The sequence below is a fragment of the Zea mays genome, chromosome 2 (genome assembly GCF_902167145.1).
Source record: "Zea mays cultivar B73 chromosome 2, Zm-B73-REFERENCE-NAM-5.0, whole genome shotgun sequence".
NCBI classification, from domain to species: domain Eukaryota; kingdom Viridiplantae; phylum Streptophyta; class Magnoliopsida; order Poales; family Poaceae; genus Zea; species Zea mays.
The window spans coordinates 175,448,545-175,520,633 of record NC_050097.1 but is presented as its reverse complement, the minus strand read 5'-3'; the positions used below and the strand labels follow the sequence as shown (position 1 = coordinate 175,520,633).

The following is a 72,089-nucleotide window of genomic DNA, read 5'->3' as shown; positions in this document are numbered from 1 at the left end:
GGGTTCAAAAGAAAGGAGCAAAAGAAAACCGAAGGCTGCCCTGGTCTGGCGCACCGGACTGTCCGGTGTGCCACCGGACAGTGTCCGGTGCACCAGGGTGGATCAACTCGAACTCGCCACCTTCGGGGTTCTAGAAATGCCACTCCGCTATAATTCACCGGACTGTCCGGTGTGGCACCGGACTGTCCGGTGTGCCAGCGGAGCAACGGCTACAGCGCAACGGTCGACTCCAACGGAAACCAGTAAAAGCGCTACAGTGCGCGAACAGTGCGTACAGAGTCAGAGCAGGCGCTAGAAAGTGCACCGGACAGTGAACAGTACATGTCCGGTGCACCACCGGACTGTCCGGTGGCCTCACCTGTCAGAGCTCCAACGGTCAAACCCTAACGGTTGGGTAATGTGGCTTGGGCACAGGACAGTGTCCGGTGGCGCACCGGACTGTCCGGTGCGCCCATCGACAGCAGCCCCTCCCAACGGCCATTTTGGTGGTTGGGGCTATAAATACCCCCCAACCACCACACTTCAAGGCATCCATGTTTTTCAGACTTCACATTCAATACAAGAGCTAGTACGATCAATACAAGACACAAATCAAATAGAATCAAAGCCTCTCCAAGTCCCATTTCCACTCCAAGCAAATAGTGACTAGAGAGAGAGTTTTTGCTCGTGTTCTTTGAGCTCTTGTTCTTGGATCGCTTTTCTTCTTCCCCATTCTTGTTCTCAACACCTTTGTAATCAAAGCAAGAGACACCAATTGTGTGGTGGTCCTTGTGGGGACTAAGTGTCCCAATTGATTGAGGAGAAAAGCTCACTCAGTCTAGGTGACCGTTTGAGAGAGGGAAAGGGTTGAAAGAGACCCGGTCTTTGTGACCACCTCAACGAGGAGTAGGTTTGCAAGAACCGAACCTCGGTAAAACAAATCACTGTGTCACACTCTTCATTTGCTTGTGATTTGTTTTCGCCCTCTCTTTCGGACTCGCTTTTATTTCTAACGCTAACCCGGCTTGTAGATTGTGCTTAAAGTTTATAAATTTCAGATTTGCCTATTCACCCCCCTCTAGGCGACTTTCATTAAGTCATTTTCTTCTATTTTTAGTCCATTTGTCTTGGCCTTTCTTGTGAGCTTCCCTACGACTTAGACAATCATAGTTAGAGTATAATCAATTGAACTAAGTCTAGAAAACTCACCTCTTTCTTAGTTTTCATTTGACTTCCTCTTTTGGCCCAAACCAAGTCCAAAACGTACTTTTCTCTACAAAAAGAGTTAGAGAGCAAAAACAAGTGCTAGAAACATTATAATAGGCATATGCAACTTATCTAAAGGTTCAAACCGCACAGTTTTACCATTTTACCAAAAGATGTACGTTTAAGCCTCCGTTCAACTCAAATGGACTTGAATTCTCCAATTTGCACTAGAGTGAACCTATACTCATACACTTAGCAAACAATTTAGTCCAAAGTGTTGTGTTGGAAATTCAATCACCAAAATAGGTACAAATGGCTAACATTGCACATTTCCCTTTCAATCTCCCCTTTTTGGTGATTTATGCCAACATAACTAAAGCAAGTGGAATGTGACTAACACAAATCAAGTTTGCTAACCAATATGAGATAAAAGTTGCATGACAAAGACTAGTTTTAGAATGGATTCGGTATATTTGGATCATTTAGCCACCATTTGTTTTGATTTTGCAATACAAATCATTTTTCTCACATCTAAGTCAAATAAACCTTTGAGTTTTGCAAATCAAAAGTTGTCTTGAGTTAAAGTAACCGTTTTTTGATAAAACAATAACTTTTAGCAATTTTCACAATAAAAGAGCTCCTCTTTGCTATCAAGAGGGTTTTAGATCAAAAGACAAGTTTAAAACTCAAGTGGTGGTTTGATCCATTTTCTTTGGCCTCTAATTTCTCCCCCTTTGGCATTAAGCACCAAAATGGAGAAACCAAGTGGTCTAACCCCACTGCCTCACTAAAAATGCGAATGAAAGCTAGAAGCAATGAAAAAACAAGGGAATTTAGACAAAGAACCTCGATACCGTTCTGCAGTGGAAGTGTTCTTCTTTGTCCAAAATTACAATTTCCCTTTCATCAACCACATGATGAACTTGAAAGCATTGTTAGTCTCAAAATGGTCAAGTTGTAGCCTATCCTCCCTCTAAATGTGTGCATCAGTAATTACACTTGGACTTGTGAGGTCCGGGGATGATATTCCACAACTTGAACCACAAAATAAGCAATAGTATGAAAGTAGGCACAAATGTACAACATGATCAAAGGCATATCAAAATAAACTTTGTGTGCAATAAATCAATCCGCATTCTGAGAATCTAAGATTTTAAGTTCACTCTGCAACTCACAAAATCTCTTCTCATCTAAAGGCTTGGTGAAGATATTGGCTAATTAGGAGTGGACGCTCACATGGTCTATAACGATTTTAGAGGTGATTCAAAATATAGCCACATCTACAAATCTATTTCTAGAGGTGGCTTACTCATTTGTAAAAAACATTTTTATAGATGTGGGTAGATACCTGTTTATAGATGTGGAAATCTTTGATTTCTATAGGCTGAAAAGCAGAGGCAGCTAGAGTATGACCGACTCTAGCAAGAACCTATAAATGGTTCCATATCCTAAATATAGGGCAGATTCTTTCCGCTATACCCTCTAGCAGTGTCTTCAAAAGCATCTCAAAGTATAGAGGGCGTCCTTCTATCCTCTCTATATAGAGACTTTCTAATCAACAGATTAATCAAAACTAAAATATGTATATAACATTCAAGGGTACGACATTTATATACATACAAAAATTTAGAGCAAAATATGTCTTTCATATAGGTGTTTATGCATAGAGAACAAGATATAAAGAACGTTACCAGATAGAAATGAGAAATATATGATTAATCTTTTAGAGAAGACTCTAAATAAGGGATATAGAGGATGTTGCTAGAGACAGTTTAACCGCCTCTATATAAGTTTTATGTAATAGTGTTTGTGTATTAGTTGTGGTATTGATCCAAAACAATATGTTTTTGAATTGTCCATGATTGATTTTTTTTATAATTTTCTATAAGAAACTTTTAGAAATTTATCAAGTATCTCATGAATTTTACAGTTTATTTTTTAAAAGGAACAACGTAGGACCGGGGGGAGGGGAGGGGGCCGTGCTTAGCAAAGTGGACCTTGTTACTGCCTGCACCCATGCGTTTGTATATACTAGTTGGTTGCCCGTGCGTTGCGACGGATTACAACAATACCCACGTAAACTATCTACCAAAAAAATCTCAAGATTCTTTATTGATTGTCTCCGCTCTCCGTATAATATTTTTTGATTTGGCTAACTGATGTTATTGTTTACTCCATCCAATATGTCTTGGTATAACACGACCAATGAAGTGAGCGATTAGAAGAGAGTTCACTACGACTGACTGAACAAACAGAGATTATAGAATGACATAATTCCACCATACAGAGACCAAATAAGAGAAAGTTTGTGAGCTCAAGTTTCTAAAATAAGTCACATGAACTCAAACTTATAAAAAGATAGATCAAAATATGGAGTGATTGCTAAAGTCAGGCATCAATAAAAACTGGATGCGCTCCATATAAATTATGCTACTTCGTAGCAGTTACTAACGCTTAAAACTAACAAATAACCTTTCATTTTACTGTTAGTGTGACAAATCATTGTTGCTCCATCCAATTAAGCAACCTCAAACACCATGGATTCCATTGCGCCAATGTGGTCTCAGAAATGACCTAATGCTTGCAAGAACCAAGAACGTCGTGTCGTGCTTGGGCTGAAGCCTCGGCCCGTAGTGCTAGCCCGACCTGACACGATTATATTTTTTTATTTTATAAAAACACGTATATACATATTGTGATATTCTGGCCCCTGGGATGGTGATTTCCTGGCCCAAGGCTTAATGGAATTAATAGAGTATCCATACCAACAAGGTGCATCTTCTTTTTCAGAAGCCTATCTCGAAAGAACCTCCAAGTTAAGCGTGCTGGGTTTGGAGCAATTTGGGATGGTTGACCGACCGGGAAGTTTTCTCGGGTGCGCATGAGTGAGGGCAAAGTGCGCACAAAAGACTCGTGTTGGTTTGTGGGGACGATATATGATCCTAAAGAGCTGCCAAGAGTAAGTATCGCCGGTCCAGGGATTGGACGGGGTGTTACAAGTGGAATCAGAGCCGACCCTCGAGGTTTCATGAGCGTGTGTGGGTTAGGGGGTTCGGGTATATGGCGCATGGCGCATGTGGGCCGAGAGTGGTCACATGGCATGGCAATGACGACACTAGACACATAGACGTGGCTAAGAGGGGAGGTTCCTGGATTGGGGTTGACCGACGAGGACGTCGGTCCTCTAAGGGTGGTGGATTGTGATATCCTAGCCCCTGGGATGGTTGAAAGGGAAATAGGCTTACACCTTTTCCTAAATTGATTTTGGTGGTTGAATTGCCCAACACAAATATTTGGACTAACTAGTTTGCTCTAGTCTATAAGTTTTACAGGTGCCAAAAGTTCACAACAAGCCAATAAAAAGACCAAAGATGGGTTCAAATTAAGAGAGCTAAAGACATCCCAAGGGCACCCTAGTTTGGCGCACCGGACTTTCCGGTGTGCCACCGGATAGTGTCCGGTGCACCAGGAAACTCGAAGCTGAACTTGCCACCTTCGGGAAAATGGGAGGCAGCTCCGCTATAATTCACCGGACTGTCCGGTGAAGCACCGGACAGTGTCCGGTGTCACACCGGACTGTCCGGTGTGCCAGCGAAGCAACGGCTACTTCGCGCCAACGGTCGACTGCAACCGCATTCAATGCGCTACAGTGCGCGCCAGAGTCAAAGCACGCACAGTTGGCGCACCGGACAGTCTACAGGATCTGTCTGGTGCACCACCGAACAGCCCAGAGGCCCCACCTATCAGAGCTCCAACAGTCGAACCCTAACGGCTGGGTGACGTGGCTGGCGCACCGGACAGTGTCCGGTGGCACACTGGACTGTCCGGTGCGCCATGCGACAGCAGCCTCGACCAAACGGCTAGTTTGGTGGTTGGGGCTATAAATAGCCCAACCACCCCACATTCAATGGCATCCAAGTTTTCCAACTTCCTACACCATACAAGAGCTTTAGCATTCAATTCTAGACACAACTAAAGAGATCAAATCCTCTCCCAACTCCGGGATCACTCCAAATTAAATAGTGACTAGAGAGAGCAACATTTGTGTTCATTTGAGCTCTTGCACTTGGATTGCTTCTTTTCTTTCTCATTCTTTCTTGTGATCAAACTCAATTGTAACCAAGGCAAGAGACACCAATTGTGTGGTGGTCCTTGCAGGAACTTTGTGTTCCGTTTGATTGAGAAGAGAAGCTCACTCGGTCTAAGTGACCGTTTGAGAGAGGGAAAGGGTTGAAAGAGACCCGGTCTTTGTGACCACCTCAACAGGGAGTAGGTTTGCAAGAACCGAACCTCGATAAAACAAATCATCATGTCTCACTCTCTATTTGCCCGCGATTTGTTTTCACCCTTTCTCTCGGACTCGTTCATATTTCTAACGCTAACCCGGCTTGTAGTTGTGCTTAAGTTTATAAATTTCAGATTCGCCCTATTCACCCCCCTCTAGGCGACTTTCAATTGGTATCAAAGCTCGGTGCTTCATTAGAGCCTAACCGCTCGAAGTGATGTCGGGAGCATCCGCCAAGAGGGAGATCGGGACCGGCGAGAAGCCCGCCACAAGCCATGGGAAGGCTCCATCTGGGGCGTCCGCCAACAAGGTGAAGGGATCCCCTTCACACGACAAGTCGCGTCGGAGCGGTGACAAGAAGAAGATGAGGAAGGTGGTCTACTACGAGACCGACTCTTCGTCGCCATCCACCTCCGGCTCCGACACACCGTCCGTAACTTCTAAGCGCCATGAGCGCAAGAAGTTTAGTAAGATTCCCCTACGCTACCCTCGCATTTCCAAACGTACTCCATTACTTTCCGTCCCATTAGGCAAACCACCTATGTTTGATATTGAAGATTATAATATATGGAGTGATAAAATGAGACATCATCTAACCTCACTCCACACTAACATTTGGGATGTTGTTGAGATTGGAGTACAGGTACCATCACCGGGGGATGAAGACTATGATTTGGACAGGTCGCCCAAATTCGACACTTCAACTCTCAAGCCACCACTATACTCCTCGCCTCTCTAAGTCGAGAGGAGTATAACAAGGTGCAAGGATTAAAGAGTGCCAAGGAGATTTGGGACGTGCTTAAAACCGCGCACGAAGGAGATGAGGTGACTAAAATCACCAAGCGGGAGACGATCGAGGGAGAGCTCGGACGGTTCCGACTCAACCAAGGCGAGGACCCTCAAGCAATGTACAACCGACTCAAGACCTTGGTGAACCAAGTGCGCAACCTCGGGAGCATAAAATGGGATGACCATGAAATGGTCAAGGTTATTCTTAGATCACTTGTTTTTCTTAACCCTACGCAAGTTCAATTAATTTGTGGTAATCCTAGATACACACTAATGTCTCCCGAAGAAGTGATAGGAAATTTTGTGAGCTTTGAGTTGATGATCAAAGGCTCAAAGAAAATCATCGAGCTATATGGCCCCTCCACGCCCGAAGCACAACCGGTCCATTCAAGGCAACGGAGGAGAAAAAGGAGGAGTCTACATCAAGTAGACAACCCATCGACGCCTCTAAGCTCGACAATGAGGAGATGGCGCTCATCATCAAGAGCTTCCGCCAAATCCTCAAGCAAAGGAGAAGGAAGGATTACAAGCACCGCTCCAAGAAAGTTTGTTACAAGTGTGGTAAGCCCGGTCATTTTATTGCAAAATGTCCATTATCTAGTGACAGTGACAGGGGCGATGACAAGAAGGGCAAGAGGAGAGAAAAGAAGAGGTACCACAAGAAGAGGGGCGGCGATGCCCATGTGTGCCGCGAGTGGGACTCTGAGGAGAGCTCCACCGACTCCTCCTCCGACGAGGACACCGCCAACATCGCCGTCACCAAGAGCCTCCTCTTCCCCAACGTCGGTCACAAGTGCCTCATGGCAAAGGATGGCAAAAGGAAGAAGGTAAAATCAAAATCCTGCACTAAATATGAAACCTCTAGTGATGAGGATAACTCTTGTGATGAGGAGGATAATTTACGCACCCTCTTTGCCAACCTCAACATGCAACAAAAGGAAAAATTAAATGAATTAATTAGTGCTATTAATGAGAAGGATGACCTCTTGGACTCTCAAGAGGACTTCTTAATTAAAGAAAACAAGAAGCATGTTAAGGTTAAGAATGCTTATGCTCTAGAAGTAGAAAAATGTGAAAAATTATCTAGTGAGCTAAGCACTTGTAATGATATTATTGCCAACCTTAGAAATGAAAATGCTAAATTAATTGCTAAGGTTGATTCTAATATTTGTGATGTTTCAATTCCCAATCTTAGAGATGATAATGTTAACTTACTTGCTAAGATTGAAGAATTGAATGTCTCTCTTGCTAGCCTTAAGATTGAAAATGAAAAATTAATTGCTAAGGCTAAAGAATTAGAAGTTTGCAATGCTTTCATTTCCGATCTTAGAGATAACAATGATATTTTACGTGCTAAGATTGTTGAACTCAATTCTTGCAAACCCTCTACATCTACCATTGAGCATGTTTCCATTTGCACTAGATGTAGAGACATTAATATTGATGCTATTCATGATCACCTAGCTTTAATTAAGAAACAAAATGATCACATAGCTCAACTTAATGCTAAAATTAATGAGCATGACTTAGAAAATGAAAAATTTAAATTTGCTAGAAGCATGCTCTATAGTGGGAGACGCCCTGGCATCAAGGATGGCATTGGCTTCCAAAAGGGGGACAATGTCAAACTTAATGCCCCTCCTAAGAGATTGTCTAACTTTGTAAAGGGCAAGGCTCCCATGCCTCAGGATAATGAGGGTTACATTTTGTACCCTGCCGGTTATCCCGAGAGCAAGATTAGGAGAATTCACTCTAGGAAGTCTCACTCTGGCCGTAATCATGCTTTCATGTATAAGGGTGAGACATCTAGCTCTAGGCAATCAACCCGTGCCAAATTGCCTAGAAAGAAAACTCCTATTGCATCAAATGATTCTAACATTTCATTTAAAACTTTTGATGCATCTTATGTGCTAACCAACAAATCAGGCAAGGTAGTTGCCAAGTATGTTGGGAACAAACACAAGGGCGCCAAGACTTGTGTTTGGGTACCCAAAGTTCTTATATCTAATGCCAAAGGACCCAAAACCGTTTGGGTACCTAAAATCAAGAACTAAACTTATTTTGTAGGTTTATGCATCCGGGGCTTAAGTTGGATCATCGATAGCGGGTGCACAAACCATATGACAGGGGAGAAGAAGATGTTCTCCTCCTACGAGAAAAACCAAGATCCCCAACGAGCTATCACATTTGGGGATGGAAATCAAGATTTGGTCAAAGGATTGGGTAAAATAGCGATATCACCTGACCATTCCATTTCAAATGTTTTTCTTGTAGATTCTTTAGATTACAACTTGCTTTCAGTTTCACAATTATGTCAAATGGGTTACAACTGTCTTTTTACGGATGTAGGTGTCACTGTCTTTAGAAGGAGTGATGATTCAATAGCATTTAAGGGAGTGTTAGAGGGTCAGCAATACTTAGTAGATTTTGATAAAGCTGAACTCGACACTTGCTTAATTGCTAAGACTAACATGGGTTGGCTCTGGCATCACCGACTAGCACATGTAGGGGTGAAGAATCTTCACAAGCTTCTAAAGGGAGAACACATTTTGGGACTAACAAATGTTCATTTTGAGAAAGACAGGATTTGTAGCGCATGTCAGGCAGGGAAGCAAGTTGGTGTTCATCATCCACACAAGAACATCATGACGACTGACAGGCCACTCGAGCTCCTACACATGGACCTATTCAGCCCGATTGCTTACATAAGCATCGGCGGGAGTAAGTACTGTCTAGTTATTGTGGATGATTATTCTCGCTTCACTTGGGTGTTCTTTTTGCAGGAAAAATCTCATACCCAAGAGACCTTAAAGGGATTCTTGAGACGGGCTCAAAATGAGTTCGACTTAAGGATCAAAAAGATTAAAAGCGATAACGGGACGGAGTTCAAGAACTCACAAATTGAAGGCTTTCTTGAGGAGGAGGGCATCAAGCATGAGTTTTCTTCTCCCTACACGCCACAACAAAATGGTGTAGTGGAGAGGAAGAATTGAACTCTATTGGACATGGCAAGAACCATGCTTGATGAGTACAAGACTTCGGATCGGTTTTGGGCCGAGGCGGTCAACACCGCCTGCTACGCCATCAACCGGTTATATCTACACCGAATCCTCAAGAAGACATCTTACGAACTCCTCACCGGTAAAAAGCCCAATGTTTCATATTTTAGAGTCTTTGGTAGCAAATGCTTTATTCTTGTTAAAAGAGGTAGAAAATCCAAATTTGCTCCTAAGGCTGTAGAAGGCTTTTTACTTGGTTATGATTCAAACACAAGGGCATATAGAGTCTTTAACAAGTCCACTGGACTAGTTGAAGTTTCTTGTGACATTGTGTTTGATGCGACTAACGGCTTTCAAGTAGAGCAAGTTGATCTTGATGAGCTAGATGATGAAGAGGCTCCATGCGTCGCGCTAAGGAACATGTCCATTGGGGATGTGCGTCCTAAGGAATCCGAAGAGCCACCACATGCACAAGATCAACCATCTTCCTCCATGCAAGCATCTCCACCAACTCTAAATGAGGATGAGGCTCAAAATGATGAAGGAGAAGATCAAGAAGTTGGGCCACCTCAAGATGAGAGCAATGATCAAGGGGGAGATGCCCATGATCAAGATGAGGAAGATGAACAAGTTCCAAGACCGCCACACCCAAGAGTCCACCAAGCAATCCAACGAGATCACCCCATGAACACCATCCTCGGAGACATTCAAAAGGGGGTAACTACTCGATCTCGTGTTGCTCATTTTTGTGAACATTACTCTTTTGTTTCCTCTATTGAGCCACACAGGGTAGAGGAAGCACTACAAGATTCGGATTGGGTGGTGGCGATGCAAGAGGAGCTCAACAACTTCACTAGGAATGAGGTATGGCATTTAGTTCCATGTCCTAATCAAAATGTTGTAGGAACCAAGTGGGTCTTCCGCAACAAGCAAGACGAGCATGGTGTGGTGACAGGGAACAAAGCTCGACTAGTGGCCAAGGGGTATTCACAAGTCGAAGGTTTGGATTTCGGTGAAACCTATGCACCTGTAGCTAGGCTAGAATCAATTCGCATTTTACTTGCCTATGCTACTTACCATGGCTTCAAGCTTTATCAAATGGACGTGAAAAGTGCCTTCCTCAATGGACCAATCAAGGAAGAGGTCTATGTTGAGCAACCTCCCGGCTTTGAAGATAGTGAGTACCCTAACCATGTGTATAAACTCTCTAAGGCGCTTTATGAGCTCAAGCAAGCCCCAAGAGCATGGTATGAATGCCTAAGATATTTCCTTATCACTAATGGCTTCAAAGTCGGAAAGGCTGATCCTACTTTATTTACTAAAACTCTTGACAATGATTTGTTTGTATGCCAAATTTATGTTGATGATATTATATTTGGGCCTACTTTATGTTGATGCCAAATTTACATGTGAGGAATTTAGTAGGATCATGACACAAAAATTCGAGATGTCGATGATGGGGGAGTTGAAGTACTTCTTGGGATTTCAAGTGAAGCAACTCCAAGAGGGCACCTTCATTAGCCAAATGAAGTATACTCAAGACATTCTCAACAAGTTTGGGATGAAGGATGCCAAGCCTATCAAGACACCCATAGGAACCAATGGGCATCTCGACCTCGACACGGGAGGTAAATCCGTAGATCAAAAGGTATACCGGTCGATGATAGGCTCTTTACTCTATTTATGTGCTTCACGACCGGATATTATGCTTTCCGTGTGCATGTGTGCAAGATTCCAAGCCAACCCTAAGGAAGCTCACCTTACGGCCGTAAAACGAATCTTGAGATATTTAGTTCATACTCCTAAGTTTGGGCTTTAGTACCCTCGGGGATCCACATTTGATTTAATTGGTTATTTGGATGTCGATTGGGCGGGGTGTAAAATTAATAGAAAGAGCACATCGGGGACTTGCCAGTTCTTGGGAAGGTCTCTGGTGTCTTGGGCTTCAAAGAAACAAAATTTCATAGCTCTTTCTACCGCCGAAGCCGAGTATATTGCCGCAGGCCATTGTTGCGCGCAATTGCTTTGGATGAGGCAAACCCTTAGGGACTATGGTTACAAATTAACCAAAGTTCCTCTTCTATGTGATAATGAGAGTGCAATCCGCATGGCGGATAATCCCGTTGAGCATAGCCGCACTAAACACATAGCCATTCGGTATCATTTTCTAAGGGATCACCAACAAAAGGGAGATATCGAGATTGCATATATTAACACCAAGGAACAATTACCCGATATCTTTACCAAGCCACTAGATGAACAAACTTTTAACAAACTTAGGCATGAGCTAAATATTCTTGATTCTCGGAATTTCTTTTGATGTTTTGCACACATAGCTCATTAATATACCTTTGATTATATCTCTTTTATATGCTATGACTAATGTGTTTTCAAGTCTATTTCAAAACCAAGTCATAGATTGAAAGGGAAACGGAGTCTTCGGCGAAGACAAAAGCTTCCACTCCACTCCATCAAATTACTCATCCTTCGCCGTCGCTCCACGCCGCTCTCCGACTTTGGTATAATCTTCACTCATATTTTGTTTGCCAAAGGGGGGGAAAGTAGTTAACAAGGGCTTATATTTCACTCAAGTATCCGTTTTTGGCGATTCATGCCAAAGGGGGAGAAAGTATTAGCCCAAAGCAAAAGGACCGCACCACCACCTAATTTAAAATAAAGATTTTCAAATTGATATCTTATTGTGTTCAAAAGGGGGAGAAAGTACTAGTATCTTCAAAAATTTTAAAAGCCTCTTGAACACTAAGAGGAGGATTTCATTAAGGGGGAGTTTTGTTTTAGTTAAAGGAAAAGCATTTGAAACAGGGGGAGAAAATTTCAAATCTTGAAAATGCTTCTTAAAATCTTATTCATGTATTCTTTGACCATTTGCAAAAGGACTTTGAAAATAATTTACAAAAGAATTTGCAAAAACAAAACATGTGGTGCAAGCGTGGTCCAAAATGTTAAAAATGAAAAAGAAATAATCCATGCATATCTTATGATAATAGTTATTGGTTCAATTCTTAGTATCCTTTGCACTTACATTATGCAAACTAGTTCAATTATGCATTTCTATATTTGCTTTGGTTTGTGTTGGCATCAATCACCAAAAAGGGGGAGATTGAAAGGGAAATAGGCTTACACCTTTTCCTAAATTGATTTTAGTGGTTGAATTGCCCAACACAAATATTTGGACTAACTAGTTTGCTCTAGTCTATAAGTTTAACAGGTGCCAAAGGTTCACAACAAGCCAATAAAAAGACCAAAGATGGGTTCAAATTAAGAGAGCTAAAGACATCCCAAGGGCACCCTGGTCTGGCGCACCGGACTGTCTGGTGTGCCACCGGACAGTGTCCGGTGCACCAAAAAACTCGAAGCTGAACTTGCCACCTTCGAGAAAATGGGAGGCAGCTCCGCTATAATTCATCGGACTGTCCGGTGAAGCACCGGACAGTGTCCGGTGTCACACCGGACTGTCCCGTGTGCCAGCGGAGCAACAGCTACTTCGCGCCAACGATCGACTGCAACCGCATTCAATGCGCTACAGTGCGCACCAGAGTCAGAGCACGCGCAGTTGGCGCACCGGACAGTCTACAGGACTTGTCCGGTGCACCACCGGACAGCCCAGAGGCCCCACCTATCAGAGCTCCAATGGTCGAACCCTAACGGCCAGGTGACGTGGCTGGCGCACCGGACAGTGTCCAGTGCGCCATGCGACATCAGCCTCCACCAAACGGCTAGTTTGGTGGTTGGGGCTATAAATAGCCCAACCACCCCACATTCAATGGCATCCAAGTTTTCCAACTTCCTACACCATACAAGAGCTTTAGCATTCAATTCAGACACAACCAAAGAGATCAAATCCTCTCCTAAGTCCGGAATCACTCCAAATTAAATAGTTACTAGAGAGAGCGACATTTGTGTTCATTTGAGCTCTTGCATTTGGATTGCTTCTTTTCTTTCTCATTCTTTCTTGTGATCAAACTCAATTGTAACCAAGGCAAGAGACACCAATTGTGTGGTGGTCCTTGCGGGAACTTTGTGTTCCGTTTGATTGAGAAGAGAAGCTCACTCGGTCTAAGTGACCGTTTGAGAGAGGGAAAGGGTTGAAAGAGACCCGGTCTTTGTGACCACCTCAACGGGGAGTAGGTTTGCAAGAACCGAACCTCGGTAAAACAAATCATCGTGTCTCACTCTCTATTTGCCCGCGATTTGTTTTCACCCCCTCTCTCGGACTCGTTCATATTTCTAACGCTAACCCGGCTTGTAGTTGTGCTTAAGTTTATAAATTTCAGATTCGCCCTATTCACCCCCCTCTAGGCGACTTTCAATGGTGATTTACTGGCCCAAGGCTTAATAGAATTAATAGAGTATTCATACCAACAAGGTGCATCTTCTTTTTCGGAAGCCTATCTCGAAAGAACCTCCAAGTTAAGCGTGGTGGGCTTGGAGCAATTTGGGATGGGTGACCGACCGGGAAGTTTTCTCGGGTGCGCATGAGTGAGACAAAGTGCACACAAAAGACTCGTGTTGGTTTGTGGGGACGATATATGATCCTAGAGAGCTGCCAGGAATAAGTATCGCCGGTCCAAGGATTGGATGGGGTGTTACACATATATACAATTTATATTCAATATTAAAAATATCTGAGCATGATGTTCTACTGGTTAGATAGCTTCACCCTGTGTCTCCTGTCCTTCATCCATCAGGGCATGGGTTCAAATCCTGTCGGGCCGTCGTTTGGATATCTATAGACGTGCAACAGATTAATATGAAATAGATGTAAGAAGTTATTTGTAAAAAAAACGTAGGACGACCGTTAAAACTATTGTTTTAAGTATTAGTATAGACGATCGTTTGTGTTTGAGCACGGCAACTGTTTTGCAAGACACGCCGGCTTTAATTTGTTTGTACATAGATCCCTGATGCTTCATTCTAGAAAATAAAATCAAATTTGCTGCATTGCACAACCTACCAAAGCAGGCAATTATGACGTACGATTATATATGCAGAAAGTTTTAAATCAGTATGCATATATAATCAAGAAAGTTTTAAATCTTCATTGATACCTTTCCACAAAGCAAAAGAAAAATCTCAGCCAGGGTATATCCTCCGTTAATAACCAACCAATGAAATTCGCGGCTAAAAAATGGAGTAACTATACGCGTATATAATGCTACGGGTAGCAACTGAGTCGTCGTCGTCTGTAGTACTGCTGCGACAATGGCAACCACCGGAACATGCATGGGCTCCATCATTCCGCCGCTCGTGCTCCTGATGACCGTCTTCTCAGCCGCACCACGCGTCTCCGGCGAGCCACCGAGCGTGGTGCCGTCGGCGTGCAAGGCGGCCACAGCCGCAGGCGGCGGCACTTTCACCGAGGACTTCTGTCTGTCGGCGCTCGACGGCAAATCCGCAGGCGCCGCGGACTACGCCGACATGGCCCTGGTCGCGGTCGACCTCGCCACGGCCAACGCCACGGCCACCGAGGCGAAAATCGACGCGCTGCTGGGCAGCAGCAGCGGCAGTGGCGCCGCGTCGTCCGAGGGGCTGCGGTCGTGCCGGGCGCTGTACGGCGCGGTGGTGCGGCAGTACCAGCCGGAGTGCCGTGCCGCCGTGGCCGGCGGAAGGTACGGCGACGCGGAGGCGTGTCTGGGCAGGACGGCGCAGGCGGCCGCGGCGTGCGAGCGGTGGTTCGTGCAGCGGAAGGTGGCGTCGCCGGTGGCCCCCGAGGACGACGCCCTCGCCAAGCTCGCCGACCTCGCCATCGCGCTGGCTTCGGTCGCCTGATTGAGATATACATACACGTCACCAAGCGGAAGGCGGCGCGTTGGCGAACTGATGGACGGACATTCTGTCAACACGCCTTGATCTTTTCGATGCTCGCCTTCTTTATTCTCTTTATCACTGTGCTTGAATTTGCACTGTCATCTTATTTTATAAGCTGAAACTCAACTCAAATGAACAAGTTGTTGATCGAAGATGAATTTGACACTAGTGCGTGATCCAAAATGTACATGTACCACTAGTACACTACACTAGAATAGGCAATATCGCTGCCTGGAACACTATACCGGCAGTGAATATGTTTCACTCTCGAACTGGACAATAACTGAGATCCTGCTTAGTCCATGTTTGAAACCCTCAAGCTAATAGTTAGTCACCTAATAAATTATTAGCAGGGTTGAGCCAGCTAATAAACTAGTAATTGTTAGATGTGAGGTAACTAACAATTACCTACAATATTAACTGATGGTGTTTAAAATCTAACAACTAATATTTAGTAGCTACTAACTATTAGTTTAGAACCGGCATTTACAGTTGGATTATCATTGTTGATTGATAAAATCACCTAGAGGTGATATATTAATGTCGGGTTAAGCTTTGGCCCCGCAACCGTATAAACAACCATTGAGAAATAAAATAAAGCACAACTGATATAAAAAATCTTTATAAGTTGGGTAAATTTGACATGGAAAAATATTACAAGAATACCTAGTCCTGTTGACAAATCTATATCTATCTAATATAGCATCAGTTCAAATTAATCTAGATCCACCCAACATATGCATCCTGCTGAGATGTGTTTTCTTCATGCATCCGTTTTGTACACACAAAAAATTTTCCTTCATCACATTGAACCGTCCAAATCTCTTCCTCTCATTTTTTTCTCTCACTCACTCACATCTAACGGCTAAAGACCTCCATATCATCCCATCCTCGTGCATGCACCACCTACGCCCTCACAGTGGCGGAGCTCCGTAAAGATAACTGAAAGGGAATTAGGCTTACACCTAGTTCCTAAATAGTTTTGGTGGTTGAATCGCCCGACACAAACAATTGGACTAACTAGTTTGCTCTAGATTATATGTTCTACAGGTGCCAAAGGTTCATATACAACTATACTAAATCGACTGTCCGGAATACCATAGATTATTCCGGACAGGAGAAGCTTTTTGGAAAAACAGGCCAAGCGCGGACCGTCCGGGCCCTTGCGGCGGACCGTCCGCGACATCGGAATACCCCTCGGACAGAACCAATGCAAAAACACAAGTTTCCACTACAGACTGTCCGGAGGAAAAGCAAAGACCGTCCGAGCCCTCGCGCGGACCGTCCGGCCTCAGGCGCGGACCGTCCGGTCGGTAAGAAACCGAAAAACCCGAAGGTGACGGGTTCGGAGAAATGAATTATAGGGGGCCTCGTGGACCGTCCGGGGTGCACGACCGGACCGTCCGCGACTGGCTCTGTCTGACATCTGACGTCGCATTAAATGCAATATAGCCGTTGATATAGCCGTTACTGCTGACCGTTGCGTTTTCAGCCGTTGATCAACAGGGGCGGACCGTCCGGACCTGACTCGCGGACCGTCCGCGCTCAGCAGAAAGGTGCAACGGCTAGGAAGTGGTTGGAGGCTATAAATACCACCCCAACCACCTCCATTCAATACATCCAAGCATTCCAACCTTCAACATTCAATACAAGAGCTAGCAACCCATTCCAAGACACATTCAAAGCCTCCATCTCTCCAAGTTTCACAATTGAGAAAAGAGATCATTAGTGATTAGTGGCTTGAGAGAGAAAGTGATCCGTGTGTTATTTGTCGCTCTTGTCGCTTGGCATTTTCAATCGTGCTTTCTTGATTCTTTCATTGCGATCAAACTCACTTGTAATTGAGGCAAGAGACACCAATCTTGTGGTGATCCTTGTAGGAACTTTGTGTTCCAAGTGATTGAGAAAAGAAAGCTCACTCGGTCCGAGGGACCGTTTGAGAGAGGGAAGGGTTGAAAGAGACCCGGCCTTTGTGGCCTCCTCAACGGGGAGTAGGTTTGCAAGAACCGAACCTCGGTAAAACAAATCCGCGTGTCACACCCTTCATTTGCTTGCGATTTGTTTTCCACCCTCTCTCCCGGACTCATTTCTTTATTACTAACGCTAACCCGGCTTGTAGTTGTGTTTATATTTGTAAATTTCAGTTTCGCCCTATTCACCCCCCCCCCCTCTAGGCGACTTTCAATTGGTATCAAAGCCCGGTGCTTCATTAGAGCCTAACCGCTCGAAGTGATGTCGGGAGATCACGCCAAGAAGGAGATGGAGACCGGCGAAAAGCCCACTACAAGCCAAGGGAGCACTTCATCGGAAGAGTCCCGCACCAAAAGGAGGGAGAAGAAGAAGAGCTCCTCCATCAAAGGGAAGGAGAAGAAATCTTCTTCTCACCACAAAGAGAAGAAAGAAAAATCTTCTTCCCACAAGCCGCATCGGAGTAAGGACAAGCAAAAGAGGATGAGGAAAGTGGTCTACTACGAGACCGACACTTCATCAACATCAACCTCCGGCTCCGATGCGCCCTCCGTAACTTCTAAACGCCAAGAGCGTAAGAAGTTTAGTAAGATCCCCCTACACTACCCTCGCATTTCTAAGCATGCACCTTTACTTTCCGTCCCATTAGGCAAACCACCAACTTTTGATGGTGAAGATTATGCTAGGTGGAGCGATTTAATGCGATTTCATCTAACCTCACTCCACAAAAGTATATGGGATGTTGTTGAGTTTGGTGCACAGGTACCGTCCGTAGGGGACAAGAATTATGATGAGGATGAGGTGGCCCAAATCGAGCACTTCAACTCTCAAGCGACAACGATACTCCTCGCCTCTTTAAGTAGAGAGGAGTATAACAAAGTTCAAGGGTTGAAGAGCGCCAAAGAAGTTTGGGATGTGCTCAAAACCGCGCACGAGGGAGACGAGCTTACAAAGATCACCAAGCGGGAAACGATCGAGGGGGAGCTCGGTCGGTTCCGGCTTCGCAAAGGGGAGGAGCCACAACACATGTACAACCGGCTCAAGACCTTGGTGAACCAAGTACGCAACCTCGGGAGCGTAAAATGGGACGACCACGAAATGGTTAAGGTTATTCTAAGATCTCTCATTTTCCTTAACCCCACTCAAGTTCAATTAATTCGTGGTAATCCTAGATATACTAAAATGACCCCCGAGGAAGTTATCGGGAATTTTGTAAGTTTTGAGTGCATGATCGAAGGCTCGAGGAAGATCAACGAGCTTGATGATCCATCCACATCCGAAGCTCAACCCGTCGCATTCAAGGCAACGGAGGAAAAGAAGGAGGAGGCTACACCAAGTCGTCAACCAATAGACGCCTCCAAGCTTGACAATGAGGAAATGGCGCTCGTCATCAAGAGCTTCCGCCAAATCCTCAAGCAAAGGAGAGGGAAAGACTACAAGTCCCGCTCCAAGAAGGTTTGCTACAAATGTGGTAAGCCCGGTCATTTTATTGCTAAATGTCCTATATCAAGTGACAGTGACCGAGGAGACGACAAGAAGGGGAGAAGAAAGGAGAAGAAGAGGTACTACAAGAAGAAGGGTGGCGATGCCCATGTTTGTCGGGAGTGGGATTCCGACAAAAGCTCAAGCGACTCCTCCGACGACGAGGACGCCGCCAACATCGCCGTCACCAAGGGACTTCTCTTCCCCAACGTCGGCCACAAGTGCCTCATGGCAAAGGACGGCAAAAAGAAGGTAAAATCAAGATCCTCCACTAAATATGAAACCTCTAGTGATGATAATGCTAGTGATGAGGAAGATAATTTGCGTACCCTTTTTGCCAACCTTAACATGGAACAAAAAGAAAAATTAAATGAATTAATTAGTGCTATTCATGAAAAGGATGACCTTTTGGATTCCCAAGAGGATTGTCTAATTAAAGAAAATAAGAAACATGTTAAGGTTAAAAATGCTTATGCTCTAGAAATTGAGAAATGTGAAAAATTATCTAGTGAGCTAAGCACTTGCCGTGAGATGATTGACAACCTTAGGAATGAAAATGCTAGTTTAAATGCTAAGGTTGATTCACATGTTTGTAATGTTTCAATTCCCAATCCTAGAGATAATAATAATGATTTGCTTGCTAGGATTGAAGAATTAAACATTTCTCTTGCTAGCCTTAAAGTAGAAAATGAAAATTTAATTGCTAAGGCTAAAGAACTAGATGTTTGCAATGCTACCATTTCCAATCTTAGAGATAAAAATGATATTCTTCATGCTAAGATTGTTGAACTGAATTCTTGCAAACCCTCTACATCTATTGTTGAGCATGTATCTATTTGTACTAGATGTAGAGATGTTGATGTTAATGCTATTCATGATCATATGGCTTTAATTAAACAACAAAATGATCATATAGCAAAATTAGATGCTAAAATTGCCGAGCACAACTTAGAAAGTGAGAAATTTAAATTTGCTCGTAGCATGCTTTATAATGGGAGACGCCCGGGCATTAAGGATGGCATTGGCTTCCAAAGGGGAGACAATGTCAAAATTAGTGCCCCTCCTAAGAGATTGTCCAACTTTGTTAAGGGCAAGGCTCCCATGCCTCAGGATAACGAGTGTTACATTTTATACCCTGCCGGTTATCCCGAGAGCAAAATTAGGAGAATTCATTCTAGGAAGTCTCACTCTGGCCCAAATCATGCTTTTATGTATAAGGGTGAGACATCTAGTTCTAGGCAACCAACCCGTGCTAAATTGCCTAAGAAAACTCCTAGTGCATCAAATGAACATAGTCTTTCATTTAAAACTTTTGATGCATCTTATGTTTTGACTAACAAATCCGGCAAGGTAGTTGCCAAATATGTTGGGGGCAAGCACAAGTGTTCAAAGACTTGTGTTTGGGTACCCAAAGTTCTTGTGTCTAATGCCAAAGGACCCAAAACCATTTGGGTACCTAAAGTCAAGAACTAAACTTGTTTTGTAGGTTTATGCATCCGGGGGCTCAAGTTGGATACTCGACAGCGAGTGCACAAACCATATGACAGGGGAGAAAAGGATGTTCTCCTCCTACGAGAAAAACCAAGATCCCCAAAGAGCGATCACATTCGGGGATGGAAATCAAGGTTTGGTCAAAGGTCTTGGTAAAATTGCTATATCTCCTGACCATTCCATTTCTAATGTTTTTCTTGTAGATTCTTTAGATTACAATTTGCTTTCTGTATCTCAATTATGTCAAATGGGCTACAACTGTCTATTTACTGATGTAGGTGTCACTGTCTTTAGAAGAAGTGATGATTCAATAGCATTTAAGGGTGTGTTAGAGGGTCAGCTATACTTAGTAGATTTTGAAAGAGCTGAACTCGACACATGCTTAATTGCTAAGACTAACATGGGTTGGCTCTGGCACCGCCGACTAGCCCATGTTGGGATGAAGAATCTTCACAAGCTTCTAAAGGGAGAACACATTTTAGGATTAACAAATGTTCATTTTGAGAAAGACAGGATTTGTAGCGCATGCCAAGCAGGGAAGCAAGTTGGTGCTCATCATCCGCATAAGAACATAATGACGACCGACAGACCACTAGAGCTCCTGCACATGGATCTATTCGGCCCGATCGCTTACATAAGCATCGGCGGGAGTAAGTACTGTCTAGTTATTGTGGATGATTATTCTCGCTTCACTTGGGTATTCTTTTTACAGGAAAAATCTCAAACCCAAGAGACCTTAAAGGGATTCTTGAGACGGGCTCAAAATGAGTTCGGCTTAAGGATCAAGAAAATAAGAAGCGACAACGGGACGGAGTTCAAGAATTCTCAAATTGAAGGGTTCCTTGAGGAGGAGGGCATCAAGCATGAGTTCTCTTCTCCCTACACGCCACAACAAAATGGTGTAGTGGAGAGGAAGAATCGAACTCTATTGGACATGGCAAGAACCATGCTTGATGAATACAAGACTTCGGATCGGTTTTGGGCGGAGGCGGTCAACACCGCTTGCTACGCCATCAACCGGTTGTATCTACACCGAATCCTCAAGAAGACATCATATGAACTCCTAACCGGTAAAAAGCCCAACATTTCATATTTTAGAGTTTTTGGTAGCAAATGCTTTATTCTTGTTAAAAGAGGTAGAAAATCTAAATTTGCTCCTAAAACTGTAGAAGGCTTTTTACTTGGTTATGACTCAAACACAAGGGCATATAGGGTCTTTAACAAGTCCACCGGACTCGTTGAAGTCTCATGTGACGTTGTGTTTGATGAAACTAACGGCTCTCAAGTAGAGCAAGTTGATCTTGATGAGATAGGTGAAGAAGAGGCTCCATGCATCGCACTAAGGAACATGTCCATTGGGGATGTGTGTCCCAAGGAATCCGAAGAGCCTCCAAATGCACAAGATCAACCTTCCTCCTCCACGCAAGCATCTCCACCAACTCAAAATGAGGATGAAGCTCAAGTTGATGAAGTAGAAGATCAAGCAAATGAGCCACCTCAAGATAATGGCAATGATCAAGGGGGAGATGCAAATGAGGAAGACAAGGAGGAAGAGGAACAAAGGCCGCCACACCCAAGAGTCCACCAAGCAATTCAACGAGATCACCCCGTCGACACCATCCTCGGCGACATTCATAAGGGGGTAACTACTCGATCTCGTGTTGCACATTTTTGTGAACATTACTCGTTTGTTTCCTCTATTGAGCCACACAGGGTAGAGGAAGCACTTCAAGATTCGGATTGGGTGGTGGCGATGCAAGAGGAGCTCAACAACTTCACAAGGAATGAGGTATGGCATTTAGTTCCACGTCCTAACCAAAATGTTGTAGGAACCAAATGGGTCTTCCGCAACAAGCAAGACGAGCATGGTGTGGTGACAAGGAACAAAGCTCGACTTGTGGCCAAGGGATACTCCCAAGTCGAAGGTTTGGATTTCGGTGAAACCTATGCACCCGTAGCTAGGCTTGAGTCAATTCGCATATTATTGGCCTATGCTACTTACCATGGCTTTAAGCTTTATCAAATGGACGTGAAAAGTGCCTTCCTCAATGGACCAATCAAGGAAGAGGTCTATGTTGAGCAACCTCCCGGCTTTGAAGACAGTGAGTATCCTAATCATGTCTATAAGCTCTCTAAGGCGCTTTATGGGCTCAAGCAAGCCCCAAGAGCATGGTATGAATGCCTTAGAGATTTCCTTATTGCTAATGGCTTCAAAGTCGGTAAAGCCGATCCTACTCTATTCACTAAAACTCTTGAAAATGATTTGTTTGTATGCCAAATTTATGTTGATGATATCATATTTGGGTCTACTAACGAATCTACTTGTGAGGAATTTAGTAGGATTATGACACAGAAATTCGAGATGTCTATGATGGGGGAGTTGAAGTATTTTCTAGGATTCCAAGTGAAGCAACTCCAAGAGGGCACCTTCATTAGCCAAACGAAGTACACTCAAGATATCCTAAACAAGTTTGGGATGAAGGATGCCAAACCCATCAAGACACCCATGGGAACCAATGGGCATCTCGACCTCGACACGGGAGGTAAGTCCGTGGATCAAAAGGTATACCGGTCGATGATAGGTTCATTACTTTATCTTTGTGCATCTCGACCGGATATTATGCTTTCTGTATGCATGTGTGCAAGATTCCAAGCCGACCCTAAGGAAGCTCACCTTACGGCCGTAAAACGAATCTTGAGATATTTGGCTTATACTCCTAAGTTTGGGCTTTGGTATCCTAGGGGATCCACATTTGATTTGATTGGTTATTCGGATGCCGATTGGGCGGGGTGCAAAATCAATAGGAAGAGTACATCGGGGACTTGCCAGTTCTTGGGAAGATCCTTGGTGTCTTGGGCTTCAAAGAAGCAAAATTCGGTCGCTCTTTCCACCGCCGAAGCCGAGTATATTGCCGCAGGCCATTGTTGCGCGCAATTGCTTTGGATGAGGCAAACCCTGCGGGACTACGGTTACAAATTAACCAAAGTCCCTTTGCTATGTGATAATGAGAGTGCAATCAAAATGGCCGACAATCCTGTCGAGCATAGCCGCACTAAACACATAGTCATCCGGTATCATTTTCTTAGGGATCACCAACAAAAAGGGGATATCGAGATTTCTTACATTAACACTAAAGATCAATTAGCCGATATCTTTACCAAGCCTCTTGATGAACAAACTTTTACCAAACTTAGACATGAGCTCAATATTCTTGATTCACGCAACTTCTTTTGCTAGATTGCACACATAGCTCATTTATATACCTTTGATCATATCTCTCTTATATGCTATGACTAATGTGTTTTCAAGTCTATCTCAAACCAAGTCATAGGTATATTGAAAGGGAATTGGAGTCTTCGGCAAAGACAAAGGCTTCCACTCCGTAACTCAGGCTTCGCCGTCGCTCCAAGCCACTCTCCATTTTTGGGGGAGAGAACAAAAGGATTTCATCTTTGGTATAATCTTAACTCATTTATATATGACTAAAGGGGAAGATAGTACTTCGAGGGCTCTAATGATTTCATTTTTGGCGATTCATGCCAAAGGGGGAGAAAGAAAGAGCCCAAAGCAAAAGGACCGCACCATCACCAATTTCAAAAACTTAGTGTTGAATATTATCAATTGGTTTTCCTATTATGTTCAAAAAGGGGGAGAAAGTAGTATTTCAAAAATGATATATCAAAACCCTCTTGAACACTAAGAGGAGGATCCTATTTAGGGGGAGTTTTGTTTAAGTCAAAGGAAAAGCATTTGAAACAGGGGGAGAAAATTTCAAATATGCTTTACAAAATCTTATTCATTTATCTTTGACTATTTGCAAAAGATCTTTGAAAAGGATTTACAAAATAGTTTGCAAAAACAAAACATGTGGTGCAAGCGTGGTCCAAAATGTTATATAAGAAAGAAACATCTCATACATATCTTGTAAGTATTTACATTGGCTCAAACTTGAAGCAACCTTTGCACTTACATTATGCAAACTAGTTCAATTATGCACTTTTATATTTGCTTTGGTTTGTGTTGGCATCAATCACCAAAAAGGGGGAGATTGAAAGGGAATTAGGCTTACACCTAGTTCCTAAATAGTTTTGGTGGTTGAATCGCCCGACACAAACAATTGGACTAACTAGTTTGCTCTAGATTATATGTTCTACAGGTGCCAAAGGTTCATATACAACTATACTAAATCGACTGTCCGGAATACCATAGATTATTCCGGACAGGAGAAGCTTTTTGGAAAAACAGGCCAAGCGCGGACCGTCCGGGCCCTTGCGGCGGACCGTCCGCGACATCGGAATACCCCTCGGACAGAACCAATGCAAAAACACAAGTTTCCACTACAGACTGTCCGGAGGAAAAGCAAAGACCGTCCGAGCCCTCGCGCGGACCGTCCGGCCTCAGGCGCGGACCGTCCGGTCGGTAAGAAACCGAAAAACCCGAAGGTGACGGGTTCGGAGAAATGAATTATAGGGGGCCTCGCGGACCGTCCGGGGTGCACGACCGGACCGTCCGCGACTGGCTCTGTCTGACATCTGACGTCGCATTAAATGCAATATAGCCGTTGATATAGCCGTTACTGCTGACCGTTGCGTTTTCAGCCGTTGATCAACAGGGGCGGACCGTCCGGACCTGACTCGCGGACCGTCCGCGCTCAGCAGAAAGGTGCAACGGCTAGGAAGTGGTTGGAGGCTATAAATACCACCCCAACCACCTCCATTCAATACATCCAAGCATTCCAACCTTCAACATTCAATACAAGAGCTAGCAACCCATTCCAAGACACATTCAAAGCCTCCATCTCTCCAAGTTTCACAATTGAGAAAAGAGATCATTAGTGATTAGTGGCTTGAGAGAGAAAGTGATCCGTGTGTTATTTGTCGCTCTTGTCGCTTGGCATTTTCAATCGTGCTTTCTTGATTCTTTCATTGCGATCAAACTCACTTGTAATTGAGGCAAGAGACACCAATCTTGTGGTGATCCTTGTAGGAACTTTGTGTTCCAAGTGATTGAGAAAAGAAAGCTCACTCGGTCCGAGGGACCGTTTGAGAGAGGGAAGGGTTGAAAGAGACCCGGCCTTTGTGGCCTCCTCAACGGGGAGTAGGTTTGCAAGAACCGAACCTCGGTAAAACAAATCCGCGTGTCACACCCTTCATTTGCTTGCGATTTGTTTTCCACCCTCTCTCCCGGACTCATTTCTTTATTACTAACGCTAACCCGGCTTGTAGTTGTGTTTATATTTGTAAATTTCAGTTTCGCCCTATTCACCCCCCCCCCCCCTCTAGGCGACTTTCAATAACGTCCCGGGCCATTTTACAAATATAACAATGTACTACTCGTCTTTTAATTTTTCGCACTTTAGAGATAGTAACATTTAAAACAATCCAATGGAACTTTTAATTTTTCGTACTTTATGGGTAGTAACATTTAAAACAATCCAATAAAACTGTGGCAGATAGGGAAAAGGAATCAGACGTTCGGAAACAATTACTCACAATAGAGGAGAAGCACTCAGCACACAACGCTTGCCGCTCAGGTGGTCGCTGCCCATTGGACAGGGAGGTGCTTCGCCCTTGCCTATGAATAAGAAAAGAAAAGGAATCAGATTGAGAAAGTTGTATAGTTTGGGAGAAGATGTAATGGCAGGGGTAGATTTGGGCGGTGGCGTGGCGCTAGTGTAGGCCGTGCGCGTCATTGCTACAGGGACAATAGAGGCGAACTGGTGGAGGTGGAGGCCGGACCAACAGTGGCGGATGCCTGAGTCAGAGCCCGCCCGGTCGTCTCGAAGGTTGCTGCCTTGTGCCCTTGCCGAATTCGTAGAGCCTAAAGGCGTGGAGAGCGATAGAGGACTGAATGGAGGCGGCCGCGCCGCTGGCAACATAGGAAACGTAGCCGCGCAGATTTGCGAAATAATTGAGAGAGTCTATGTTCTCATGACTTGAGCGACTGAGGGAGGCCGACAGCGCCAGGCTCAATCGATGCAAGCAGGATGTCTTTTGAACCACATTTTTAGGCTGAAATGTATTTTGGGCTAGATTTTTTTGGTTGAAAAAAGACATATATATATATAAGAGGATTTTTGGGCCGCGCCCCGGGCCACGACCCAGGTGGCCCGGGGCCCATATCCGCCCCTACGCCCTCACGAACCCCCGTTCCCGGCGGGAGTTTGAATCTCTCACGCCCTCACGCACCACCACCAATATACTTAGAATGCATGGTTTACTTAAGCCCCATAAGGTCCTGATGGATAGTTGCCCCATTGCGGCAATGGAGGAGGTTGGAATTGGGGAAAGTTAACATTCATCACATATTGATATAATGTTGCCTGCTAGTGCAAGTGTAATACTTGATCTTAGCATTCTTAAATACTTAGAATGGAAATAGTTTGAAACTCAACCTTACATGGATCATGGCTTGATGTTGTGATATGAATGAGGCATAGTATTGTTGTTCCCTTTGGAATTCATCTTGTTGTCTTAGCTCCTCACATAGCCTTGCAACCTCCATCTCATGCTCTGATTGGCAATGACTGCTAACCCTAGATTTTTGGGGGGAAGACAAGTCTGACCTTTGAGACCTAACCTCTCTAGAGTCAATCACTCCATTGAATATTGAGTACCTTCATAATGAATCAACAAAACACTTTAGAACATAATTTTAGTATTTGCATACTGAAAGAGAAATGTGCCCTTGGGCAATTTCTATAATGTTTTGGTGATTAAGTGTCCAACACATTTAATTAAGTTCCAATGTGCCAAATAAAGTGAGAAGTGCAAATCAAGGAAAAAGGTACGTTTATAGACTTAGTACATTGTTTTAAGTACTAATGTGTTTTGTCTAAGTGCAAGAAACAGTGAGAGAAGAATTGGAAAAAGAGTTGGCTATGTGCAGCAAACTCCAGCTCGGCTTGGCACACCGGACTGTCCGGTAGTGCACCGGACAGTGTCCGGTGCGCCAGGCTGGTCCACGTGAAAAGGCCGCTCTCGGGACTCGACAGCGGCGTACGGCTATAATTCATCGGACTGTCCGGTGGTGCACCGGACTGTCCGGTGAGTCATCCGCGGCGAACTCGTCGCCCTCGGGAAAAGCAAAGGGGCGACGTGGCTATAATTCATCGGACTGTCCAGTGGTGCACCGGACTGTCCGGTGAGCCAACGGTCGCCTGCGCCAACGGTCGGCCGCGTAATCTTCGCGTGACACGTGGACTGCTCCAACGGTCAGCCGGTGCACCGGACTGTCCAGTGTGCACCGGATAGTGTCTGGTGCGCCAATCAGCCCAAAGGAGCAACGGTCGTCTGTGCCAGAAAAGGAAGGAGATCGCGCACCGGACAGCTAAAGTGAATGTCCGGTGGTGCATCGGACTGTCCGGTGCACCACCTGACAGAAGGCAAGTTTTGCCTTCCAAGTTGGCCTCCAACGGCTCCTAGCTGCCTTGGGACTATAAAAGGGACCCCTAGGCGCATGGAGGAGTCACCCAAGCATTCACTAAGTATTCTAAGGCATCTAGACTCTGCTCCCGCGTATTCTCTTTGTTGTGTTAGAGATTTGAGCTCCATTCGAGTCGTGAACTTCCTGTGTTGTCATTTGAGCTCGAGTCTTCACTTGTGTGCGTGGGTGTGCTGCGTATTTGAGTCTTGTATGTGTTGCTCTTCCCAACCTTACTCCATGCTTTCTTTGTGATATATATTGTAAGGGCGAGAGACTCCAAGTTGTGGAGATTCCTCGCAAACGGGAAAATACACTAAGGAAAATATTGTGGTATTCAAGTTGATCATCGGATCACTTGAAAGGGGTTGAGTGCAACCCTCGTCCATTGGGACGCCACAACGTGGAAGTAGGCAAGTGTTACTTGGCCAAACCACGGGATAAAAATCGCGTGTCTTGTGTTGATCTCTTTGTGATTGTTTGTGTTCACAAGAACTCGCTTCAAGCTACTTAGCTGTACTAACACTCATAACTAAGTTTTGTGGCTATTAGTGTTTGATTTTTACAGGATCACCTATTCACCCCCCCCCTCTAGGTGCTCTCAATTGGTATCGGAGTCGTACTCTTCACGTAAGGGACTAATCGCCCGAAGAGATGGATCCTAAGGGAAAGGGGATGGTGGTCAACGACAAGGAGAAGGAGTCCATCTTCAATGAGCCAAGAGATGACAAGCCCACTGACTCTGGCTCGAGTCACAAGAAGAAGGACGGGAAGAAGAAGAGGCGCATCAAGAAGATCATCTACTACGACAGCGATGCATCTTCTTCTTCACCAAGAGACGACGACGATGACGATTCTTCGTCAAAGAAAAAGACGGTTAATCAAAACTATTCCTTTGATTATTCCCGCATGTCGTACAATTTGAATGCACATTTACTTTCTATTCCTCTAGGAAAACCTCCAAACTTTGATGGAGAGGACTACTCATTTTGGAGTCATAAAATGTGTAGTCGTCTATTTTCTCTCCATCCTAGCATTTGGGAAATAGTGGAAAATGGAATGCATTTCGATAGTACGGATAACCCTGTGATTATTAATGAGCAAATCCATAAGAATGCCCAAGCTACTACTGTGTTGTTAGCATCTCTTTGCAGGGACGAGTATAATAAAGTAAGTGGCTTGGACAACGCCAAGCAAATCTGGGACACCCTCAAGATCTCAGATGAAGGAAATGATGCTACAATGATCACCAAAATGGAACTAGCCGAAGGCGAGCTAGGGAGATTCGCCATGATCAGGGGAGAAGAGCCAACACAAACCTACAACAGGCTCAAGACCCTGGTCAACAAGATTAGAAGCTATGGAAGCACAAAATGGACGGACCACAACTTCGTCCGACTCATGCTCAGGTCCTTTACAGTTATTGACCCCCATCTTGTGAATCTTATCCGTGAAAATCCTAGGTACACAAAGATGACGCCCGAGGAGATACTCGGAAAATTTGTAAGCGGGCGCATGATGGTTAGGGAGGCAAGATATGTAGATGACGCCTTAAATGGCCCTCTACCCGTCTACGAGCCGCAACCCGTTGCGCTCAAGGCACCTAGCAGCAAGGAGGCACTACCAAGCAAGGTAGCTCAAGTGGAGGCTGCCGGCCTCAACGAAGATGAGATGACGCTTATCATCAAGCTTTTCAAGACCGCACTAAAAGGACGCAAGGAGTACCACAATAAGAACAAAATAAGGGGAAAGTGCTCCTGCTTTAAATGCGGTAAGACTGGTCACTTTATTGCTCAATGTCCCGATAATGAGAATGATCAGGCACAAGAAAGACACGGCAAGAAGGAGAAGAAGATGAACTACAAGAAGGCGAAGGGCGAGGCGCACCTTGGAAAGGAGTGGGACTCTGACTGATTCTCATCCGACTCCGACGATGAGGGACTGGCTGCCTCAGCCTTCGACAAGTCTTCGCTCTTCTCCAACGAACGCCATACGTGTCTCATGGCCAAGGAGAAAAAATTAAGTATTTGAGATACACCTAAGTACTGCTCTTCTAGTGATGAGGAATCTTCTGATGATGAAGTAGATTACTCTAGTTTATTTAAAGGTTTAGATAGATATAAGGTAGAAAAAATTAATGAATTAATTGATGCTCTAAATGAAAAGGATAGATTGTTAGAAAAACAAGAGGACATTTTATATGAGGAACATGACAAATTTATTAGTGTGCAAAAATCTCTTGCCTTAGAAATTAAGAGAAATGAAATGTTATCCTCTAAATTGTCTATTTGCCATGAATCGGTCTCTAGTTTGAAGAGTTTAAATGATGAATTAAATGCTAAGCTAAGGGAAGTCAAAACTAGTTCATGTGTTGAGCATGTCATTATTTGTAATAAATGTAAAGATTTTGATGTTGATGCATGTGATGAACATCTTATTTCTATTACTAAATTAAATAATGAAGTGGCAAGTCTTAATGCTCAACTTAAGACTTGCAAAAGTGATTTTGATAAATTAAAGTTTGCTAGGGATGCCTACACTGTTGGTAGACACCCCTCAATTAAGGATGGACTTGGTTTTCGAAAGGAAACCAAGAACAAGTCAAAGGACTCCCATTCTCAACAAGGAGAAAGGGAAGGCTCCTATGACTGATAGTCCTCAAAGGAACAATGCCTTTATCTATGATAGGAAAATTGCTAGTCGCACTCATTACAATAGAAGTTATGATCATGCTGCTTATAACTCACGTACTATGTTTGCCTCTAGTTCTACTTTTGTTCATGGTAGAAGTAGGCCTAGGAGAAATCATGTTGTGTCTCATACTCCTAGAAAAATGTTCAATGGACCTTCGACTACTTACCATGCTTGTAATGCTTCTTTTGTTCTTTTATGTAAGAATGCAAAAGTAGTTGCTAGGAAATTGGGATCCAAATGCAAGGGAAACAAGACCTGCATATGGGTTCCAAAGACTGTTTTGACTAACCTTGTAGGACCCAACAAGAGTTGGGTACCTAAAACCCAAGCTTAAAATTCATTGCAGGTTTATGCATCCGGGGGCTCAAGCTGGATTATCGACAGCGGATGCACAAACCACATGACGGGGGAGAAGAAGATGTTCACCTCCTACGTCAAGAACAAGGATTCCCATGATACGATTATCTTTGGAGATGGGAATCAAAGCAAGGTCAAGGGTTTGGGAAAGATAGCCATCACCAACGAGCACTCCATATCAAATGTATTTCTAGTAGAGTCGCTTGGTTACAACCTTCTGTCTGTAAGTCAATTGTGTCACATCGGTTACAATTGTCTTTTTACAAATGTTGATGTATCTGTCTTTAGAAGGAGTGATGGTTCATTAGCCTTTAAGGGTGTATTAGACGGCAAACTCTACTTAGTTGATTTTTCGAAAGAGGAGGCCAATCTAGATGCATGCTTAATAGCTACGACTAGTATGGGCTGGCTGTGGCATCGCCGTCTAGCACATGTTGGGATGAAGAACCTTCATAAACTTCTAAAGGGAGAACATGTGTTAGGACTAACCAATGTTTGTTTCGAGAAAAATAGACCTTGTGCAGCTTGTCAGGCAGGGAAACAGGTGGGAAGCACTCATCACAGCAAGAATATGATGACAACATCAAGACCACTGGAGCTTCTTCACATGGACCTCTTCGGACCCGTTGCCTACCTTAGCATCGGGGGAAGTAAGTATGGTCTGGTAATTGTTGATGATTTTTCTCGCTTCACTTGGGTGTTCTTTTTGCAGGATAAATTAGAAACCCAAGGGACCCTAAAGCGCTTTCTAAGGAGGGATCAAAACAAATTTGAGCTCAAGGTGAAAAAGATAAGAAGCGACAATGGGTCCGAGTTCAAGAATCTGTAAGTGGAGGAGTATCTTGAGGAAGAAGGCATCAAGCATGAGTTCTCCACTCCCTACACACCATAGCAAAATGATGTGGTAGAGAGGAAGAACAGGATGCTTATCGACATGGCGAGAATGATGCTTGGAGAATTCAAGATGCCCGAGCGGTTTTGGTCGGAAGCTGTGAACACAGCTTGCCACGCCATAAACCGGCTCTACCTACATCACCTTCTCAAGAAGACCTCGTATGAACTCCTTACCGGTAACAAACCCAACGTTTCTTACTTTCATGTATTTGGGAGCAAATGTTACATTCTGGTGAAGAAAGGTAGACATTCTAAATTTGCTCCCAAGGCAGTAGAAGGGTTTTTTCTAGGGTATGACTCAAATACAAAGGCGTATAGAGTCTTTAACAAATCATCGGGTTTGGTTGAAGTCTCTAGCGACATTGTATTTGATGAGACTAATGGCTCTCCAAGAGAGCAAGTTGATCTTGATGACATAGATGAAGATGATGTTCCAACAGCCGCAATGTGCACGATGGCGATTGGAGAAGTGCGACCACAGGAACAACAGGAGCAAGATCAGCCTTCTTCCTCAACAATGGTGCATCCCCCAACCCAAGATGATGGACAGGTACCTCAAGAAAAGGAGCATGATCAAGGGGGAGCACAAGAAGAGCAAGTGATGGAGGAAGAAGCACCACGTGTCCCTCCAACTCAAGTCCGAGCGACGATCCAAAGAAATCACCCCATTGATCAGATTCTGGGTGACATAAGCAAGGGAGTAACAACTCGCTCATGTTTGGCTAATTTTTGTGAGCATTACTCGTTTGTCTCTTCTATTGAGCCTTTCAGGGTAGAAGAGGCCTTGCAGGATCTGGACTGGGTGTTGGCCATGCAGGAAGAGCTCAACAACTTCAAGAGGAATGAAGTTTGGAGCCTGGTGCCACATCCCAAGCAAAATGTTGTGGGAACCAAGTGGGTGTTCCACAACAAGCAAGACGAGCACGGGGTGGTGACAAGAAACAAGGCTCGACTTGTGGCAAAAGGTTATGCCCAAGTCACAGGTTTGGATTTCGAGGAGACTTTTGCTCCTGTGGCTAGGCTAGAGTCTATTCGAATATTATTAGCCTATGTCGCTCACCACTATTTCAGGTTGTTTCAAATGGATGTGAAGAGCGCTTTCCTCAATGGTTCAATCAAGGAGGAGCTGTATGTGGAACAACCCCCTGGCTTTGAGGATGACAGGTACCCCGACCATGTGTTCAAGCTCTCTAAGGCGCTCTATAGACTTAAGCAAGCCCCAAGAGCATGGTATGAATGCCTTAGAGATTTCTTAATTGCTAACACTTTTAAGGTTGGGAAAGCCGATCCCACTCTTTTTACCAAGACTTGTGATGGTGATCTTTTTGTGTGCCAAATTTATGTCGATGACATAATATTTGGTTCTACTAACCAAAAGTCTTGTGAGGAGTTTAGTAGGGTTATGACCCAAAAGTTTGAGATGTCGATGATGGGCGAGTTGAACTACTTCCTTGGGTTCCAAGTGAAGCAACTCAAGGACGGCACCTTCATCTCCCAAACAAAGTACACACAAGATCTTCTCAAGCAGTTTGGGATGAAGGATGCCAAGCTCGCGAAGACACCGATGGGAACTGACGGACATATTGACCTCAACAAAGGAGGTAAGTCCGTTGATCAAAAGACATACCGGTCTATGATAGGATCATTGCTTTATTTATGTGCTAGTAGACCGGACATTATGCTAAGTGTATGCATGTGTGCTAGATATCAATCCGACCCTAAGGAGTGTCACCTTGTGGCCGTTAAGCGAATTCTTAGATATTTAGTTTCTACGCCTTGCTTCGGGATCTGGTATCCAAAGGGGTCTACCTTTGACTTGATTGGATACTTAGACTCCGATTATGCCGAGTGCAAGGTTGATAGGAAGAGCACATCAGGAACGTGCCAATTTCTAGGAAGGTCCCTGGTGTCCTGGAGTTCCAAGAAACAAACATCTGTTGCCCTATCCACCGCTGAGGCTGAGTATGTTGTCGCAGGACAGTGTTGCACGCAACTACTTTGGATGAGGCAAACCCTCCGGGACTTTGGCTACAATCTGAGCAAAGTCCCACTCCTATGTGACAATGAGAGTGCAATCCGCATGACGGATAATCCTGTTGAACACAGCCGCACACATAGACATCCGGCATCACTTTCTGAGGGACCACCAGCAAAAGGGAGATATCAAAGTGTACCATGTTAGCACCGAGAACCAGCTAGTCGATATCTTCACCAAGCCGTTGGATGAGAAAACTTTTTGCAGGTTGCGTAGTGAGCTAAATGTCTTAGATTCGCGTAACTTGGATTGATCTATAGCATACATGTGTTCTATGCCTTTGATCATGTTACTTTGAGCATCTACATTATTTGTTGCTTATTTATGGTGCTCAAGTTGTACAAGCCTCCTCGGACCTCACAAGTCTGTATGCAAATGTGCACATATTTAGGGGGAGTTGTACTACAACTTGATCCTTTTGAGACTAACCTGTTTTGTTGAGTATACTTGATGTAGTCTCAAAGGTGAATTGACAGGGAAAATGGACTTGGACGTTGCAAAGACTTCCACTGCACTCCGGTATTGGTGTATTTAATTCCAAGTTCATTCTTATGCTTTATTTGCCTTTTTTGCTCTTAATTGACATTTTTTGTGAGGCAATGGGGTTAAAGGGCCAAAAATGATCTCGTTTTGGTGCTTAATGCCAAAGGGGGAGAAATTAAGGCCAAAGCAAATGGATCAGCCACCCACTTGTGAATTTTGAAAATAATAGAGTTAGAATTTTTGATTTGTCCAAAATACTCTTATTGCAAAATTTGGTCTCTTGTGGGGGAGAATTTTGATTATAGGAAAATGGGGGAGTTTTTGGCACTTGTTCAATTTTACTCTTGAAATATCTCTCTATGTGCCCAAACAAGTGTGTTTGACTTAGAGATAGAAAAATGAATTTGATTTGCAAAAACAAACCAAGTGGTGGCAAAGAGCGATCCAAATATGCCAAATTATAGTCAAAAAAAGAATTTGGTCTTCAATTGCATTGATGTTGCACTTCTTTTGGTTGCTTTTGTTTGTGTTGGCATAAATCACCAAAAAGGGGAAGATTGAAAGGGAAATGTGCCCTTGGGCAATTTCTATAATGTTTTGGTGATTAAGTACCCAACACATTTAATTAAGTTCCAATGTGCCAAATAAAGGAGAAGTGCAAATCAAGGAAAAAGGTATGTTTCTAGACTTAGTACATTGTTTTAAGTACTAATGTGTTTTGTCTAAGTGCAAGAAACAGTGAGAGAAGAATTGGAAAAAGAGTTGGTTATGTGCAGCAAACTCCAACTCGGCTTGGCACACCGGACTGTCCGGTGGTGCACCGGACAGTGTCCGGTGCGCCAGGCTGGTCCGCGTGAAAAGGCCGCTCTCGGGACTCGACGGCGGCGTACGACTATAATTCACCGGACTGTCCGGTGGTGCACCGGACTGTCCGGTGAGTCATCCGCGGCGAACTCGTCGCCCTCGGGACAAGCAAAGGGGTGACGTGGCTATAATTCACCAGATTGTACGGTGGTGCACCGGACTGTCCGGTGAACCAACGGTCGCCTGCGCCAACGGTCGGCCACGTAATCTTCGCGCGACACGTGGACTGCTCCAACGGTCAGCTGGTGCACCGGACTGTCCGGTGTGTATTATACAGTGTCCAGTGCGCCAATCAGCCCAGAGGAGCAATGGTCGTCTGTGCCAGAAAAGGAAGGAGATCGCGCACCGGACAGCTACAGTGACTGTCCGGTGGTGCACCGAACTGTCCGGTGCACCACCCGATAGAAGGCAAGTTTAGCCTTCCAAGTTGGCCTCCAACGGCTCCTAGCCGCCTTGGGACTATAAAAGGGACCTCTAGGCGCATGGAGGAGCCACCCAAGCATTCACTAAGTATTCTAAGGCATCAAGACTCTGCTCCCGCGTATTCGCTTTGTTGTGTTAGAGATTTGAGATCCATTCGAGTCGTGAACTTTCTGTGTTGTCATTTGAGCTCGAGTCTTCACTTGTGTGTGTGGGTGTGCTGCGTATTTGAGTCTTGTGTGTGTTGCTCTTCCCAACCTTACTCAGTGCTTTCTTTGTGATATCTATTGTAAGGGCGAGAGACTCCAAGTTGTGGAGATTCCTCGCAAACGGGAAAATACACTAAGGAAAATACTGTGGTATTCAAGTTGATCATCGGATCACTTGAAAGGGGTTGAGTGCAACCCTCGTCCATTGGGACGCCACAACGTGGAAGTAGGCAAGTGTTACTTGGCCGAACCACGGGATAAAAATTTGTGTGTCTTGTGTTGATCTCTCTGTGATTGTTTGTGTTCACAAGAACTCGCTTCAAGCTACTTAGCCGTACTAACACTCATAACTAAGTTTTGTGGCTATTAGTGTTTGATTTTTACAGGATCACCTATTCACCCTCCCCTCTAGGTGCTCTCACATACATAAAACTTTAGAGGCAATGAAATCTTGTAGTCCATGGTTCTTTCCTCCTCCAGTAGCATGTACCGTCTTTGGATTAATATGAGACTTTTCTCCAATCATAATCCTCTTCATGACATTTCATCATTTCCACTCCATATTGTGCCTACACATAACAAACACCGAAGAAGTATAATCATGTCCTTTTACAACAGAGATGTGTCGCACATGTCTTTTCTTCTCCCTAAGTATCTTCTTATACTTCTTTACAAAATATTGCTCCAAAGGTGTTCTGAAGGTATACTTCCTTTGATATTGTCTTGTGGCTTCGGCCTTTCAGTGATCGGTTCCATCTTGATTTGAAGGCCCTCCCATGTGTTTGAATCCTGAAATTCGGTTTAAGCAACAGTTTGCATTAACACGGATCTTTGGCGAGAGACCTTCTCCCCAGCACTCGTTAGGTATGAACACTTAAGGAGTTCAAGTTCCCTTCCTATGTGCTAAACCACATGAGCTTATAGATCGGTTGTCACCCATCCTATTGTCATGAAAGCTCTCTATGGTTTCTAGCTTATTGTCTATGTCTGATGCACCATATGTAACATTCAAATGATCCCATAAATGTATTCGCATATGTTAAATGCAAAAGTGCATCTATCAGATAATCAACAAGAGCATAAAAAACTTGTTCTCTAAAGATATCATTGGCTTCTTAGAATATTTTCTGATCTTCTTCAAAGATATTTCCCTCGGATATGCCAGCGCTAACCCAAAACACATTCATGACCTGAAGCCAAAGCATGATCTTGACTTGCCACCTATTGAAATTCGCACCCGTAAATTTATTTGGCCTCAATGTGTCAGCAAAACCAACTATAGTTAATTTAGAGAATTTCATATTAAAATCAGAACAAAAATCATGATGATCTCAGATACTAATATGAGAAATGCTCTTATATTGTTAGATTAAACAACATACAAATAGATACTAGAATGAGCAATGTTTGCATAGTAGTTGGATTATACAACATGAACAAACGTAGCAGACATACTGTAACATATTAGATCATGTGGTGTGAACCTTTTGTTTGTAGATGAAAGTGAAGTTGTAAACGGTTGAGACGTTATTGCTAGTGCATGTACAAGTCGTTAATTAGTGGCAGGAGAAAAGCTCAGACCAACTAACGACAAATACGACAGAATGTAGGTCATGTGACCTGAATGAAAATCGGCCCCCTGTAAAAGTTAGAAACAGTCGCTCATGAAGCACTTTCTAAAAAACTTATTTGTCCTCACTTTACTTAAACCTTATTTGTCCTCACTTTATGTGTTTGAACTTTACTTAAACCTTATTTGTCCTCACTTTATGTGTTTTGATTGGACGTACAAGCAGAAATATAAAGAGACGATCACATTTTCTATAGTGTTTAGATGAAAATATAAGCAGGAATATATCGAGGGAACATGTCGCTCCATCTCATCCTACTTTGGCTTCAAACCAAACACAACCTTGCAGTATCGCGAAAACCTCATTCGTCGTACATGATGGAAATGACAGTGTTCACGATCTGACCTCCTAATCGCCGTCCGAGACTACGACGGCTAGCTGAGGCTAGTGCGTGAACAACACCAAAAAAAAAGGTATTATTTTTAAAACTCAGCCTGAAATTCAGTCGAATTAAGAATTGAACTGAACTCAAACTTAAGGAGTGTTACCTAGAGCACCTAACCAACCCGGCTAACAAAGAAAGTTGTGATCATGACGACAACAGTGATACAGAGAAAGAGAAGGCAATGTTTGAGAAAATGACTTGCTACCACTACCAGCTAAGGCAGCCAGTGGCAGAGTTCTCATGGAGATCACCATCAAACATCTGGCTACATGTTTATTCTTACAAGTCGCGGATCCATTATTCTCTACAAATGATCGCATCAGCGGTTCCGATAGCCCACGAATGGCATGCGTCTACGGCTGCCGCCTGGACGGTTTTTTAGTTGACGAACTCTACCTCCGTGAACGCCTCGCCTAAATGAAGCTGAAGGGCGGTGTCACCAACAGACTGCAAAATGCAGAGCAAGAGTTACCGCAAGTAATCAAAATAGCAACAGAAACCGCCGACAACGAGTTTCTTTCTTTTTTTTCTTCCATTGCACGTTCGCCTGGCATTTTCATCCTATCCTGTGGAGCTTAACGATACAATATTTTGGTTGCACGGTTCATACTGCTGTCCAACTGTAGTACTGGGCAGTTGCTAAATACTGAAGAAAAGATTAGCGCAAACCTTTGCCATAGTTCTGTAGGAATACTCGGTGACGCCGGCCACATGGGGCGTTAGAATGACGTTTGGGAATTTCAGAACAGGGTCCTCAGGATCAAATGGCTCCATCCAAGCAACATCAATCCCCAGACCAGCTAGATGGCCCGATTCCAGGTGATCAAACACAGCCTTGTAGTCCAGCAGGCGTCCCCGAGCAATGTTGACCAGATATGACCCCTACTTAAGATTGAAGCAATTCAAGTTAACCCAATAACATTATTCTCCAGAAAATGTTTTCTAGTAAAAATGTTCTCAACTGATACCATGACTCATGGATCATTCCTTCTCTATTATTTATGCACAACACTAAAACCAAAAGGATGGAGTCAGCGAAATGAGCCCACAGATCTGATAACATGGAGACCAGTATGACAGAAACAAGCATGTACCTTTTTCATTGATGAAACAAACTTATGATCCACAATTCCAATCTGTAAAAGATGGTCACGTCCTAATCAAGGTCAAGTAGAGGCCATCTTGAAGGAATATTTATAACTAAGTACACCAAGAGAAGCATTAACTGTCTCGCTGGTTAAGGTCATGCATGCTATAACAATGTTAGCTTCACCAGCAAACTCATACATATCTTCCGGCCCACCTTTCTTGTCAACTAGCTCATCAACATCTGCATTGGAATGTTTCTTAAGCAGGTCGAGCAGAACAGGAACTATTTATAAAGGCCATGATGCGGAGGAAATGGAACAGCGGATCTTACAAGATGGCAATGTGTCCGATGACCAATTTCTTTTGGTAGCAAGAATTTTTACCCCAAAGGGTCTTAGCCTCTTGGCAACCTCGATGCCAATGGCCCCAAATCCAAGGATAAGGATCTACACAGCACATCAGGAAAAGAACAACTACATGAATGGGATATTTCCCACACAAAGTATATCAAAGATGCAAATGGTGTATGCAACACGAGCATACTGTTTTGCCAAATAATGTATCTCCAACTGGAACACCAAGGTCTTTCCGGTTCACAGCAGTATCCATCTCCTTCTGCAAGTTAAATGCACAATGTGCAACAATGGTAGGCCACGTATGAAAGGATCGAAGTTATATTTGTGAAACATACACAAGCTAGCTTCAAGATGATGAAAGCTAGGAAGGTAGTGTATATGTTAAAGAGGTGACTACATATCCTCTACAGTATAAACATAACGAGCCAAAGATAGTCCAATTGCCAGAAATTTTGGTTACTGAAATAAATATTGGACACACATGAACTAAAACTAGTGCAAGTGTCCCTATATATGTATCACTAAGGTATAAATATTGAAATTCTTATTATTTGAACAGTACTATAAACAAAAGCTATTAAGATTTTCAAACATAAATTTTACTAGTAGATTTATCATTATTTTTATCAAATGCAGCAAAAAATGTTGGATAACATCATCAATCGCCTGAAATAGGGGAGTAGTTTTAATATAGTCATCAATGTACAACAGCTTTTGCAGCATCACATACCCTTTTTCCTCTGAAAATGCATTCTAACTCATGGCAATGTCTCAGTAATAGAATTCATATTAACTGCCGAACTCAAAACATAATAAAAAGGGGATGCAACATATAATTGTTGCAGATTTTAGACAAAAATCAAACTAGGAATATTCATTTTATATCTAAACTCACAGACCTCAAACTCAACTGCTAGCTTAAACCATTATGTTTCTATTAGTCGAGCGAAAGGGCCGCTAACTGAGTTGGTTAGGTGGTTTGAGTAGCATTCCTTAGGTCCTGAGTTCAAACCTCAATAGGAGCAAATTTTAGGCTAAGGTTAAAAAGATCACTCACTGGTTCCCCTGATTGTGTGCATACGAGATGGACTTGACCTATGGAGGGCGGATCCTAGTGAGAAGGCTCAAAGCACGAGTAAAGATGTAGCCTATAGGGGACGGACCCTCATGCTGCACGGAGGGGGAGCAACTTTCGACCTTTCTTGGTCAGGGATTGAGCTTCTTAATATAATACCGTGGGGACGGTATTTCCCCCACCAGACGAGTTTTTATTGGTCACCCATAGAATACTAGGATTTTAACTAAAGGACCTAGTGCTGCAGAATATTTTTGTTTGCTTGCATCATAGAGAAGACTAGTCATAATATCTAAAGTGTACAAACTATAACTGTTTATGAAAGTGAAAATGGCCAAGTTGGAATGTTATTAACTTTCATAAAAAAGAAGCTTAAAAAACTGAAACAAAAGAAAATGCTTCCAACTTCCACAGGGTCAGCACTACTAGACATACAACACATACTTGCTTACGCAGAATGCCTAGAGTAAGATAGATTGCCATTTCTGCGCAAGAGACAGCATTTCCTGTCGTACTTCCAGGTATTCGTGCAACTTTGATTTTGTGTTCTGTAGCAGCATTTACATCAACACCTGTCGAAAAGTATTCAGTCGATATAATATGGGCTAGTTAAATCCACAGATTGATTGGGTTGACAATATAGCATTAGAGTTCCAATCACCTTCTAACCCAACACCATACTGCATTATAATCTTCATCTGAGTTGCCTTGGCAATAATATCTGAATCTATACGCTTATTTTTTACTACACATATATGATAGCTGTGAATAACATCAGGTACCTGCTCAAGACCTACTTCATCAACCTGCAAAAAGAAATGATGGTCATATGCAACTCTCAAAAAAAGACATGATCATATCTCAAGGCTATGAGGTGAGCACCTACTATCAAACTGCTATATTAGAACAGAATTTGTCTCAAAAAAAGAGCTCGCCGCAGATAGGAAGGGGTGGAAGTGTGCAATTCACGTGCCAGAACCCTGATTGATAGTTTCGCTTTTCCTCCTTAATCGTTTGACCTTTTTCTTGTGTCCATTTTAGATCTTGCTGGTCCTTGTGGGTTTTATCTCTTTTATGTGTTTCCCCGTTTCGTTGTTTTCGGTTCTCCTTTGCCTTTGTTTCCCTTTTCTGTTCTTTGGGGGTTGAGCTCTGAGGTTTTCATACGGGGTTTCATCTCTAGCCTACCCCAACGTGCTTGGGACAAAAAGGCTTTGTTGTTGTTGTTGTTGTTGTTATCCTAATGGGGGAAGGAGAAAACAAAAACAAGGTGAGTATACACTATATTCATAATAAACATGCCAACAACAAACCACTGACCAGCCTAAGCCTAAGTTGATGTTTTTATATTTGTAATGAAAATTCAAAAATTTGTATGATGTTCCATTTATAAAGGAAATTCATTATTAAAAAACACATCATCAACAACAACAACAACAAAGCCTTTTATCCCAAGCAAGTTGAGGTAGGCTAAAGTTAAAAACCCAATAGAACCTACAAGTTAAGGTTTGGGCACATGGATAATTGTTTTACATACACTCCTGTTCAAGGATAAATCTTTAGGTATATCTCATCCTGTCAAGTCTCTTTTAACGGTCTCTTTTCATGTCAATTTTGATCTTCCTCTTCCACTCTTCCCATCGGTATCACGCATTAGGATCCCATTATGCATTGACACAGCAGCTCGTCTCTGTAGGACACATGTCCAAACCATCTCAACCGATGTTTAGGAGAAGCATTTCTTCAGTTGGTGCTACCCCTAGGCTATCACATATATCATCATTCCGGACTCGATCCCTTTTTGTATGGACACAAATTCAACGCAATATACATAATTTCACAACACTTATTTTTTGAACTTGTCATCTTTTTGTAGACCAGCATTTTGTACCATACAACATAGCAGGTCTAATCGCCATCCTATAAAACTTGCCTTTTAGCTTTTTTGGTACTCTATTGTCATATAGAACACCACATGCTTGACATCACTTCATTCTCTGCTTTGATTCTATGGCTAACATCTTCATCAATATCTTCATCTCTTCGTAGCATTGATCTTAAACACATCAGCATCAGATATTTGTATTGCATTGTGTGATAAGATTGCTTCCCTTATTGACATGAGAAAGCAAAGCATGTTTGTTGCTGTGGAGGGCAAACCATGTCCTGTTTTCTGTTCTTTTCAAAGACATGTAACCAGCTCATGGTTACTCATGAGGGCAGATTATTCTTACAAGGGACAAAAGAACGTAAACGAAGCAGCAATGTTAACTACTAACTAACACAGGACAAGAATCATATATTCCAAAGTGTAACCTTCCCATAGCATTGGGAAAAAATGTTGTGCAGTCACGCTTTGCGTGTAATTGCCGTGCAATCAAGCTTCCAAATGTCCATGGTTATTAAAACATCGCTTAAACGACGTTTAAGCGTCGTTTAAGCGGTAAAACGCGATTAGAAACTAAAACGTTCGAACGTTCTAACAAATCAGTGTAGAACGTCTGTTTTGGACATTTAATCGTCGTTTAAACGTCCAAAATGCGTTTTATGTCGTTTTAGACGTTCTGAGGACGTTCTAGTTACTAGTGGGCCTTCCTAGGCTTTAGGTACTCGGCTACTCGCTTTCGCTTCGAACCAGCGCTGGAGGCCGCCCAGCCGCGCCTGCGACTGCAGATCGCGCCTCCTCACTCCTCAGCCAGCGCTGGAGATCTCCCGGTCGGCCGCCCAGCCGCGCCTACAACAGTGCGACCGCCCTCCTGCCCCCAGGTACGCCGCCGGACCCCTCCTCCCTCTTCCCTCCACCAGTCCACCCACAGGCTAGTGCGCCGCCGTGCCACTACCCAGTGCCCACTTGCTGCCGCTGCATCCACTTGCCCGGCCAAGCTCCACTGCTCCAGTGCCCACTTGCTGCCGCTGTTGCGCTGCATCCACTTGCCCGGCCAAGCTCCAGTGCTCCCGTGCCCACTTGCTGCAGCTGCATCCACTTGCCCGGCCAAGCTCCAGTGCGCCCCCGCATCCACTTGTTGCCGCTGCCCTCAACGACCCAGATCCATCCGCTGTCCTCGCTGCCCCTCACAGTGAATCACCTCTGCGGCTGGGACTAAGAGTGAGGGGTCCCAGCCACTTCCCACTGTGCCGTAGACCGTCGGCCTCTGCGCTGTGCCTCACCTCTGCGGCCTCTCCGCAAGACCAGCTCAAAGATCAGTCACGAAGGCTTATGTGTGAACTCAACTTATGTGTGAACTTATTCTATATTTGAATTTCTATGTCAAGTCTGGAAAGACGTTTCAACATTCGTTTAAACGTTTAAAAGTTAAAAAGTTAGTTCATAACGTTTTACCGCTTTAATAACCATGCAAATGTCATAAAAAATTATAGATGTACTTCGTTGTTCTTTTTTCACGAATGCACTAGAGAATTGTGCGTCATTTCATCTAGAGAAGAGAAGATAGTACAAAAAAGGTATGAAACCCCCATCCCAGTACTTCATTATTTACTCTATCAATATATCAAATTTTATGTTCTAATTCATCCTATGTTAAAAGATATAAAAAACTTCTATCATTTTTTAATAATTCATATTGGACAAAAGTTTATGTTTTTATCTCTCTTAATATAGGATGGATTAGAACTTGAAATTTGATACATTGATAGAGTAAATAATAAAGTACATCTATAAATTTTTCATGACCTTTGATAGTGATTGCATGGTAAACATGATTGAACAGCAATTTTTGCCCACAACATTAGCTGTATATAAATAGAAATTCAAACTTCAAAATTTGGTAACATTAAGCATATTGCTACAGTATACACAAGATTGTAGATAAAAGACAGTCAGTACATTCATATTCATATCAATGAACAGATACATGCAGCAGCATTTCTCTTGCATAGCACCATGTAAAGGGCACCACCAACCTGAATGAATGGATAGTCCTGCAAATACTCCCTGGTGTAGTTAGTAGAAGCAGGCCAATATGGACCACAGAATAGCACCCGGGTAAGAGCGCCGTGTCCATTCCTCTCACTTGGATCACCCATTTTTGAATACTGACCTGTAGCGATGAGCTATGTAGTCAAAATAAATATAATGAATTGTCTAGAATCACAGATACCACTTGTCTCCAAGAGACTCAAAATTATCACGAGAATAACAATATGTCAAAGATATCCATCCATCAATTAGACTTCCAAAATAACTAATTGCTTCCAAACAATTTAACAGAAACAGAACAATCCTTCTATAAAGACAATCGGAGTGATGTATATCATAGCCGAATTTCCAGAAAGCAACAATCATATTGGATTGAACATACTGATGCTAATGCCATGTAAACAGTAATTTCATTTAGAGCAGTTGTTCCTTAGCTAGCATGATCATTTTGGCTTCTGCCTTATACTGATTAAAGTTTCAACTCGTGAATGAAGTAAAATCATGTCAGGCAAGAGTTAAGAAAGAGATGGAAGGAACAAATCTAGAGCCAGTGCAGGAGGGAGAGAAGAATGTTTACTGGCTCCAACATAGATTGATTGAGCAACCAATACACCCACTCTCCTCTGCAACTCACAGTTTTAATTGCTACTCGCTGTGCTCTGCATTAGTTACTAGCACAACACAAACTAATCTGAACCTGCTGACAGCAATATAAACTCTATCAACAGGAATGTGCAAGGTCAACCTCAGCTCAGTGTATGTGTATTTATTAGTTATGTATTTCCTCGTCAGAGAACCCAATCCGATACGGTTTCATCGGCCCAGTACAATTCATCACAAAAGAAAGAAGAAAAAAATCAGCATCCGAGCACCTACACAGCCCGAAACGAAACAAGCACCTGGCAATCCGGCTCTTGCAACTGCAGCCAAAGGGTTGTAAATCAGGGGACGCCCGTGCAGGACAGCAGCGGCAGGGCAAAAGGATGGGAAGCGCCAGGGTCTGAGAAAGAGGGGAAGGTGGGGGACGGTACCTTGGGAGGAGGAAGGAGAGTGCAGCCGGTGGTGTGCGGCGGCGTGACGGGGCAGTGTTAGGAGGAGCAAGGAGGTGGGATGGCGGCCGAGTCTGCCAACTATTGCTCCGGCCATAAAGGGAAGCGTTGATTGGTGGCGTCAGCTGGCAAGGTGCCGGCGGCGGAATCCTTAGGCGGTTAGGCAGTGTTTGGTAAGGACTAATTTTTAGGCCCCATATTTGGTTGACGCATTAGAACCAATAGTTAATTGCTAAAATTAAATAAGACATCTAAATAGACTAGCTAACAGTTCAGCTATTAGTTACTTTTAGTAAACTAGCTACTAGTTAGTTAGCTAATTCAATTAGCAATTTTTAGTCAACTAACTATTAGGTCTAGTGCATTCAAACACTCCTTAGTCTCTAAATTATTAAACATATAGAATAAGACTGTCTCCAACGACGTTCCCTAAATTTCATCGTTTAAAGGAATATTCTCTGTCCTTTACAGCTCACTCTAAAAGATTTCATCCTCTATATTTTCAACATCTTCAGCAACATCCTCTAAAATCGGTCCTCTATATCTACAGTATTAACAGATTTCACAATACACGTTGTTTTTTATCGATCTTAAAAAACAGTTCATAGCGAAATTACATATTGATTTTATTGGGAAACAATATTAGTTTATATTGAGGCAAATAATTACCAGACGTCTATATTATAAGTTTTTGTTAGTCGTCTACGCAATAAAAAAATCATTTGTAGCATGCCAAAAATGATTTAGGAACTAGTTTAGATAATTACATTTTCTAACCTACATTACTAATTGTTTTTCCTAATGAAGCGTACGGCTCCAGGAGTTAAAGCGCCAGAGAGATAAAAAATCATTTGTAGCATGCCAAAAAATCATTTGTAGCATGCCAAAAATGACGCAACGCAAAATCGTTCGCAGATGCAAAATATTTTTATATTGAAATTATTAAATATGTTAACAGATGCAAAATCGTTCGCAGACGCAACGCAAAAATCGTTCGCAGATGGAGAAGCATCGTCTCTGGCGCCGCATCCCAACACAGCTCCTCCCAGCCGAGGTCCTCCGCGACGAGCTTCTCCTCAGCCAAGCTCCTATACGCCGGCGAGCTTTTCCACGTCGTCGTAGCAATGGCCTGCGTTGGTGCTTCTTCTCTCTGGCTGAGCTCCTCCCCCGCTCCGCGCCCGCGCAACCGACGTCCTCTATCACCTCTGCGCTCTGTGCCCGCGCAGCCGACGACCGAGGTCCACCGTGTATATAGCTTTAGCGGACGAACAGGAATCCGCTATCTTTAGCGGAGGAAGAAGCACCCCTAAATTTTACCGGAGCCTTTAGCGTTTATTGCTGGAGGGTATAGAGGACGTAAGAAACGCTATATTTAGCGGACATGTTGCTTTACAGTGCCTTGTTGGAGACAGCCTAAGGGCTACTTTGAAAACCTCAAAACCCTTCGGAATTGGAGGTGATTGAGGTGGAAATAAACTAATTTTCTCTCCAATCCCCTTCAATCACGAAGTGGGTTTGAGTTTCCAAACTAGCCCTAAGGTCCTTTTTGTTTCTCTCCTAGATTATATATGTTGTATTATGGTGGAAGGTTAGGATGGTAAAACATTTCAGCTTATTTGTGGTACTAAAGTGATATTTTACTCTCCTACGTTTTTACCATAATCCAACTTATATAATATAGGAGCGAAACAAACACACCCTAAAAAGACTAAATTATTTTAGTCTCTAATTTCTCAAAGGCCCCCTAAAAGAGACTAAATCGTTCCTTTTTACTGACTTTGTCTCTCCTTTATTAATGTTGTCGAGAACAAGTGGGAGAAATTAGTTAGTTGAAGGGTAATTGAAAGGAAAATGGCCTTAAACCATTTTAGATATTAGTTTTGGTGCTTGATGACCATCACGATCATATGAACTAACTAGTTTGCTAAGTCTTTGATTCACAGGTTCATAAGATCAATTTTAGAGTTTCTAAGTCAAAAATAACTCAAACACAACCAAGAAGGGGTAAAAGTTGGAATAGATGAACTAGCAATAGTTTCATACTTTGAATAAGTTCTAAATACCTCTAGAATCATATTTGACACATCTAAAGTGGTTGGATAGTTCAATTTCAACAAGTCACTCTTTTAGAGCTAGTTTGAGCCAAAACACAAATATGAGTTAGTAAAAATTAAAATGTTCAAGATCCATGGCTTAGACTAGTTGGATAGTCTATACATATGTTTGTCTGAGTCATAGGAACATCCTCAACTACAGGCAAAAGGAACAGAAGAAGAAAAGACAAACTTAGCAGTCTGACAGGGGTCTGGTGGTGCACGTGATCGGTACTTTGAGGTCCAATGTGCCACCAAATAGTGTAGTTTTTGCCCAACCACTCCAATGACTTTGGGCAGTTGTGGGCTATAAATACACCCCAACTAGAACAATGAAGACACAAGAGCTACACCAAACATCCATACATTGATTGCAACATCTTACAAGCATTCAAAGCCACATCAGCTCCGCATTTGCTCAATATGAGTTAGAGAGACTTAATGCATTGTGTTCTTGAGTTGTTGCAAGTTCTTGTGTTCTTGTTCTTGTGTTTCTTTCTCATTGTCACCCCAATTCTCACATTTGTAAAGCTAGCAAGAGACACCTAAGTGTATGGTGATCTTTGTGGGGACTAAGTGTCCCTTGGGATTGAGAAGAACACTCAACCGGTCTACGTGACCATTTGAGAGGGGGGAAAGGTTGAAAGAGACTCGTCCTTAGTGGACTCCTCAACGGGGAGTAGGTTCTTCGAAACTGAACCTCGGGAAACAAATTGTCCATGCTCTTTGTGTTTGATCATCGATTGTGATTTGTTTCTTCCTCTCCCCTATCTCTAGTTCTCTTGATTCTTAAGTCGAACTCATTTTGAGATCTTCTCAACAATCTCTTTAGCATGCCTTGGGTTTCACTTTTGTCCTACAAAAAGAATAATGAAGTGAAGCGTGTATAGTCATCAACAATAACAAGATCATACTTCCACTGATGATTATATAAGCAATGGGGCTAAATAGTTCCATACGTAGTAGCTCCAATGGTCTTGATGTTGTCATGATATTCTCTACATGATGAATTGCATCAACTTGCTTTCCTGCTTGACATGCTCCACATGATATGTCTTTTTCAAAGCAAACATGGTTAGTGCTAACATATTCCTTCTTTAGAAGCTTATGAAGATTCTTCATTCCAACATGGGCAAATCGGTGATGTCATAACCAACGCATATTGGTCTTAGCAATTAAGCACACGTCAAGTTCAGTTTTATCGTTCAAAAAATCTACTTGTTGGGTATGATATTTAGGGGTACACAGATTATCCCCCTAAAACGCAAGGACATCATCAAGGTACGTTCCCCGAGGTCAAGAAGATCGGACTCTGCCTCGCCTGAGGTCCCCCTTAGGGGTCTTCAAAGGACATTGCCTCGCCTAAGCCCAATCTCGGATGAGGTGTGAGCTCAGGCGCGTCTCCGTCCCATCCGAGGCCCCTGCACCCCTGGGAAGTCATGTCCGCCTCGCCCGAGCCCATCTCGGGTAAGAAAGGCAGGACTTGTGATAGGGCTTGCCCGAGGGCCACTAGGGAACAGTCGCATTCAATGCGTGTACCTACCCCACATAAGGCTACAGGCGTACAGGGACAATGGGACCGCAGTCTTGTCGAAAGATTCACCACTATGATTACGCGTGCGCATGTCGCCTGACAGCCCCTGACAGAACATGTAATACGACAGGAGCGCGGATCGGCCCTCGGGCGTGAACTCCGTCTCGCCCGACGTAAAGCTTGCCCTCGGAACAAACTCCGTCTCGCCCGAGCCCGGCCTCAGCTACCTGCTCCCCCGTGAATCCCGTGGGAGGCCATTCCTTCAAACTGTGGTGCACGTCACTGAATCTTGAGTCAGGCTCGGTCACGACCTTGGGTGGACTTCCGCCTCGCTCGAGCACAGTTCTACCCTCGATATTTGTGACAGAGGGCGCCCCCAACATCATTAGATACAGTGGAGCTGACGCATCCTCTAAGAAGCTTTTTTCCCATACTAAGCATTGTGTCAACCATTACGGTATGGGCAACCCCTCCCTAGAGGGACTCAGGAACATGGACCATCCCTCGGCTTTGACCTCGGCTCTCAGCGGAAAACAAGTAGGCACGAGTCAACAACGTCGTACAAGACCATACCGTATACAGGGTACGCAAGACGTCCGCTCACAAGTATGCTGCCAACTCCCGTCCTCCAGGAAGCCTTCTTGAGCCTATAAATAGGTTGGTCTATGGCTCCTCCAAGTAGAGATGGCAATGGGTACCCGCGACCCGATACCCGATGGGTATTTACTCCATTAGGGTATGTATGTGGGTTGAATATTCTACCCGTGGGTCTATTATTGGGCAAAAATCTTCACCCAATGGGTAAACGGGTATTAGAACCTTCCTCATTCACCCATACCCGTTAACCCATGGGTATAAAATACCATGAATTTTGACTTTAGTCATCCATCTTTTTTACTATTTAACAACCTTTTAGGCCATAATTTCATAGAATGTTTAACGACAATTTAATGACCATGTAATGGAACATGTAATGTGCTATGTAGTACTATCCTAGTGTTACTACTTTATCCAATTATCTTTGGTGTGTTGAATGGATGGTTAAATGTTGCTAGAAATTTTGTAATGGTATTTAGATGGATATACTTGACATTTGTATAATATAATATTTTGATAGATGTTTAGTTTTTGTGGGTACGGGTGACCCGATGGGTGACCCATACCCACATGGGTATGTGTATGAGGGTAAATCCGTACCCACCCGTGTATATGGGTGACCCAATGGGGTTATTTTTGTGTCGTGGGTATGGGTATGGGGTAGTAATACCCGGTAGGTATTTACCCATTGCCATCTCTACCTCCAAGGAGGGGGTACGATAGATCATTAGTCTTCTCCTCCACTCGGTATTGGCATTTGCCTCAATCACTTCTTGGGACTTGGGGTCCTCCCCTCTCCCGATGTGCTTGTAACCCCAACTGCGAGCACTTTGGTGCGAGTAATATAAGCATCATCCCTTCTCTGCTGGAAGTAGGGCCTTTCGTAGCCTAAACCAGGATAAACCACTTGTGTTAACTCGCATGACCATCTGGGTCTGGGGTATGTGATGCTATTTCACTGGTTGGTTAGGTCCACGGATCCAAACACCGACAGTTGGTGCGCTAGGTAGCGGCTTAGTCACATGCAACACACTCAGCTCCCATCAAGACTCCAGATGGCTGGCTTTCACCACCCCTTAAGGCTCAGCACGATGATCAGGTTTGGGAGTCTGGAGTTCATGTCGCTCGAGATCGAGTACAACATGGTGCTCCTCCCCTAGTCCCCTTACCGACTCTCAAGATCACCCAGGCGTCTGTCCCCATTCTTCTCGTCGAAGGAGGCAGGGATGGAGCAACCGCAACCGTGCCACCCGTGGCGCCTCGTGTCCTGATGGGGTTTCTGGGTTGACTAATAACGCAGACTCCCTCGCGGGGGACCTACCCAATGCTAGTGTCATGCCTGGAGTACCACCAGCATCATGCGCATCCCCTGACTCTTCTGGATCCCCCCATATGGCATGGGAAGTACCAGCGCCCCATGCCATAGGATGAGACAAACCTGACGCGCTGGACCTCCCACCTACGGTTGGGAGGGGCTGGTCACTCCTTGGTAGGACATGACAAGGGCTGGGGGGAACCATCTGTGTTCAACCTCATCCCTTTCTAGCCAAGCTTCGACACCAGTTCTCTTGCTAGCTTGTATGCTGGTCTTCCCTTCCCCTCTGGGTCTCTCGACTCTGAGGAGGGAGATGGTCCGGGCATTGGCCTGGACTTCTCCAGGTTGCGTAACCCCGAGTCCATGTTGCAACTCCTGTTCGCATGTGATAAGTTACTCTTCGATGGTTCGGATGACCACAACACCGACGAGATGGGTTACGACCCAACTCGAGAGTGCTTCCACTAAGGTCACGACGAACACGATGGAGGGAACCAGCTCGGCATGCCTCAGGAGAATGACGTGCCACCCCCACATGCTGGGGAGGCAGGAGAGTTGGGCGGGGTCCAAACCCCTCCGGGGAGTCACATGGCCCTCGAGCAGCTCCGCGAATTGCATGCCAAGCTTGGGGAAGAATAGCAACGGCTACAACAGCTCTGGCAGGTCCTCGAGAAGGAAACAGCCGCCAAGAATCTTCAACAGATTGAACAAGTTCAATAGAAGATGGCTTATTGAGCTCCCCTCGGTGATTTGGAGTTTGAGGATGACCCCAAGCTAGGCCACAAGGTTCACACCATTTTGTCTAGTCTATGGGGCCAAGGCCATCTTGCCCAAAGACTTAGAGTATGGCTCTTCGAGGCTACAAGCATATAGCGAGAGCAGCAACCAAGTCAATCGTGAAGAATCGCTCAACCAGCTGGAAGAGGCTCGAGACATAGCACTCCTCCACTCGGTCAGGTACCGGCAGTCACTCCAACGCTACCACGCGAGGCGTGTCTGACCTCAGGGGTTCCAAGAAGGAGACATGGTGCTTCGGTTATGACAAGACAACTGAGGGTGCCACAAACTCACCCCCTTGGGAAGGACCCTTCATCGTCGCCAAAGTGCTAAAACCTAGGACATACAAGCTCTGCAACGAGCAAGGGCAGGTCTACGATAATGCCTGGAACATCGAACAACTATGTCGCTTCTACCCTTAGAATTCCAGGCTTATTTGTATTCAATCTTTTATGAGTAATAAAGTCTAACCTTCAAGTGAGGCTCGGTCCTTCTTCAAGACTGAGCCTCCCTCGGGGGCTAGAAGGGGGGAACCCCCTCTGTGACATCTTTTCTCAAAGTTTTTTCTCCAAAAAACATGTTTTTGTGCCCTCGCACCAGTCATAAAATGGAAACCTAAAGAACAAGAGACATCCTGATTAGAAAGGATGGCTGAGCCACGGGAACACCTACGCCTCCAGGACATGGTTTCCTCACTCATTATCCTCTTCCTAAGAGGTAACTCGCGTCCCAACAGGAACTCTGCAGAAAAATAGGACGACGAGCGCAAAACAACGGGGAAAAAATAAAGTAACAAAACCGCCAGAAATTTAAAGCAAGAAGAGTAATGTAAAGTTTATACAAGATGACTTAAATATTCTTTACAACCCCCCCCCCTCGCAGAGAAGAAATAAGTTTATGCTTCGGGAGGGGGTGTGGCATCGCCCTCAAACATCATCAGGAGGTGTCTCGGCGGAGTAGGACCCGGCAAGGGGAGGCGACACTGGCGGAATGTAAAGACTAAAATTTGTATAAGGAAAAAAATAATAATAATGATATATAAATAAATATATCTTCTTACACTAGTATTTTAATGGTGAACTTAACCTATGTGTAAAACCCACTAACAAATTCAAATTCAAATAGTAAAATTTTGAAAGGGAGAAAGAAATGCAAAACATAAAAGAAAAAGGATAAAAAAAGAGAAAGAAGCACCTGGGCCGGTTTCCCTCTGCCTTGGCTTAGTGGGCTAAGTACACATCCGCGCGGCCCATTTTCCCCCTGTCTACCAGACACTGGCGTGTGGGCCACTTGCGCCCAAGTGCTTCTTCAATCTCTCGCTGCCGAGTAACAGAACCCGACGCGCAGCGGACGGCGGATTCCGCGCGGAGGTCACGCTGGTTCGGCCGACTGCGTCCGCGACCTGACCTCCAACCTCCCCGGCCGAAATCCCCGTGGCCCACCTTGCCACGGACCCCGCATCGTCTGACCGTCTCCTCCCCGCGCGCGCTCGAAATCTGCGGAGCTCGGAGTGCATGCGCCGTTCGTGGAGGTAGTTGCGGGCGCCATGGATGGACTCCCCGGGGCTATAAAGCCGTAGGCCTAGGACCGGTTCTCCTCTATTCCTCATAACCCACCACCATTGCCGTAGAATCGGGTGGATTACGCCGTCGTCATCACGCACAGGTGGTCCGCGGCGGTAGAAACCCACACACCGCCCACAATCGGAGCTCACGGCTAGTCGTTGAGCTTCGCTAGAACGCGGGGAAACTGCTCAGGTATTCTGCGGGCGAAGCTTGAGGCCGGGGCTCCGCCAATCGCTCGTCGGCGTCTGGCTTCCATCACCGGGCCACGCCACATCACGAGACGTGTTCTACTGGCAGAGTTCCTCCCCGGTAAGCTTTCAATCGGGTTCACCTCCTCCTTCCCTTTAGAACGGTATAGGATTCGCTAAGTTTGATCCGGTTGGTGGCCAGATTGGTCGAATTCCGGCGAGGTCTCGGCCTCGGATCGGCGGCGCCGCCACGATGGTGCGGCGTTGGGGCGCTGTTGGTAGATGAGGGCTTGCGAACCGTTGGATCCGTAATGGACGCCTATGATTAGATTGACGATAACCTTTTGACTCTTTAAATCTATTCCGTAGAAATGTGATCGGAGGGCTACGGTTGGTTCTCATCTTAGTTGAAACTAGGCCATAGATCTTAGAGCGAGCGATCAAAATTGGATACCGGTTCAGGGTGATCGGGATCTAATCTGGACCGCCCGGATATGATCGTGTGGCTCACGCGAGCTGATATCCCTTCGCGGGTACGCTTTACAAAAGAAACCCCATGCTTTTAGAATTTAGAACCCGCGGTCCATGGACTCTATTCTCTGATTCTTGGAAAACTTACGCCAGAACCCCTGACTTTTCTAGAAATTGACGCCTAGTCCAGAGAACAAATAAAACCAGAGAAATGAATTTAAAAATGGATTTTCAGTATTAATTAAATGCCAGAATTTGTATAATCCCTAGAAAATTCATGTTAACTCCAAATTGAACCATTCCAGTTCCTAAAATTTTGTATTTTTATTCTCTATCATTTAGTGTCTCTGTTTTGACATGAAAACAGTAAGAAAATTAATTTCTCATCTAATCCTATTTTAATCACATTAAACCTTAGGAAATTCATAACTTGCAATATATAACTCCAAATTGATTCATTCCAGTGGCATTTATTTTGTTTAAATATTGTTTACCACCTGGTATCTTTGTCTAACCATGAAACTTGGTTTAAAATTATCCACATGAATAACTCTATTCTAGGCATTAAATAACTTCAGAGAATCATAACTTAATAACCCTAACTCCGATTTTAGTGGTTTTCGAACCCGCGATCTCGTAGCGACGCATAGATTATTATTCAGTTTGTTCTTATGTTTGGTGTGATGTTAATTTTATCTATACCATGTTTGTTTGTATTGCTACGACTAGCGCGAGGACACGTGTCATTTGAAAAGCAAGTTGGTACCTGGAATCTCAAGTGCCAGGCAAGTTGTGCCCTTGATCACTTCTTTTACCCACTCATGTTCTAATTAATCATAATGATCTGCATAGGTTAATTTTGATGGGACCTAATAGGTTACCCTAGTTTGTCTATCTTTATGCCTTGTTTACCACTGAACTTTTTGGGTAGTACTTGCTAGTGCTATATGTGGTTTTGGGCATTGAGATACACATTATTCATGATTATACTTTTGTTATCCGTTGTTATTTACTGTTCATGTCAAGATCATTAATGTTAATTGGAACATAGAGCTTAACTTGAGAAACACGTGCCACCACAAGGGTTTATGGACGCCCTTGGCTGATTAATTAGGAAAGCTAGTGGAGGACTACCTTACCCGAAAGGGGCAAGGGCAGTAGGGGAGTGGTCAGTGTAGGGAGGTCCTTGGTTGATTTTGCTGCGATGGCAGTCAGGCAAGAACCCTGCATTGGAGCTTCCTATAAACTGTAGCGGGTTTTCTGAAGCTAGTGGAACTTTGTAAAGGCCTCGTAGTGTTACCCTGCCTCGCCTCCTCGGTAGAGGTGTATGGGAAGTCGTGATCCCTTGGCAGATGGGTAACATGACTTGTGGGTAAAGGGTACCACCTCTGCAGAGTGTAAAACTGGTATACTAGCCGAGCTCACGGTCATGAGCAGCTCAGGACTCTCTGATGAATAATTTATGGAACTAAATTCAATTTGTCATATGCATTGCATCGCAGGTGATGTTGTTACTTTTGTTCTACTACTTAATTGGGTTGGTATTTACTTATACTTAGTAATTGCTAATAAAATTTTGACCAACTTTAAAAGCAATGCTCAGCTCTAACCATCCTCTTTGGTAAGCCTTACACTTCACATGAGCTCCCACCTTTGGCGAGTTCATGCACATTATTCCCCACAACTTGTTGAGTGATGAATGTATGTGAGCTCACTCTTGCTGTCTCACACCCCCCCACAGGTCAAGAACAGGTACCGCAGAATGAGGCGCATGGAGGATGCTGCGATGAGCTCGTGAGAGGTCTAGATCGTCATCTCCCAGTCAACGTTGGGTTGCTGCACCGTTGTCTCCTTATAATGTAATTATTTATTTATTTTGTACAGAACTCCTGTTATGTAGTAAAGATGTGACATTTGATCATGTGCCATGAATCATCATATGTGTGAGACTTGGTCCCAGCACACCTGGTGATTATGTTCGCGCCCGGGTTTTGGACCCCTAAAATCCGAGTGTGACACAGAACCACCTCCTCCTTGAACTGGCGCGCCAACACCGAGCCCAGCCCCTTGACGACGTCGGTGAGCCTCTGCACCTCGACCTCAATGAGGTCATCCTCATATGGCAGAAAATAGCCTTCGCACACCCGCTTGAGATTGATCTCATAGTGGGAGGCGACTACGGCCAATGCCCGCTTCACCCCAAGGTGGACGGCCTCACGGAGTTCGCTCCGCACATAGCCACTCAGGGCTTGCATGCGGCTTCGCGAGGACTCACCAGAGGGGATCTCCTCGGCTCCGAGGCTTCAGCCAAAGTTTGCCACTGCGTCGGATAGGTCCTTCAGCTCGGCAATCTTTTGGTCCACAGCCCGAGAGAGTGTCCGGGAAGTATCGATGGAGGTGTCCAAATCCCACCGGAGCTCTGGAGAATAACCAAGACACTGAGCCAGGGCCAACAAAAGCCAAATAGCCAAAGGTAAGGTAGCAACACATACATCCCATTTGGCTCTTCAGGCCTTGGACCTCAGATCGCTTGCCTAGGGGAACCATGGTGGTCAGTCCCCATCGTAGGCCGGACGACAATGGGTGTTGGTAGTTGTGGCATGCATCTGCTTAGCACCCTGACATAACCGCCAGGTCTGCCATCACAACAATCCCTGTCTTTCGGTTGCATGGCCTCGGCTGTCCTAGGAAACGCTTGACTCTAATGGTGGTTTTTGAGGAGACAAGTCAAGCCGAGGCGGGGCAGACACCGCAAACACGTATTATAGCACTAGTGGGAGCCTCCTCGGGGCTCTCTGCGAGCGAGGAGCAGCCCTCTAGTGAGTTGCCCACAAGGCATTTTTGGGCCAAGCTGTGGTCGATCATGCTCGATGGGGAGCTAGTTTGTAACACCCTGAATTTGGGGTATAAAATTTCTTCTCTAAATGCCTACCAAATTCAGGTGTTACCCTTTGTCTCTCTCTAGACTCTCTCTCTCTTCCTTTTAATTATAGTTAAGTTAATTAGGTGAGGGATTAATTATTTAATTTGCTAAAACTATGTGAGTCATGACTAGTTGCATCATGCTGAGCCTAAATTATTCTTTGATTTGATGCACATGTTTGAATTATTTGAATTTGAATTTGTGGTTGAATTTGAATTGAGTTCATTAGAGCAAATAAAAAGAAAAGCAATTATAAATTCGGAGAAAAAGGGAAAACTCATTCCAGCCCAGTCCAGCCCATCTAAGCCCCCACGCGCGCGCTCGCCTCCCTCTAACAAGTGGCCCCCACCTGTCGGCGCCAGCCCGCGCCCGCGCGCTCCCCTCTCTCCCTCTCGCTGCACGGTGGGGCCGACTTGTCAACGCCAATCTCCTCTACGCACGACACCTTCTCTCGCTGTCCCGTGGGCCCCACTCGTCAACCCGATCGCCCGTTCGCTCGCCCGCTCTCTATGTTCCGTGGGCCCCACCTGTCGGAACCGTCCCCCTAAACAGCCCGCGCTCACGACCGCGTGTTTTCCAGCCATGCTCCCACGTGCCTGAGCCCTTTTTTGGAGCCCGCACCCACTCACTCGCTCCCCTCGTTCAGTTGTGCCCTCTGTCGAACACCCTCGCTCTCTCTCTCTGCACGCGTGCTCGTGGAGCTCCGTCGTGTTCCATGGCCGCCGTCGAGCGTCTGCCGCGTCCCTTGCCTCGGTGAGCTCCGTCTCGTCGCTAGCAAAGCGGGACACCCTCTGGTTTGCCCCGAGGCCCTCTGGTTCACTCGGTCCGCGCTCACCGGCTCCTTCACCGTGCAGTCGGAGCTCCGCCACCGTCGACCCGAGGCCTCCCTACGTACCCGTCATTGCTCAAGCGCTCCAAAGTTCCCTCTCGAGGTGAGCAACTCCCCCACGCCTTTAATTTCCCTTGTACTGCCCTATCGGCCGCGCACTTGCTCGCCGGAGCAAGTCTGCGTCGCTGCTAGGCCACCTCACCGCATACCGCCACTCTCTGGTGCCCCTGCGCTGGTGCCGTTGAAGTGCCCCAATCCTATGGGACACAAATGTGATACAATTACTAGTCCCAGGAGGCTAGTAAACACATTTATACATTAGATAGTTTCAGATCTGCTTAAACGATACAAACCTATAAAGGTGGCGATCAACTTTAAGAGTTGGTCCACAACTCGGGACATATCATCAGAGTGGGGCTGAAGCAGCCCGATATACGCAGCGAAGCAAATTAGCGGTCCAACAGTCACAGGCAAGGTTGGAAACATGCGTAACTCTTACCCCATCAGCGATCTCCTTCTCTGAAAAACAACAAATAAGCAAGAGTGAGTACTTACGTACCCAGCAGCCCACCTTCACCCACGGAATGGGGAAATCAGATATAATGCATGGAGTATGTGGAGCTCAGGATATTTTGCAGAAAGAGCAATATTTGATGCAGGGTTATTTTGTAAAACATTTTATATTTTTCAAAGCACATCCTCTCCCAAAGGAGCAGGAAGTTTTTCAATATAGAACAAAATCCTCTGGACTAAACCATACAGGTATCTCAGCAGTTTCCCACTGGTTTTCATTTTCAAAAACAGCTACTAGACTTCTCGTCCACCATAGCTCACGGCTCAACCGTCGGACCTTTTACAACCACTTTTCAAAAGCATTTTTGGAAAACGAAACACTAATTATTAAATCCATGCCATCACTCATCCATATCCGTGGACGCGGACTATTCGAATAGGTTTTTAAACTCTACGCAGAGGTGTACACTTTACCCACTAGTCTGGCTCTGCGATCTCATGGCCAATGAAACCTGAAACCGAAGCTCTTTCCTTCCTTGCACGTCCTTACCTTAGCGATTATACCGAAAGGAACAAGGCCACCACCATGCCCAAACCGGACAAAACATTCCCCTTCCTTATCCTCTCGGTGCTCCCCAGTCGTCATAATCTTGGGGTTCGGACCGTGCAAGTTCAGATTGAGTGACTGCCCATACAGTCTCAAGCGGTTGTACTTGATAAGAGTATAGGTAAGGAGTGATGACAAACCGGTCCTTAGGCGAGAGGGACAATCCTTCATGCTCACACATAACCCGGCTGAGCCATCACCTTAGCCCTCCCAAACCAGGGAGTCCCTGATCATCCCACTCAAGGGTGATAAGGGTGACAACCCTTCATCATACCCATTTTGAAAAACATTTTCTTTTGAAAACTCACACCTTTTCTCAAATCATTTGTAACAAAGATGTCAAGGAGTATAAAGATTAATTACGGCAAAGTTTTATGGTTGGGGGCCATAATAACTTGTCTCTTAGCAGCAAAATCATATCATGCATAAAATAACAGGCTGAGGGTTGTGGTTGAAAAGCATAGGTAATTTATGCATCAAAGGGATCCAATGAGTTTGCTGTGCTTTAACCGACGAAAGGGTGAGAGCTCGCAGAACTGGCTTCTGGCTCCATCGTCTGGCGTAGACTTGTAGAACTGGCCTTCACGAGACGGCACGGACACTCCGATAACTATGCAGCATGAACAAGCAAACATACAAACCAGCAAGTATATCATCAAATATTTAGTATAGTGGTCAGATATGGATGGGTAGAGTCTTGAGCAGAATCTGTGTCATGTGGTGTTGTGATATTACTGGTGGTAGAGTGGAGGTGCTTACCAAGAGGGTGGATTGTAGGCGAAGCGACACTAGGCGTGTAGGCGGCAGAGCGGAGTAACAGAGTGGGTGGGGGTTTGCCTTGGCTAAGGGTGTTGAGTGTGTGGAGAGGGAGAGGATAGCTGGGTGTATTTATAGTTGGGTACCTATGGTTTAGTACAATAGAGTTTACTGTTGGTGAGAATAGTGGCGAATGAATCGTCTGACTTAGTCTGAACAGGGAAATTATAGGTAGAATATGAGACAAGAGTATCTTAGGAGTTTTTTGGAATATGAACCATGCTTAAGGGATGACATGGTTGGATAGGGAATAATTTGATAAGAATTTAGAAACAAGAATTATTGGAATCTGAGTTTGGATGGAGGAGTTTTGGATTTTATAATCATAGAAATAAAAAGAAAAGGGAAAAGGAATATTCCTGGAATATTCCAGAATTTGAATATTTAGATATATTTGGAAAATGTATTTTTGAGCGGAGTGTCAGGAATTATTTCTGGGCTTTTCTTGGGCAAAGGTTTATGTTGGTGGCAACTGTTCATACCTACTGTGTCACATGAGACAACAGTAAGGCGGGACCCAAATAGCTGGAATACTATGGTATTCTGGTCCGGGTGGGCTGTGGTATCTTGGGCCAGGTTTTATAAGATTGACGGTGTATCCATACAAACATGGTTCGCCTTTCTTTTTGGAAGTCTGGTTCGAAAGAATCCCAAAGTTAAGTGTGCTCAACTTAGAGAAATCTAGGATGGGTGACCAGATGGAAAGTTCTTACTGGAAGAAAATTCACAGCCACCGGAGTTCGTATGACTGGTGTTGGGGAATATTGGTCTAGCGGGTCTTAGGTTAGCTAGACAGCATGATGGATGAGCAGCTGAATAGTTGGGGTGACTGGATGATCGATGAATAGTAATGATGAATAGTAACAATAAATAATATCAATGAATAGTAACGATGCATATGAACAATAAAAAGGAATGATAAATAGTAATGATGAACACCAGCTGAAACTAGTTGAGCCAGTATTTGAATACCAGTTGAACCAGCTGAGCCAGTATTTGAATACCAGCTGAACCAGCCTGAAACCAGCTGAGGCAGTATTTTCTAGAGAGCAATTTTGGCCAAGATAGACTTTTCCCTTCTCAAGCTTTTTCACCATATTATCACGATTATCTTGAGAAGGTTGAGCATGACATTTTCCCTTTAATTGATTCAAGCTCCTTCTTAGCCTCTCATTTTCTTCCTTGAGCTCATTGTTTTCTTTTGCATAGGAAACATTACTTGTTCCTGAAAATTCTAGCTCAATGGAAGATTGGCTTTCTTGAGAGCAACATTTGTTAGCACATGATAATATAGTTTCTAATTGAGTACATGTGCATATGTGAGGTTGGTATGATTTCAAATTAATTAACACAACCTCATGAGCCATTTCTAACATGATATGTGAATCCATAAATTTATTATGAGAGTACACAAGCATATCATGTTTTTCTTGCAAAGCTAGATTTTCAATATTTAGCTTTTCTTTTGTGTTCTTGAGCATAGTATTTTCTTTTTCTAATTAAGCAACACAAGATAAAGCATTTGAAGTACTAGTTTGCTCAATTGAAATCTTTTCGTACCTTTGGACCAAACCATCATGAGAGCACTTTAGCTTCTCATGCTCTTTGGTCAACTTCTCCAAGTCTTTGATTTTTTTGATGAGGATATCTTCTTGCTTATGAAGCATTTCCTTTTGTTCTTCGGCTCTTTTCATGAGTTTGAGCAAGCTCATCTGGTTCTTCTTGTTTATTGAGCGAAGAATTTTTGAAGATCATTCTCATCTTCACTATCACTTTCATGTTCATCCTCATCCTCACTTTCGCTTTCACTGTCACTCCCATTAGCGACAAAGCACATATGGGAAGTGGATATGAAAGACGAACCTTGTGAAGAGGTGGATTCGTCGTTTGGTCTCCATCGATCATTTTCTTCTTCTTCAATCTTGTTCTTCGCCTCATCTTCCTTCATTTTGAGGAACATCTGTTGGGGGCCTTCGGCTTCCGAAGGTCCTCAAAAACATGATTTAACAATGTTTCTGGAGTATAATATATGAACAGATACCTTCGGACTTGGATCAAAATCACAGAGTGGAGAAGCACAAGGAATACGAAGGATGGCGCAGAGCCGAAGCTATGTGCAGGGGAGCTTCGGCATGATAGCAGGAATGGAAACCGACTTAAAAAGGAAAAGGCTATTTAGACCTCGATGGATTACTATAGAGTTATTAGCAAATGCAAAGGGCATGGTTGTAATTTTACATGGGCAGCGTCCCGTGCCTATAAATAGATGAACAGTGCTCCCGTACTGTTCACGCTGATTTGGCATTTACTTTTGCGTCACGCTTGTACTTTTATCTTCTTTCAAGCCGAAGGTACATTTGTAACTTGTTATCATTTCTATTTTTCTGTAATAATAAAATAGAAATGAGCTAATAATAATATTTAAGTGTTTATGTTATTCCTTATATTTTATATGAATCCTTCTTCATTATTTGTTGTGTTGATGAAGGTATGTCCTTCATAACCTTCGTCCGAAAGTCATTATATCCCAAGGGAAATAATGCTTCGATGGACGAAGGACTTTAACGTTTAACAATTTTTGTGTTGCCTTGTTCTTAATTCATAGAATTTAAGGACAAGTACCCAACATTGGTGCCCACCTCCGGTGAACCCTTTTCGACCACCTTCCGCAAGCATCGACCTTTGTCATGCCGCCAAAGAAAGCTTCAGCGACAGGGGCTGCCATTCTGCAGCCGCTGGACCCGAACTAGGAGACCCTTTCTCTTCGAGAGGCCCGAAGCCAGAAGAGGAAGGCCACCAGTCCAACACCCCAAGAGGATGAGTTGGACCAAGAGATCAGGAATATGGAGATGCTTCATCAGCAAGTGCAAAAGAAGAAGGAAAAAATGGCTCGGCTAGCTGACCTACAGAGGCAGATTGACGAAGCTACTGAAGAAGTACGTCATCTTACTCAAGATGAGCAACACCGAAGACCCCAGCACAGAGAGCTGCACCAAGAAGGCTTCTACAACGAGGATGAATGGTATGAAGATTTCCATCATGGAAATTTTGCTTTTGATGATGCTTCTCCTCTGTCAGCAGAACTGCAGGCTACACCCTGGCCCCCGTCTTACAAGCCACCCTAGCTCCCTATGTATGACAGACACTCAGATCCGAAGCAGTTTCTGATGAGCTACAAAGCTACCATATCTTCATATGGAGGCAATACTGCAGTCATGGCGAAATCTTTCATCATGACAGTCAAGAATGTTGCACAAACCTAGTACTCCTCTCTTTGGCCAGGAACAATCACATCATGGCAGAAGCTGAAGGACATGCTGATCACCAGTTTCCAAGGGTTTCAGACAAAGCCGGTTACTGCTCAAGCTCTGTTCCAGTGCACGCAAGATCACAAAGAATACCTTCAGGCGTATGTCCGAAGGTTCTTGCGTCTGAGGGCACAAGCGCCAACAGTGCCCAATGAAATTGTCATTAAGGCCATGATCAAGGGGCTTCGGCCAGGACCTACGGCCCAATACTTCGCCAGGAAGCCCCCTCAGACCCTAGAGAAATTGCTTTAGAAGATGGATGAATACATCCGCGCTGATAATGATTTTCATCAAAGAAGGGAGGAAGCCTACAGATTCTCCGAGATGACCAGGGGCTTCGGAGGGAGAGTTCATCCAAGGCATGTCAAATCAATCCACTTCGCCTAGAATGACGACAGAGGAATTCAACAACAAAGGACACAATATTCTTCGCAGGCTTCGGGGCAGCAACAAAGCTACCTTCGACCGCCAGCTCCAAGGGGCAGAGGCACCAGGGGCTTCGGAGGAAGGTTTGCGGATCAGTCCAGGAAGATTTATTGCCTATTCTGCGGCGAGGACAAGGGCCATACTACAAGGATGTGCCATGTCACCATCCAGAAATAGAAGGAGATAGCAGAAGCTGCAGCCCAACAGAACTAGCCGAAGCAAGTTATGCATACTTCTTCGTATCATTCACCATACATACCAGAGTATGTGGGTAACCATCCTGCAGCTTCTGTTGCTTCGGCAAGCCAACCTCAGGCATCTTGGCAACAACCTCCACCTCCACCACCAATGCAACCCACATATCCCCAAGGCCAGCAGCCAGAAGGGAGCCAGCACACTCACCAGCAGCGAGACTTCAGGGAGCAGTCCGAAGCTCGCACAGTCAACAGTACCGTGCCAGAATCGAAGCACATCTACTAAGAGATATCCTACCTCTAAAACAGTTTTTGCATTCGTCATCATTTTCTTTTTTAATAAGGAACAATCATTGAAAGCCTAGTTATTTTGTTGTTTTCAATTTCTTGTAATAGCTTCGTTATTGTCATGATATAATAAACCTTCTTCACAGACTCACGAAGTTCCAAAAGTTGGTGAACCATGAAGGTTGTTCTCAAGAGAACGTGGGGTTCACAATCATATTACAAGTTTTGCCGAAGCAACAAAAAGTCGTTCTAAGGAACACAACGTAAGTTTTGCTGAAGCAACAAAAAGTCGTTCCTAAGGGAGCGCAGCGTAAGTTTTCTGCTCAAAAGTCGTTCCAAAGGGAATACAGAGCTTACAGCGAAAAATAAACGCTGATTTCGCCGAAATAGAAGGCGGAGAAGCTTCTAAGGGAGGCTTGCAGCGAAAAATAAACGTTGATACCGCCGAAATAGAAGGCGAAGAAGCTCCTAAGGGAGGCTTACAGCAAAAAGTCAACGCTGATACACCAAAAAATAAGCGGTGAAGCCGAAAATTAAACGGCAAAGTGATTGTGTACTCCACTGTGGCAATATGTGTGTATCTTTGGCACAAATATCATTTTGCATAAGCATAACATCATCACATCATTCGCATACCATAACATCATACATCATATTGCATCAATGGCACAAGAAGGGGATACAATGTTGATCTTCGGAAATTGTTTCGAAGAAGTTGTGCCAAGGCACAAAATAAGTTTTGAAGAAGTACAACTTCATCAACTCTAATATGAAAGGAGATCTATTGCTTACGAAGCATAAGGTTTTTACGAAGATTGGATGTTTATTTTTACGGAATATAGACATTCTTCACGAAGCATGAAAAGAAGGGAAGGTGTTTTTTTCGCCGAAGGCTCAAAAATGGTATGTACGTAAAGTTTCACGCATCGTAAAGAATTGAGTTACAAACAGCTTATATATTACATTCAAAATTACAGGATGTCACACACTTTGTTCAACAAATGTTACATTCCAAATGTTTTTACAATAATAGCTATTCTTCTTTTAAAACTGCTTCTGCAGCTTCGTTTAGTAGTCGAGTAACAGCTTCGTCCATAATAGCTTCGGCCATCTTAGTAATTTCATCCTCCTTTTTTGCTTCGGGGTCGGCTAGTGGCTCGAAGGGCTCTGGGGGAGGAGATAGTTCGGCTACGATATAAAACATAAATAAGTCCGAAGTCACAAAAATAGAACATAAAGTCAAAAGCAATTAGGCAATACCTATCCGCCTTTCAAGTTATACAGTCTTTTCAGCTGCCTTTGCTGCTTCTCTAGCATCGTGAGTATCTTTTTCACTTTTCTTTATAATTTCGTGGTCCATCTCTCGGCCGCCATTTTCCCAGATGTCGGTGAAAAACTTTCCACCAACTAAGCTTGCTTCGGCCGAGGGGTCTTTTGTATCTTCAATAGATAAGGCAGCTTCACTTTGCGCCAAATATTTTACATGTTCGCAACCTATCTTCTCCAAAATGGCCACAATTCCTCTGGCACCTGAGAAGGCGCAGACATCCCCACGACCGCTCAAAGTTTCCTTAAAAGCTTCGGCTTCGTTGCTGATCCAGTCAATTGGGCCCTCAGGATCGCCTCTTACGAAGTTGTCCTTGCTGGAGTATGCGCCAACATTGGCGAAGCTAGTTTTTATTCTTCCCACACATTCTATGGATTTTTCATAACATTTTTCTCTTGAAGAGCGAAGTTCTACAACCGTTTTCTCCCAATAGTTTTTCTAGTAATCACTGGCGTCTCGGTCAGCTTCGGCGATAGCACATTTTAATTTTGCTTCTGCCAGCTGTTTCCGAAGATCCTCAATTTCACATTTTTGGGCTTCAGCTTGGGCTTGGGAAGTAGCTTCGTCTTCTTTTATTTTATTCACCAAAGAGTTTAATATTTTATCTTTTTCAAGACCTTCGTTCCTTAGTTCAATTACTTCGGAACGAAGGTTGTTCAAAGCTATAGTACATCCTTCGTCTTCAGCACTTTTTTGCGCCCTGAGGGCGTTGCTAAGAATAAGGCCCTGCAAAAGGAGTGCAGTATTAAGTATAAGCAAATGGAAAAATTTTGTTTTTAAGTACAAAAACCTCATTCTCTCACCTTTAAGCTATTGTATGCTAAGCTGTCGGCCAATTCATCTTTTGATAGCACCGAGAGCCCATCTTCTAGTGTCGGGAATCTGAAGCTTTTGCCCATCTCCCGGCAGACAGAGATCTCCTTGCTGTCTGGGAGACAATACAAGAAATCTTCTTCTCCGCTGCCATTGAATATCAATGCCCTTTCGGGTATTTCAGTTTCTGGGCATAGTATTGAGCTTCTCGCTTTTCTTCTTCAGATAGCCTTTTTCCCGAAGCATGTCGAACAATATAATCAAGAACTTGGCAAGATGCTTCGGGAGTAGGAATAGTAGTTTTTTCAGACTGAATTTGCTCTGCAGTTTCTTTTTCTGTTTCCTCTTTTCTGGTTTCCAAGGATTTCTCCTTGACGGGCTCTAAAGGCCCAACTTCGGTTTCAGTCTGGCTCTTTGCAGCTTCGTTTTTGGATAGTTTTGTATCAATTTGCGCTTCGGCAGTTTTCCTCGGAGTAGTGCTTGAAGACTTTATTGTCTCCAGCACATCTAGTACATTGACCATCCTTTTTCTCTTGGGAGTTGCCGTGAGATCTTTTTGGGCCTTCGGCACTGTTATTCCTGCCGAAGGGCTTATAACTTCTAATGTCTTTGTTCTTTCGGCCTCTATCTCTTCAATATCATCGGCCTTCGGCATCATAGTCGGCTCTTCATTCTTCTATGTAAGAGCAGGTCCTTTGGCTTCAATAGCCGAAGAGGTCTCACCACCAAATTCAGGCACTGTGGCCGGTTCAATGAAGCGCGGTCGGTGAGTAAGGACCTTCACCTTTTTCCTCTTCGGCGTAGGCTCGCTTGGAGCAGCTGAAGCATCATCTTTCCCGGAAGTTACACTTTTCTTTTTTGCCCCCATGACGGGTAGCGGTAGTTAGGGTACATGAATCTGATGGCATCAAAAAATCTATTTAGTCTCTTCTTTTTCCGGCTTCCGAAGGCCGCAGATAACACATTATCTTCTGCTTTGAAGTACGGCCCAAGCAGTTCATCACTTGTAGCTTCGACGCATTTCAGCCAATTGTCGCCTGGCTCAATAAACTGGTCTCCAAACCTGAAGGTATATTTTAGTCGAACCAAACCACCTTCGTGGGGGTTGCTGATGGTTTCTTTCGGCATCTCCCAGTTGGCTACCAATGGCCATATCCTGTAAGCCACGTGCTCTTGGACTAAGTCCCTTGTCCCGATGAAAGAACAGACTATGTCGAAGGCCTTTCGGCATTCTTCGGCCGCTTCATCAATTTCTACCTTCGGTTTCCGGAGGCCAAAGCGTGCCAAATGAGCTCGCGGTGTGCTCTTATTTATACGCCTGGTGCGTTGCAAGTGGGAGGGGCCCGCTTGTCATTGACTGTTGCTATTCTAGCAAAGGGAAGGTGTTTTTTCGGACCTTCGGCTTAGGGCCTTCGTCCATATCGCAATCTGAATTTATCATTCTAACAAATTAATATTGCGAGGGGCTACTGTTGGGGGCCTTCGGCTTCCGAAGGTCCTCAAAAACATGATTTAACAATGTTTCTGGAGTATAATATATGAACAGATACCTTCGGACTTGGATCAAAATCACAGAGTGGAGAAGCACAAGGAATACGAAGGATGGCGCAGAGCCGAAGCTATGCGCAGGGGAGCTTCGGCATGATAGCAGGAATGGAAACCGACTTAAAAAGGAAAAGGCTATTTAGACCTCGATGGATTACTATAGAGTTATTAGCAAATGCAAAGGGCATGGTTGTAATTTTACATGGGCAGTGTTCCGTGCCTATAAATAGATGAACAGTGCTCCCGTACTGTTCACGCTAACTTGGCATTTGCTTTTGCGTCACGCTTGTACTTTTATCTTCTTTCAAGCCGAAGGTACATTTGTAACTTGTTACCATTTCTATTTTTCTGTAATAATAAAATAGAAATGAGCTAATAATAATATTTAAGTGTTTATGTTATTCCTTATATTTTATATGAATCCTTCTTCATTATTTGTTGTGCTGATGAAGGTATGTCCTTCATAACCTTCATACGAAACTCATTATATCCCAAGGGAAATAATGCTTTGATGGGCGAAGGACTTTAACATTTAACAATTTTTGTGTTGCCTTGTTCTTAATTCATAGCATTTAAGGACAAGTACCCAACAACATCCTTTCGGTGATTCTCATGGCCAGGTCTATTGCCCTAGGATCAACATCTCCACCAAAAGATGAAGTCTAGGCAACCTCAACTTTTTCAAGCTTAGAAGCACTTTTGTTTCCTAGTCCCCCCAACATGATCTTTTCCTCACGCGGTTAAACGTTAGAACGAGGAATGAAATATGAACTTGTTTGCCTTCCCTTCCGATTCAAGTTTGAAAAGCAATTTAAGAAACCATGTAATGAATGGCTAGAAATGATTGAAACTATGTGTAATGAAATTCTTGGGTATTACACGAAGAAAGAGGATCAATTAATGATCGTTGCCTTCGGCACCCGGCCGAAACGAAGGTTAAATTGGGTAATGGACGCCCAGAACTTTGAGTATCCGAATTATGAGAGACTTGACGAAGGGCCGGGGGAGCGAAAAGAAAAAGAGTTGTCAGCATTCTGAGCAGACAAGCTGCCCGGTCTGTGAAGGGGTACGAAGAGACCTTGAAGAAGATGAAAACATCGCCAGTTTCGAAGGCACCAACTCCTAAGAAACGAAAACTTGAAAAGATACCTTCTGCCGAACCAAAGGTACATGAAGTGCCAGAAAAAACCTTGAGCCCTCTGTCGCCTTCTGTTGCCGAAGTGTTAGAAATTTTGAAGGTAATGACTGAATCCCCACCATTCAAGCTACTAAGTCCTTTGGGATTAAAACTGACAAACCTTTTATAGAAAAAGGAAATTCCTTCGGCTACTGACAGAAGAGACCGGGGATAGAAAAAGTGACGTATGATGAACATACTCCATGCAATTGAGCAAACCCCGCCTCCAGCTTCGGCAGACAAGCCTGCCAAAACTATTGATGCCGAAGCTGCCATTGCAACTAAAGGCAAAGATCTCACAGCCACCATGTCCGAAATTGACAAAATTGTATTAGATGTGGCTATGGAGAAGGAGGTGGTCGTGGAAGTGTCAGACAAAGGGAAGAAAGCTAAAGAAATCTCTTCGGAAGAGGCAGACTACGACCTACATCACCTGGGTGGCCAACAGCTTTCCGAAGAAGATATGGCAGAGTTGAAGGATTTTTCTATCAACTGCGGCTACCAGCCAGGGTTCATGCTCTTTGGTGGGGTGGACGAAGAAATTATAGGATGCATCTGTGATCGTGCGGGTGCAAAGATTATAGGCACCCTATCAAAGAGCATCGGATTCTCGAAGCTTGAAAGGGATATCAGCTGTTACAGGCGCCAGCATATCATATGGAGCCTATTTTATTCCAACTTTAAAGTAAGTACTTTCTTTTAAGTTACCCCTGATGTGTCTGCATTACCTTAAATATTCTAAGTTTGGTCCTACTTTTACAGAGTTTACTACTGAGCAAAGCTTTGAAGATGCAACAAGACGACAAAGACAGAAAAAACAAAGTCATTATCAAGGGCTTAGAGGATAAATTCAAAGAGCTTGAAGACTCTTTGAAGGAGAATGAAAAAATGCTATGTTTAGTCGAAGGGTCTCTTGCCGAAGCACAAACTCAGAACAAAAAGTTAAGCAAAGACCTGTCAAGCGCTCAAGCACTTTTGAAGGAAAACTCTACTCAATTCGAACAAGAAAACAAAGCTCTGAGAGCAAGACTTAAGGTTGAATCTGAGAAGAATTCGAAGCTTAGTGAGGCGGTGAAGGCTTTGAAAGAAAGATGCTTCAATTTTGCAAGCCGATGCACCGCTCGATTGAGGAGTATATTCAATTCAGTTGGAGCTACATCCGAAGAAACCAGCTTCTCAGCCAAAGATATACCCGGGGCACTCGAATGCATTGAAAAGGAGGTTGATGTCCTTGACGAAGTCATAACCGGCCACAGAGACTTCTATGCGCTGGTAGCTTCTCATGGTACAGCTGTCGCCTTCATAAAAGCCGGATGTAATCATGCAAAAGCTGTTAATAGGCCGAATTTCAATCTTTCATCATCGGATCTGGTTGACATTCAAACTGAAGCCCAAAGCATAGGAAATAGATTTATTACTCAAATTTGGGCTAAGGGCGGGCGTGAATTGGCTGGAGACAAAGCCCGAAAGCTGCTTGACACAGTATGGAATTTTACCTTTGTTTTTTACCTTGATCTTCCTTCGTCAAATTTCTTATTACCTTATATTTTCGCTACTTTGCAGAATGATGGCACTGAGGGTCGATAAGCTAAAGCTGATTTTGAAATGCCGAAGAAGACCTTGAAATCTCCTTTTGTAGTCATCTGTAGAAACACTTAGAAATCCTTTGTTCCATATGACAAAAAGTTGTAACTGACAGCGAACAAATTATTGTAAACATTTGTAAATATCTTGTAATGCCATTTTACCTTTTTCTTCGTGTATGAACTGCTTTGCTGTGGACGAAACAAATGCTGGTAGCCTTTTGAGCCGAAGGCGAAAAACACCTTCCCTTCTTTTCGTTCACAACGAAACATTTTCTTATACAACCAGGTTCCCTTTGAAAACAAAGCATCTTTATATAGGACGAAGTTTCATTTGATATGAAGCACCTTCGAAACATTTTCTCATCAAAAACAGGATCCCCTGTTTTCCTGTCAATGTCTATGCTTTTATGTCATGATGATGATCCTACGGATGTCTAATGTATGGCTTTATGAATGCAAAAGATGATGCGATGAAATATGCAAATGTATGCCAAAAACACACCCAGACTCTGCATCCCCTTAGGAACGACTTTTGAGTCTCTTCACCTTTTACTTAGGTGGTATTGAAGCTCTACATTACCTTGGGAATGACTTTGGAGCTTCTTCAGCTTTTACTTAGGTGGCATTTAAGCTTCGCATCCCCTTAGGAGCGACTTTGGAGCTTCTTCATCTTTTACTTAGGTGGTATTTTAACTCTGCATTCCCTTAGAAACGACTTTGGAGCTTCGTAACTTACTCTGTGTCCCTTTAGGAACGACTTTGTAGCTTCTTCACCTTTTAGGTGACATTTTAGCTCTGCATCCCTTTAGGGATGACTTTTGAGCTTCTTCATGGCTTTTTGCACTCGGTGGTGTGGTCCTTGATGTTACATTTTACATGTGGGGGAATTTGGCCCTTGTATTGCACATGGCTAAACAAAAAATGAAAATTACAACCTATGGCCCCATTAAAAACCTTTCTCCCCTCTTGAAAAGAAAAGGGTGCCATAGGAAAAAGTAAGAAAATTACATAGTTTACACATAATATCTACAAAGCTCATCCACATTCCAAGACCTTGGTATGTCATTGCCATCCATGTCTTTCAGCCTATAAGATCCAGGTCTCAACGAAGATACCACCAAAAGGGACTTTCCCATTTGAGTTGAAGCTTCCCCACTGTATCTGGGTTGGCCACTCTACGAAGCACCAAATGTCCTGGTTTGATATTCTTCAATTTTACCTTTCGATCACGCCATTTGATTGTTTCGGCCTGGTACTTATTGATGTGTTCTATTGCTTGTAGTCTAGTCCCTTCTATGGTGTCTTTTGTTATTTGGCAATCACCTTCATCATCTGTCGAAGCTAAGGTTCATATTGAACCCATTCTTGCTTCTTCCAGTGTTATTGCTTCGTCACCAAACATGAGCTTGAATAGGGTAAATCCTGTTGACCTTGATACAGCAGTGTTGTGGTTCCATACCACCTTTATTAATTCGTCTGGCCACTTTCCTTTGGGTTGGTTGAAGATTGACTTCATTATTCCTATTGTTATAATTCCGTTTGTTCTTTCTACCAGTCCATTTGATTTCGGATGCCTCACTGATGCGAAGTGTATTTTTGTACCAATCTGGTTACAAAAGGTTTTGAATGTTCCAACATCGAACTGAGTTTCGTTATCAACGGTTATAGCCTTCGTGAAAGGGAAATGTGCCCTTGGGCCATTTCTATAAATGTTTTGGTGATTAGATGCCCAACACATATTATTTTGGTTCATATGTGCTAAGTGCTAAAGAGATCCAAATCAAGAATCAAGGTATGACTCTAGCCTTAGTAAATTGTTTTTGGTACTAATATATTCCTCTAAGTGCTAGGAACCTTGTCAAGACAAGTGAGATTGAATTTGAGAAGTTTGGCTAAGTCTAGCTAGACTTGCACCAGCCTGCGGTGCACCGGACTGTCCGGTGCATAGGCTGGTCCAGCAGCGAACTCGTTGCTCTCGGGAAATCATCGAGGGCGCTGCGGCTAAAATTCACCGGACTGTCCGGTGGTGCATCGGACTGTCCGGTGAGCCAACAGCGCCTGCGCCAACAATCGGCAGCGCGATCAGCGGGCGACGCGTGGCCAGAGCCAACGGTCACCAGGCCGCACCGGACTGTCCGGTGTGCACCAGACAGTGTCCGATGCGCCAAGGGGACCAAAGGCTCAATGGTCGGCTTTGCTAGAAAAGGAAAGGAATCAAACACTGTTCATGTCCGGTGCGCCAACCGACAGAAGGCAAGAATTGCCTACCAA

General features: G+C 44.0%; 1 protein-coding gene across 5 annotated transcripts; it reads right to left on the bottom strand.

Moving 5' to 3' along the window:
* Nucleotides 1-37,441: 37,441 nt before the first annotated feature.
* On the bottom strand, nt 37,442-45,137 carry LOC100217241 (uncharacterized). 5 transcript variants are annotated; one of them, XR_004855870.1, is made up of 11 exons: nt 44,777-45,137; nt 43,862-43,998; nt 40,605-40,749; nt 40,388-40,515; nt 39,056-39,127; nt 38,844-38,958; nt 38,650-38,753; nt 38,518-38,559; nt 38,392-38,434; nt 38,093-38,305; nt 37,442-37,870 (listed from the first exon to the last, which is right to left on the bottom strand). XR_004855870.1 is itself a non-coding variant. In XM_008669172.4 (11 exons), exons 1-11 carry the CDS (start codon nt 45,021-45,023, stop codon nt 37,802-37,804), a joined length of 1,161 nt encoding a protein of 386 aa, XP_008667394.1. In that variant the 5' UTR covers nt 45,024-45,078; the 3' UTR covers nt 37,442-37,801. The 5 variants fall into 5 exon arrangements, 4 of the variants coding, with proteins under 4 accessions (XP_008667394.1, XP_023157224.1, XP_035820496.1 ...); XM_008669172.4 differs by lacking the exon at nt 38,392-38,434 and having other exon boundaries at nt 44,777-44,797; nt 44,909-45,078; XM_023301456.2 differs by lacking the exon at nt 38,392-38,434.
* Nucleotides 45,138-72,089: the final 26,952 nt, after the last annotated feature.

Excerpts from the sequence above, each read along its gene's own strand:
- LOC100217241 (XM_023301456.2), bottom strand. The coding sequence starts at position 45,023 with ATGGCCGGAGCAATAGTTGGCAGACTCGGCCGCCATCCCACCTCCTTG. Across the intron at positions 43,999-44,776 it reads TGCAAGAGCCGGATTGCCAG|GTCAGTATTCAAAAATGGGT; the intron begins GTGCTTGTTTCG and ends TCATCGCTACAG. Across the intron at positions 40,516-40,604 it reads GTATGGTGTTGGGTTAGAAG|GTGTTGATGTAAATGCTGCT; the intron begins GTGATTGGAACT and ends ACTTTTCGACAG.